This window comes from Cornus florida, unplaced genomic scaffold, assembly GCF_030987335.1.
Source record: "Cornus florida cultivar Cherokee Brave unplaced genomic scaffold, ASM3098733v1 CherokeeBrave_3.0.0_Hap2_Chr09, whole genome shotgun sequence".
NCBI lineage: Eukaryota > Viridiplantae > Streptophyta > Magnoliopsida > Cornales > Cornaceae > Cornus > Cornus florida.
The window spans coordinates 30159240-30231328 of NW_026775579.1; the positions used below are offsets into that span (position 1 = coordinate 30159240).

At 37.5% G+C, this 72089-nt stretch overlaps 1 pseudogene; it reads right to left on the minus strand.

Moving 5' to 3' along the window:
* Positions 1-15931: 15931 nt before the first annotated feature.
* Positions 15932-36643, minus strand: LOC132272451 (uncharacterized; annotated as a pseudogene).
* Positions 36644-72089: the final 35446 nt, after the last annotated feature.

Consider the following 72089-nt stretch of genomic DNA (forward strand, 5'->3'; position numbering starts at 1 on the left):
TAAACTCAAGAATCACTTGATTCAGAGTCCAGATGGAAGAGAAAAGTCAAAACAAAGTTTTGACGTCGCCGTTGCCGTGAATAGTGTTTTTTACAGCAATGAATAGTGTTTTGACAGTAGTAAATAGTAACCTAGATAAAATGCTGAAATTCACGTGCCGTTTTGAGGCACTAAACGATGTTTTCTGGAAAAACATGAAGAAGAAACCCCCCTTTGTGAATAAACCCCCCCTAAAATCACGTTTTCTATGTGACCATGTCAAAGCCATAATTTATTTTTCAAAAGAAATTCCTAAAATGCTCTAGATCAAATTAGGTCAAAAACGATAAATATATATATATATATATATATATATATATATATATATATATATATAACTTTGCACCAAGTGTTCATTTGACCTTAAATGGTGTTGTGTGCTAAAACGATCATGCATGGAAACGTATTTAGTGATTTTAAGCGCGCGGGAATGGTCTGTGGCTCCCAAAAATGCCCGATACAAAATACGACCTATCCGAACCTCAAAATGCAAAGAAAATGCCTTAAATGGAAAATTTGAAACCAATAAGCATCCATAAATGGGATATTTTTTGCAAGGTGAGCATTCACACAAACGTAATATACATATTTACACGTCTTCCAATGGCCTATGGCCTCAATGGTCGCTAAATATAAAATATCACATATTAAACCTCAAATTTTGTCAAAAATGTCTTTTAAAAGAGAAACTGGAAACTAAAATTATAAAATGGTTTCAAAAGACCGTTTGACCCTTGGCCACACTTTATAGATAAATGAAGAGACCCTATGGAAGTTGGTATGCCTCATCGCCTGTGTGTACCAAAGTTGCAATAAAAGTGTGGCCAAGTTTAAATTTATAAAGTGTCACTACTACCTCTAACTACTAATATAGCTAGGGTGAGTAGGGATCGTCCCAAGGGATTGGGTGCGTGCTTGAAATGGAAACAAGGTCGGATTAATAGGTCGAGTGATCAAAAGGTCTTTTAATTGGTTAATTAAACTATAATGTAAATAAATTCAATACAAAGCAATTAAAATAAATAAAGGGTAGAGAACAAGAGAGAGTTCTTGGGATCTAAAGGTCACCACTAAATATCACCATTCTACACACTCAATGTGTAATGAATGAGGGGAAATATGTGTTGCAATACAAAGAGGTGTGATTGATTGAATCAACAAGCATGGATTGACTAATTAAGTATACATTGTCTAGACAACTTAATGAATAGCACAATATATCAAACTATGCCATTATTCCTTCCTTTAAGCTCACAATCAATACACTAACAAGTTAGAGAATTATACTACTTGCATTCATAAGTATGGAACATCAAACAACGAGCATGGATTATCCTCACATCTAAGAAAGTAAATGAACTACACTACATCTAAGCTAAGGACATGAAAATTAAACTAATTAAACTAAGGTAGAGGCATAATCCATAAAGAAATGAGTATGAACCATCAAACAAATCATAATAGTATTCTATTTAAGCACTATGCCTTGACAATCTCTAGATTCATAGCATCAACGCACATAGACATGCATCAATATCATAAAACCAAGAGATAAACACATGAACATCTATTCTAGCATACATAGACATATGGATAGAATAAAATGATCAATTAGAAGTATTAAACAACATAAATCATTGTAAGAATAAGATTCATATATAAATCAAATGTCAAGAGAAGATTACACACAAATCCCCTCAAAATACAAAACATCAAGGTCTAGAAGGCATGCTTAGGGCTAACTCTAACCCCACGAAGATGTTTAGCCACTCATTGATGTAGTCATCTAACCCTCAAGGGCTATCTCCATGGTGGGAATGATCTTCTTCTTGATGAAAACCCTAGAAGAATGGAAGAACTCCTAAATAATGTATGTCTCTCTAATCTCTAGCCTCCTCTCCAAGATAGTATATGATGATATGATATGAGATATATTGAGATATAATGTAAAAATGGCTCAACATCCTTATATAGGTAGCTCAAGTGTCTCACCCAATGGTCAGGTCTCGTGCACTAGGGTCCTCTCAATTATTGCACCACGAGCCATTTTTTAATGAGCTGGACTCTATTTTATTTCGGACTTGAGGAGGTTCGATCGATCGAATTCAGATGAGATTGATTGAACCCTGGCCAGATCCATCGAAATAAGGCTAGATCAATTAATCATTGGCGGCGAATTTTTGGAATAAGACAAATCTGAGATATTTTTTGGGATATTTTAGGAAAAAGACAAAAGTGGTAGGTGGGGAAAAGATCAAGGAAGTTCGATCGATCTGGAGAAAGTTGGATTGATCAAAGATGGAAATTCTTGAGGATAAAGACAAGAGGTTTGATCCATCTTGGTAGGGCTAGATCGATCACTGTGAGGCCGATCGAAAATATGTATGATCGATCGAAGCTTGCTGTTTTCCACCACTTTGCTTCCACTTTGCTTCCACTTTGCTCCATTCTTCCATTTAGCTTGAGATTGCTTCTTTTATGCTCTAATTTGGCTGAATTAACTTATTTTGTGGATAAGCACCTGAGAAGGACAATAACATGAAATTAATCTAAAACGGGAAAATAAGATAGATAAAGGTCCTATGATACTCAAGCTTAAGAGGTTTAAATGCACACTTTTCAGCGCTCATCACACCCCCAAACTTAATTGTTGCTAGTCCCTAGCAATGAACTACAAATTCTCACAAAAGAGGCACCAATATTGCAAATAAGCATTGGGAGAAACTACCTCAAGTATGTAATTTTTCAACCATTTCCAAGCAATCTCCCAAAGTCTAAACATCAAGCAAACAAGTATGGTCCTCCACACATCAAGAAAATGATCATGCAAATCTAAACAACACTAGAATTCTTTTTGAGTGGACCGGCATCAAATATGTTGCTATCTAAGGCAACTAAAGAAATGATCACATCTTTACCCTCAAACTAGCACACAAATCTAGTACTGATCATCAAGACAAAGAGTGGACCTTTTATTAAAGCTTTATTGATCTAGGTGCGCTTATTCTTTTCACTCGATTTTTTATTTTCATTTATTATTGTTATCTATCCCTAAGGATCAAAGATGGAAGCATAATGCAATGTGTTGATCTATTAAGCTTTCTAACGATCCATGAGGTTGAACATTAGGTCAATGACTCCCAAACTAGACGGCTTTAGGGCATTAGGTGTTCAAACACCCCTAAGGACTTACAAGGTCAAATCAACTAGATTACAAATCAAAACAACCTCCATCTAATCATTTCCAACTTCTCACTTTTTGGAGAAGTCCTCATTTTTTTATTGCTTTTGCAACTTTTTTTTTTATTTAATTATTTATTTAATTATTATTTATTTATTTATTTATTTTTAACATTCAATTATTAACCTAGAGTTTGGGCCCTCCACCTTTCGGCGCGAGAAATTTAGTGCTTGATAAGGTTAAAATCCCAGCTACTTAGTGAAAAGGGTTTGTTATCCACCTTTATCAAGAATGAAAGCTTTCAATGCACTACTAGCCCAATTGGGATATAACCAATTCAATAATTAACAAAGCATGTACCCCACAAATGAATGCTAGTGTGCGCCTGTGCTAGTGTAGAATCGTAGAGTGAATCTCAAAACAATCACAAAATCAGGATGATGTGGACCATAAGTGTAAGCATGATATCAATCCTTCGAAAAATTTACTCCTAAATGGCATCCACAAGGCATACAAGGAGTATTGGACTCTCAAGTTAAGCAATTTTTAAATTTTAAGCAATATAGTCCTCAAAAAATCAAAATCATAGCTAGTCATAAGTCTCTAATCTCAATCATGCAATTAATTCTCAAACTTAAATAGAATGCAACAAAGTCACCTTACCCCCAAACTTAAACCGCACATTGTCCTCAATGTGTAATGAGAACAATGGAAAAGATGGAAAAAGTATACCGTGGTGGCGAAAGCATGAGCCCGACAATGATCCAATATGAAAAGGGTCTCCCCCAAACTTTGAATCAACAACCTATTTGAATAACCATACTAGCAAACTCACATCAAATAGCAAATGGGATTGGGATAAGAATAATCAAGTCATGTATTCTAAGGCAATATAACACAAGATGAAAGAGAGATATGAGATCAAGCCCTATAGAAAATAAGAAAGTAGCATGACTACACATAAGGGCACAATGGGAAAAGTTTTTTTATTTTTTATTTTTATTTATTTATTTATGAAAGTATGTACAATGAAACAAAATAGAAGAAAAATAAAGAAATAAAAATGAAAATGAACATGTATGATACAAGAGATAAAAGACATAATATGTCGTATGGGTGCTAAGTTTAATGTCTCTAGCAAGACGGAATGTTGCTTTGAAATATATATATATATATATATATATATATATATATATATATATTAAAAATTCTGATCGATCTGAGAAACTCTGAAATTCTGCAGACAGTTTCGAATGATACACAGAGAGAGAATATGTAGGCATCCAAAAAATTTCTATGTATAGAACTTCTATCGATCCAAGGGAAACTGGACGATCTAGGAATTTTCAGATTGATCGAGAATGAAGTTCGAGCGATACATAGAGAGCTGAAATATGCAGGAAATTTACGCACAATGGGACAAAGAGGTGATTGGATGCAGAGATGACTATTCAATCGATCGAACTTCTTTTGAGATCGATCGAACATGCAAGAATATGCAGGAAATTGGACATCTCTTGAGAACATTGAGTGTATCAGTATATCTCTTTATAGATTGGATTTACCAAAAGGGCAACTTCCATATATCTTTGAAAAATCTGTCCCTCAATGTAGGGTTTTAACCTTTGTCCATTCACCTTGAATGTGTTGCCATTCTTTAAACTTTGAATTTCAACCGTCCCATAAGGCGCAATAGAAATGATTTCATAAGGACCTTCCCATTTGGTTTGCAACTTTCCGGGGAAGTGTTTTAATCTAGAGTTGAAAAGCCAAGCTTTTTAACCAGGTTTAAAAGATTTCTTCACAATATGTTTGTCATGAAAAGCTTTAGTTCTTTCTTTGTAGAGTTTGGCATTATCATAGGCATTGTGTCTCAACTCTTCCAATTCACTCAATTGGAGTAATCTATTCTCTCCGGCTTTGTTAAGGTCAAGATTGAACTTTCTAATCACCCACATAGCTTTGTGTTCTAGCTCAATCGGAAGATGGCAAGGCTTTCTATAAACAAGTCTATAAGGAGACATGCCAATGGGAGTCTTATATACCGTTTGATAAACCCACAAAGCATCATTCAACTTACGTGACCAATCCTTCCGGGTTGTGTTAACCGTCTTCTCAAGAATATGTTTAATTTCTTGGTTTGAAACTTCTACTTGCCCACTTGTTTGAGGATGGTAAGGAGTGATGACTTTATGAGTAACGGAGTACTTAAGAAATAATTGCCTTAAGAATTGATTGCAAAAAATGCTTTCCTCCATCACTAATCATGGCTCTTGGCATACCAAAACGAATGAATATGTTGGATTTAATGAATTGAACAACCACGGAGTGGTCATTGGTTTTGGTAGCACAAGCTTCCACCCACTTAGAAACATAATCGATGGAAAGCAAAATGTATTGAAATCCATAAGACATAGGAAAAGGACCTATAAAATTAATGCCCCAAATATCAAAGATTTCAACAACAAGAATATTTGTCATGGGCATTATGTCTCTTCTCGACATTGAACCCATTTTTTGACATCTCTCACACTCTTTACAAAAATTGTAGGCATCTCTATGAATGGTGGGCCAAAATAGCCCACTTTGAAACACCTTCAAAGTGGTCTTCTTTGCACTAAAATGCCTACCGCATGCAAGGGTATGGCAAAACACAAGCACACTTGGAATTTCACTCTCCGGAATGCACCTTCTCACAATTTGATCTGGATAATATCGAAACAAGACAGGATCTTCCCAATAGTAATTCCCAATGTTAGCAAAGAAACGCTTCTTTGCTTGTTTTGACCAATTAGTCGGAAGCTTGCCAATTACAAGAAAATTCACGATGTCGGCAAACCAAGGCATTTGTCCATTAGAAACTTGGAAGAGTTGTTTATCCGGAAATGAATCATGAATTGGTGGGCTTGGGGAAGATTCTACTACTAACCTTGAAAGATGATCGACAACCATATTTTTGGTGCCTTTCTTATCTTTGATTTCAAAATCAAATTCTTGAAGAAGTAAAATCCATCTTATCAAACAAGGCTTTGTTTCCTTCTTAGTCAAAAGGTGCCTCAAAGTAGCATGATCAGAGTAGACAATGACTTTTGACCCTAAGAGATAAGATCAGAATTTATCAAGGGCATACACTACAGCAAGTAATTCCTTCTCGGTAGTGGAGTAATTCAATTGAGCTCCCGAGAGGGTCTTGCTTGCATAGTATATGGCGCATAGAAGTTTCCCTATCATTTGCACCAAAGCTGCTCCCATGGCATAATCTGAGGCATTACACATGATTTCAAATGGAAATGACCAATTGGGAGGTTACATAATAGGAGCAGATGACAATAAGTCACGCAGTTTATAACAAGCATCAAGGCATGCTTGATCAAAGACAAATGAAGTTTCCTTGGCAAGAAGATTGCACAAAGGTCTAGCAATTTTACTAAAGTCCTTGATGAAACGGAGATAGAAGCCAGCATGACCTAAAAAGAAGCGAACCTCTTGCACCGTAGAAGGTAGAAGCAATTCAGAAATGAGCTTAACTTTTGCTTTATCAACCTCAATTCCGCTTTTCGAGGTGACATGACCCAAAACAATACTTTCTTGAACTATAAAATGGCTCTTTTCCCAACTAAGAACAATGTTTGTTTCACGACATCTTTTAAGCACTAAATTTAAATTTTTAAGGCATGCATCAAATGAAGACTCAAAGACAGAAAAATCATCCATAAAGAACTCTAGATACTCTTCCACCATATCCAAAAAAACTGACATCATACACCGTTGGAATGTGGCAGGGGCATTGTACAAACCAAATGGCATCCATCTATAAGCAAATGTGCCAAAAGGACAAGTAAATGTGGTTTTCTCTTGCTCTAAAGGGTCTAGGGCTACTTGATTGTAACCCGAATAGCCATCAAGAAAGAAATAATATTATTACCCGGCCAATCTCTCTAGAATTTGATCAATAAATGGCAAAGGGAAGTGATCTTTTCTAGTGGTAGCATTTAATTTGCGGTAATCAATGCATACTCGCCATGAATTGGCGGTACGCTTAGAAATTACCTCACATTTTGAATTTTCAACCACCATAATCCCCGATTTCTTGGGAACTACTTGAGTTGGACTCACACATTTGCTATCAGAGATTGGATAAATCATACCGGCATCTAAGAGCTTAACAACTTCTTTCTTAACCACTTCTTTCATATTTGGATTTAATCTTATTTGGGCATCTCTAAAAGGTTTTGCATCCTCTTCTATAAGAATGCGATACATGTAAATGGAAGGGTCAATTCCCTTTAGATCCGCCACACTCCATCTAATAGCTTCCTTATTTTCTTTAAGCACATTCAAAAGAGTATTCTCTTAATCTTTTTCAAGAATTGAAGAGATGATGACCGGAAGAATCTCTTTCGGGCCTAGAAAGGCGTACTTAAGATCGAGAGGGAGAGTTTTAAGCTCAAGAGTGGGTGCAGAGACTAAAGATGGGACAGGTGGAGTGCTAGAGAGTGGAGGAAGGGGTTCTTTTGGAGCTTTCTGATCGGTTGATCAACTATACATCAACCTTCGCAATAGCACGAATCATTGTAAAATAGGGCTATTGGTCGGGTAAGTCGAACCACTGGGACTGCGCTAGTCTTACGGCAACCTTAGTGTCTAGAATCTTTCTAGAATGATGAAGGGGTGTTCATAGAGGGTTTGTTTTGTTTGTCACTAAACTACAAATTCAGAATGCATAAAACAATAAATTGAAGGAGATTAAAATAGAAGATTTAGAGAAGGAAGTCTAGAGAAGTGAGTCCACTCCAAACCTCTACACAAGCTAATTATATGATTAATTTGGGGAATTAATGTAGAAATGACCTTGATATATAATAATACATGACTACTATAATATCTTCAAGAAATTCAATTAATTAAAGAGTAAGAACAACCTATCAAAGCTTCACATGGTTGAGTTACCTAAACTAAGATGCAACCCTAGACATGCTCACTAAGCTAGAGATTGTCAAACAATTAATCAATTGGTGGAAGCACATGATATCAAGTCACAAGATTAACTCATCAAAAGAAATTCTTAAGCTATGGATTAACAAGCTACTCAAAACCATGCCATTAAAACCGTTCCATAATCTTAGTTCCATTGTCACTATGAAACTATAAGCCATACAACTATGAGATTAAATAATCTAAGACAAGAGTATGTAAATCAACATAGTCATTCAAACATTCAAAATCTTCATTACAATTTGTAACATGCTCTAGACCATGGAACTAGCCAAATATACATTTTATTCCCTAAAATAAATCAAAAACTAGACATGCTTACAAGGTAGAGCTTCATCACCTCCCTAGATGGAGGTTTAGTTACCCATTGATGCACTAGAGGAAGGAGGAATCAAAGCCTTGACCTCCATTTTCGCGCTCCCCTCTTCTAGCTCCAAGAACACACCTTTCTTGCTCTCTTCTCTCTCCTCTATCTTGCCAAAATTCAAGGATATAAAATGTGCGGCCTTTGGTTGCCTTTTTGTCCTCCAACAAAACCCTCTCTCTCCTACAAGGAACACCTCCAACCACTTCATAAAGAAGGAAGATGGCATTGAGGAAACCAACGTACAAGTGGCTGAAATTGAGCCATTTCCGAGTGCAATCTACCTGATTTTCGAGCACTCGAAGAGTGGTCTCGAGCACTCTAAATTAGTGCAATGTGCAACATGTTCTTCTTGCTCAGCACTGACCTACTTTGGTAAAACTGCTATAACTTTGTGCCCTGAACTCTGAATGATGATCTGTTTGAAGATTTAGAGAGCTGATTCAGTGCTTTAAAAAATTCATGTTTTGATGAAGACCCAATTCTCAAGTCTGGTTGGTCGAAAATGGGGAGAAAGGCAGTACTTTAGTGCTGCCAGGCAGTTCTGTGCACCTCTGTTAAGAAGATCATAACTCTCTGCTCCAAACTCCGAATGACGAATCATTTGAAGATTTGGAAAGTTAATTTAGATCTCTAAATCTTTCATGTTATGATGGAAGTCCAGTTCTTGAGTTTGCTAGGTCAAAAATGGCGACAAAAGTCAGGTTCTACTGCTGCCAGAAATTCAGAATTGGCACCCTTTTTGTTCAAAATTCCACAAGGCATTATTTTTGCTTCCTTTTTGCACTTTAACTTGAAAATGCACAAAAACATGCAAATGGAGTTAAACTACATAAAATAATCAATTAATGGACTTTGTTAATGTAATTTAGGGCGCTTGAATATACAGTATTCAGCGCTTATCACACCCCCAAACATACATTTTGCTAGTCCCTTAGCAAAACCAAAATGCATAGCTCAATGGAATGAAAACATGGGAATGCTATTACAAAAATATTCACCTTGGCAAAAATAAACATAAACATAGCTCAAATACAACTTGAAACAGATAAAGAGCTGGAGACGGGATCATTGGGAAGACTACCTTGCATATATGAAGCATTGATACAAAAATTGGAAAAACCATTTCAACATGCATGCATCAACATCATAGTCCATATAAATAATTCAATTGTCATCTCTTAAATGGAAATAACTCAAACTCCAGTGAAAGTGAATTGAATTCTCAACATGCGGCTTTTACTTTCTTTTCCAATTCCAAGGCACAAGTTTTCAAATCAATGAATTCCCCTTTACATGAAGTCCCTAAGGCATGATTTTATTTTCAAGGCAACTTTTGTTGCCTGTTGACAATTTATTGTAACTCATTAGCGAAACATAGAATGGTTGTGCAATGCTAAAGTCCCTTAAGCTTTCTATCCAACCCATATAGCAAGCGTTAGGCCAACAACTCCCAAACCAAATGGCTTTAGGGTGTTAAGTGTAGAGACACTCCAACGGGCTTAATAGCTCAAGTTAGAAAGGCTACGAACTCTAGCGAACCATGTTTATTACAATTTTTTTGAATGACCGTGCAATGTTTAAGTCCTTTAAGCTTTCTAACCAACCCTTGTAGCAAGCGTTAGGCCAACAACTCCCAAACCAGACGGCTTTAGGGTGCTAAGTGTAGAGACACTCCTAGGGCTTAAAAGCTCGAGTTGGAAAGGCTACGAACGTCAACTGGTCATTTTTTTCTTTCTTTCTCATTTTTTTTTTTTTTTTTTTTTTTTTTTTTTAAATCAACATAAATCATGCCAAAGATATTTATCTATCAGGTTCATCAAATCAGATTAACTAGGCCAAGGTCAAGGTTGATTAAGTTGCATGCCTCACAGTTAAGTTTCCAATGTGCGTCTGTGCATTGTGAAGCTTATAAGAGTGTAAATCCAGCAAGAATCTAATTGAGGCATTTATACAGACTACATTGTATTTGCATGATCACTTCAATTTTAAATTTCTTTATTTTCAAAAATTTTTCAATTGCTTCTATACACAAGGTATTAAACATATGCTTTGTCTCCGACAAGTTCCAAGTTACACTATCATTGCTTTTCAAAAATATGATACTAAAACTATGCCAAGAATGCTTTGATGCACCCCCAAACTTAAACTACACAGTGTCCTCAATGTGGGACATGGATGTAAGTTAGAGACAAAAAGGAACAAAAATGACAAAGAGTATAAAAAGGAACAAAAATACCCAGGGGGAGGAAACGACATGGGGATACAAAACCCCCAAACTTGAATTGGATTGCGCAACCTGGAGAGTATCACGAAGAACAAAAAGAAACAACCACAAAAAGCATTAATAGCACAAGCATAAATATAGAAAAATAATGTACATAAAGTGAACAGAAAAGAGAGAATTTGCATTGCAAAAGAGTTTTTACATGATTACAAAAGAGCTGCACATAGATCATGTCTACTATAGCAACCTATACAAAGCAAATTCCAGAAGTTCAAAAGGAAAACAAAAGATACAAGAGAAATATGTACATATGAAACAAAAAGAGAAGGTGCAACACTCGCAACAAGCTACGGTCCGGAGGGTAAACGGGCGAGGATGGAATGGAGGAGAGATTGAGTCTTATGCCGTTCGGCGGAAGCCAAACGACGTTCCTCAGCTGCGACATGGCGGTCTTCAGCAGCAAGACGACGATCTTCTTCAGCACGTGAAGAAGTCTCACACAGAGTCCGAGTGTACGCAGACAAAGAATTCTCAAAACGATCCAGCCGCTCATGAATACCGGCAATGCTAGCCCGGATGAAAGCCTGGTCCTGGTGAGAGCCGACCGGAGGCTCAACCCTTGCAGCGGCTACTGCGGTGGAAGCATCCTCAAAAGGAGGAGGAGGTGGAGCTTGGATGACAGGGGGGTAGCAGGCTGAGGGGTACTAGAATGGCTAAGAACATTGATCCACCGGCGCTTGGTAAAAATTTTAATCTTTTCGCCTTTTGGTTCATGGGGAGGAACAACGAAACCCTTGTGCTGAAGGAGCCGAGTGATGAAAAATGGCAAAGGCAATTTCTGATTTTCAACTCACGGAACCCGTGCATTATGAGCGTCATGCCAAAACTTCATAAATGTGGTCCAAATGAGCTCTGGGATGGAGAACCATTGGCCTTGGTCCATGGCATATAAGGCTTGCAAAAGGAGGCCCCTACGCTCGGTGCTATGCACCAAAGGGCAGACATTATGCTTGAAAATAGTGTCAATGAACTAGAGGCGTTCCGAAAGATTGGTTTTACGGATAAAAGACCGGGGCCTATTGGGATCGTCAACAGTGCAAATGGCAGCGGCAATCTGCTCCACAGTTAATGTATCCGGCTCCTCATATAAAGGGAGATTCTCACGATTGACAATGTCATCGGGCCACTCAATGGGGCAACCAGAAACCTGAATGATGTCAGTCATAGTGAAAGCATAGGTGGTGCCATCAATGGATGTAGTGAGAGAAATGGGTGGCTCTTCAGGGCATTGGAGATTCTGATAGAAGAGGCACACTACATGGGGGTAGGCAACCCTGGCAAGGGGCGCGCAAATGTGCTGCAGACGCCGGTTAGTCAATTCGGCTACAGCCCACGAAGTTGTGGGTAGAATATCAAAGGCATCGGTGAGCGGAAAAGAAAGCTCGTAGTTGAGTTGTTTGCGATCCCAAGGATCACGTGGTCGCTCACGATTGACAACACGGGCACCCGCAGAGGGTCTAGGAGGGCGAGAATAACCGGCACGAGACATTTAGAGAGGTGGACTTGGTTGAGGAATTTCGGCGAACACCTGGCGTGCACCACAAAAAGGAGAAGGTGAAAATGAGTGGGGTGGATGATGAAGCCCAAAAATTTTATGCACAAACAAGGCTCTAGCATAGAGCAACATCAACAACAAGCAACACAGAACCAAACTCCAACATTACAAGCCCATCCTCCTTGTAAAACACCATGAATGAACAAAAGAAAAGAAAAACAAATGACGAGGTCACAGACCTGAATTTTAGTGTATCCGAGAGCAAGAAGGAAGGCAGGAAGAGGTTGATGGCAGGCATGGGTGTGCATGGGTTTATGGGTTTATAGGTTGCTTCATGGTGCATGGTCTAGGGGTGGCATTGAGAGTGGGTTGATGGAGGGATGAAGAAGAGGAGGGAAGGGTGTGAGATGGGTGTGAGGGAGCCGAGAGGGTTGAGTGAGAGAGGCTTGGTTTTAAAAGAGAGAGGGAAGCTTGGTTCGAGCACTCGAAGGGTGTCTTCGAGTGCTCGAAATTGGGGGAGTGAGCTCGGCTGTGAGGATGGTGTATTGTGCTCCACCCTTCGAGCACTCGAAATGGGACTTCGAGTGCTCGAAGTCTTGGCAGTGAGTGAGGGAAAGGTTGGAGGGGTGTTGATGGGGGTTGAGTTGAGTGGTTGATGAGATTGTTTGAGGTTGCATGCATGCATGGAGGTTGTGGGTGGAAACCGAAAGGTGGTAGTGTTGCATGGTGTTGGATGGTGGGTTTGTCGAGGCATGCATGGGCATGCATGGTGGCTGAGAGTGGAGGTGGTGATTGGGGTTGAAAGAAGAAGAAGAAAGGTTGGTGGAGGGAAGTTGGTATGGTGTGAGGTTGTTTAGGAAGTTGGTGGTTTTGAGGTGAGAGGTGAGCTCGGCAAGGCTGCATGGTGTGTGGGTGGGTTTTGGGTACATGACGAGAGGTTCATGCATGGATTGCATGATGTGTGGGATGTGTGTGTGAGGTTTTTGGTTGGCCGAGGGTGATGGTTTGATGGAGAGAGAGGCTGGTTTGGGGTTTGATGCGGAAGTTGCATGCATAGGTGGGAATGGGTTGTGGGTTTTTGGTTGGCCGAGAGGTGGAGTTGGGTGGTGCCAAGAGGATATGAGTGAGTGAATGCAGGTCGTGGGAGGTGATTGGAGGGTGGAGTTTGTGAGGTTGAGGTTAGTTTATTTTGAAGGTGGCTGGTTGAGGGGCATGCATGCATGGGCTTGCATGCATGCATGCAGGGCATAGAGTTGGATGTTGGAGGTTGAGGTTGGTTGATGCTTGGTTCGTATGGTTGAGGGGGGTTTGGGTGGTGTGAGCATGCATGGGTAAGGAGGGGTTTGTGGTGGGTTTGTGGGTTTGGTTGGTTGATGTTGGGGTTGAGAGGAAGGATGGTGGAAGAGAGAGAAGTTGGTTTGCATGGTTGGCTGCGAGAGGTTGGTTTGTGGTTGATGGGGGTGGTGTGTGCATGGTGTTGAGGGGGTGGTTGTGCTGTGGAAAGAGAGAAATGAGATGAGGAAGGTTGGTTTGGTGTTTGATGCCGAGGGAGTGAAGGGAATGGAGAGAAGCTGAGAGGAAGGAGATGCATGAGGTTGGGAGGTTGGTTGCGAGGGCTCGGCGAGTGCTCGAACTGAGAGCAGTGAGTTGGGTGTTGGGTGTTAGCAATGTCGAGCACTCTAAATGGTATTTCGAGTGCTCGAATTGAGAGCAGTAGGTTCAGTGGTTTAATGCATAGACCGCGAGCACTCCAAATTGGAGCTTAGATTGCTCAAAATGAAGCCAGAGAGGTCGAGGAAAAATGCAAGGAAGCTCGAGCACTCCAAATTGGAGTTTGAGTGCTCGAAAGTGGGTCAGTAGGCTCAGAATGTTGTGGTTTAAAAGAGGTTGTGCTTGAGCTTGATCTTGAAACCATGGAACCATCGATGAGCTTGCAGGGATGGTAGATGAGTGCATGGATGAGCCTGCATGGATGGATGGTAAGTGCATGGATTGGCATGGCTGGTGCAATGCCTGTGAGTTGCAGCTAAATTGAATGCAAGGAGCTTGCATGAGGATTTAAGCAACATTGACACCTATGCATGCAATGCAGCAAGTTGTGAAGGCATGCACGGATGCTGATGGATTGTGCCACGGTTTCAAAATGTTTCTATGCATGCAAATGTAGTGCCAGACAATATTGAAGTTGGATCATGTGATGAAAGTTGAATACGTGAACTCATGAAAGAATGCATGAATCCAATACAGGCATGCATGCATGCAACATTGTAACCTATAGATTGATCATTCTTATGCATGCATGATAAAATAAATAAAAATAATAATAATAAATAAATAAATAAAATAAAATAAAATAAACATAAAAATAAAAATAATAACAAAATAAAGTAAAATGAAATAAAATAAAATTAAATACTTCAATGGATGAAATCCCCCACCCCCCCCCCCCCCCCCCTCTTTTTTTTAAAAAAAAAAAAACTTTGCAATTTGTTATGCATGGAAAAATTGCCAACTTTCAGAACATCACACAAAGCATGATTGAAATTTCCGGAGAAAATTTTAAACTTGCAAATTCATTCCATTCCAATGCATGGGAAATTTTGAAAGTTTTGTTTTGAAACCTTGCAATTTTTCAACTTTTTAATCATCTCAAATGCATGAAGAATTTTGAGAAAATTTTCAGACTTTTCATTAAAAATGATAAAAGATGCACATGAGTCGCATTTGAAAAATCTAATGAAATTGCTAGAAAGCGATGGAGACTTCCAGGAATGAAAATTAGAGTTGAGAAGGTCTAAGAAAAATCAAATTTTTGGCTTTTCTAAACCGTTTCCCAGAAAAATTTGCAAGGCACGAGCAATTTCAAAGAGAAGGAAGCTTGGAAATTGAAAGAATTGCTTCCCTTGCTTTGCTAAATTTTATGTCGATAGCTAGACAAAGCTGGAGCAGGCACTAATCCTCATAAATTGGATCCGTCAAGGGGACTTCCTCAACTCTTCGGGTTAGGATTGTGCCGTCTATGCAAGGCTTAAGCCGTTGGCCATTTACCTTGAAGAGTGATCCACTTGCAGGATCACGAAGTTCGATTGCTCCATGAGGAAAGACGGTAGTGACAATGTATGGACCATCCCATCTTGACCGGAGTTTACCGGGAAAGAGTTTCAAGTGGGAATTGAAAAGCCAAACCTTTTGTCCGGGGGCAAAAGACTTCTTGACGATGTGTTTGTCATGAAATGCTTTAGTCTTTGCCTTGTAGATTTTTGCGCTTTCATACGCGTCATTACGCAATTCCTCAAGTTCATTTAATTGCAACGCACGATTAGAGCCTGCTGGTTTAAGATCAAAATTGAACCTTTTTATGGCCCAATAAGCACGGTGCTCTAATTCTACCGGGAGATGACATGCTTTGCCAAAGACAAGTCGATATGGTGACATGCCAATGGGTGTCTTATAAGCTGTCCGGTAAGCCCAAAGAGCACCGTTTAGCCTTAATGACCAATCTTTGCGGTCTGGTCTAACCGTTTTTTCCAAAATGTGCTTAATCTCCCAGTTAGAAATCTCTACTTGACCACTCATTTGAGGGTGGTAAGGTGTAGCAACCTTATGAATGACGAAGTACTTGGTAAGGACGGATTTGAGATAACGATTTCGGAAATGAGATCCGCCATCACTAATGATTGCTCGGGGCGTACCAAAATGACTAAAGATATGGGACTGAATGAATTAGATCACGACTTTATGATCATCGGTTTTGGTAGCCTCGGCTTCAACCCATTTAGACACATAATCCACCGCTACAAGGATGTACTCATAGCCATAAGAAGATGGAAATGGTCCCATGAAGTCAATCCCCCATACATAAAAAATTTCAACAATAAAAATGTTAGTGAGGGGCATCATGTCTCTTCGGGACATGGATCCAAGTTTTTGACATCGTTCACACAATTTGCAAAAATTGTATGCATCCCGAAACAAGGTAGGCCAAAAGAATCCGCTTTGAAGAACTTTGTTAGCATTCTTTTTGGCACTGAAATGGCCTCCACAAGCGAGAGTATGGCAAAAATTTAGAATGCGTGTGGCCTCAGTTTCAGGAATGCATCGCCGGATGATTTGGTCCGGGCAATACTTAAATAGTTCTGGATCTTCCCAAAAGAAATGCTTGACTTGGGAGAAAAACCGGTCCCTCTCTTGTTTGGACCAATGAGCTGGAATTTTGCCAACCGCAAGATAATTGACAATATCCGCAAACCATGGAAGAGTAGAATGTGAAACTTGAAGAAGTTGCTCATCCAGAAAGGAATCACGGATGGCTGCGAATTCTGAAGATTTCTCAATAAGCAAACGAGAGAGATGATCGGCGACAACATTATCGGTCCCTTTTTTGTCCCGGATGTCAATGTCAAACTCTTGAAGTAAGAGGATCCATCGAATTAAACGGGGTTTTGTCTATTTTTTCGCTAACAAATACCTAAGAGCGGCATGATCTGAAAAGACGATGACCTTAGAGCCAAGAAGATAAGAGCGAAATTTATCCAAGGCGTACACCACAGCTAGTAATTCTTTTTCAGTGGTGGTGTAGTTCAATTGGGCATAGCAGAGAGTTTTGCTAGCATAATAAATGACATGCGGAAGTTTATCCACACGTTGGCCCAAAACCGCCCCTAATGCATAGTCGGATGCATCACACATGATCTCAAAGGGAAGAGACCAATTAGGGGGTTTTATGATTGGGGTGGATGAGAGGAGAGTGCGAAGTTTGATGAAAGCTTCCATGCAAGCGTCATCAAAATTGAACGGAACATCCTTGGCTAAGAGATTACACAAGGGCCGTGAGATTTTGCTAAAATCTTTGATGAAGCGACGATAGAATCCGACATGGCCAAGAAAAGAACGAATTTGACGGACTGAATTCGGAGGAGGAAGATTAGAGATTAACTCAACTTTTGCCTTGTCTACCTCGATTCCCCGCTTAGAAATGACATGTCCTAAAACAATGCCTTCTTGGACCATGAAGTGGCTTTTCTCCCAACTTAGAATGAGATTCGTCTCTTTGCATCTTTGGAGCACAAGAGATAAATTTTTGAGACACGAGTCAAAGGAGGAGCCAAATACGGAAAAATCGTCCATGAAAACTTCCAAGAACTGTTCAACCATAACGGAGAATATGGACTTCATGCACCTTTGGAACGTTGCCGGTGCATTGCATTGACCAAAAGGCATGCGTCGATAGGCAAAAGTACCAAAGGGACATGTGAATGTTGTTTTCTCTTGATCTTGGGGGGCAATTGCCACTTGGTTATAGCCAGAATAACCATCAAGAAAATAATAGAAGCTTTGGCCGGCTAACCTTTCTAGGATTTGATCAATAAATAGGAGTGGGAAATGATCCTTCCTAGTTGATGAATTGAGTTTCTGATAGTCAATGCACACACGCCTCCCGGTGGTGGTTCGTTGTGGCACAAGCTCACCCGCTGAATTTTCAACAACGGTGAGACCGGATTTCTTGGGGACAACTTGTGTGGGGCTCACCCACTTGCTATCAGAGATAGGGTAAATGATTCCCGCATCTAGCAATTTGATCACCTCTTTCATGACCACTTCCTTCATATTTGGATTTAACCGGCGCTGGACCTCTCTAGTAGGCTTTGCGTCATCCTCCATATAAATGCGGTGCATACAAATGGAGGGGTCAATTCCTTTCAAATCTGCCACTGTCCAACCAATAGCTTTTTTATGCTCTTGGAGCACCGCTAAAAGGTTGATCTCATGGTCTTTTTGAAGGTCCGAGGCCATAATGACTGGAAGGGTTTGCTTTGGACCAAGGAACACATACTTGAGAAGGGCCGGGAGCGGCTTAAGCTCAAGTTGTGGCGGAGATAACAATGATGGGACCGGAGGAGTAGTGGAAAGTTGGGGAAGTGGTTCTTTTGGAATTTTTCAAGGAGGTACATCCATGATAGCATTAATATCAAGCAAGGAATTGACTTCTTGAATGGCTTGATCAACATCAAAGTTTGAGAAGTCAAAATGGGACATGCAAGTTTCAAGAGGATCTTTGCTTAGAATGAAGGGGAGAGATTCTTCGACCACTTCATCAATGACATCCATAAGAAAACAATCATCCTCATTGGAGGGATGTTGAGTTGCATGAAAGATGTGGAGTTTGACTTGCATGTTTCCAAAAGCAATGTCCATCACCCCGGTTCAGCAATTAATTGATGCATTAGCCGTGGCTAAAAATGGCCTACCAAGGATCACGGGAATGTGCTTTTTTGGGTCATGGACCGGTTCCGTATCAAGAACCACAAAATGTACCGGGAAGTAGAATTTGTCCACTTTGATGATAACGTCCTCGAGAATACCTCGTGGATGCTTGACCGATCTATTGGCAAGTTGCAAAACCACGGAAGTCGGCTTAAGATCTCCCAAACCAAGTTGTAGGTAGACTGAATATGGAATTAAATTCACACTAGCTCCTAAGTCAAGGAGGGTCTTCTCGATTTTGCTGTCACCAATGACGCAAGAGATTGTGGGGGCACCCGGATCCTTATACTTCGGAGGAGTGCTGTGCTGAATGATAGCACTAACATTTTCAGTCAACCTCACTTTTTTTGGCAAATGATTTTTAGAAGTGCGCTTTTGAGTGCACAAATCTTTGAGAAATTTTGCATAGGGAGGGATTTGCTTGATAGCATCCAAGAGGGGCAAGTTAATCTTCACTTGCTTGAAAACTTCCCACATGTCTTGAATTTTACAATTCTTGTTCCCAAAATGTGTCGACTCTTGAAGACGTTGAGGAAACGGAGCTTTTGGCTCATAAGTAGTTTCCACATTTGGGGTGACATGTGTGGGATTTCCGTGAATGGTATTTGGACAAGAATTTGGATTAGAAGAGCTTGAATTTGGATTTGAAGAGCTTGGGTTTGGATTTTTCAAAGGAGCGTTTTTCTCACTTGTGTCTCCATCAACCTTGTTGTCAACCACTCTACCACTCCGAAGGGTGGTGATAGCTTGAACTTGTTCATGAGTCGGCCCACTCGGAGGAGGGGTTTCATCAATCACATGCATTCCTCTAGGATTTTCAAAAGGTTGAGAGGGAAGCTTGCCCTTGTCCTTTTGAAGCAATTGATTCATCGAGTTAGCTATTTGGCCCACTTGATTTTCGAGATTAGCTATGGATTGAGTATGAGAGTGAACCATTTGGAGAGTAGGCTGCAAGGATGTCAAGAGTTGCTTATTGGCATCCACTATTTGCTTATTTAATGATTCCATCATTTGCTTGTTTGCAGCTACTATCTCATCAGTTGGACACACAGGAGGTTGATTGGAGACATTTGGATTGTAAGGAGGACGGTAGCTTGAAGAGGCTTGGAATGGTCTACCTTGATATTGAGAAGAGGGCTGATTTTGCCGCCCTTGGTTTTGGAATTGGGAATTTTGTGGGGCTTGTTGCCGCCACGAGAAATTCGGATGATCTCGCCAACCCGGATTGTAGGTGTTGAAATATGGATTGTTCCCGGGCCGCGAGAACATGGCATTAGCTTGCTCTTGGTTGGGATTGGGAAATTGCTCCGGTGTGGGGCAATCTTCCGAGAGATGGAATGGACTAGTACATGAAGTACAAACTGAACTTGCCGAATTTTGAGACAATGAAGGAGGAAGATGTGGTGCCATCAATTGGTAGAATTTATGAGCGATGGCATCCACTTGAGATGATTCCTCCCTTATTGATTTTGGTGGATAAGGGTTGGTGTTGTTTGGAGTGGTTGAGGTCGGAGCCCTACGAGAATTGTGTTGAAGTGAATTTTCACTCAAATTCTCAAGTAAGGTCCAAGCCTCATCCGCATTGTTGGACATGAACATCCCACCACACGAAGAGTCAACCATGAATCTATGGGTGTCGGTCAAGCTGGCACAGAAAGCTTGCACTAATTGCCATTTTGGGATCAAATGATGAGGACATTTTCGAAGAAGATCTTGTAGCCTTTCCCAAGTCTCATGGAGTTGTTCTCCATCAACTTGAGAAAAACTTAGAATGGAACGCCTCATTTGGTTGGTTTTACTCACTGGATAATACTTCTTAAGGAATTCTTGTTGCAATTGAGCCCAAGAAGTAATGGAATTGGGAGCGAGGGAGTTCAACCAATATTTTGCCCTATCCTTTAGGGAGAATGGGAAAAGATGTAAGTGAAGTGCATTGTCCGGAAAACCTCTCAACCGGATGGTCGAACAGATTTCAAGGAACTCATCAAGATGCTTATATGGATCTTCATTATCAAAGCCATGAAATGATGGAAGCATTTGAATGGTACTAGACTTGATCTCATATTGAGCTGCATCGATGTTTGGCATCACTATACAAGAAGGAGAAGCATAGGTGGTAGGAATGAAATGATCTCTAAGAGTCATTGGTTCTACATTAGGAATTTCAGCCCTTTCATTCCCCGGATTTCCTACGTTATCCCCCATTGTATTGAATCCAGTTTCGAAATCCCTTGTAAGAGTGGGTTCCCTAAGGTTCCGTCTAAGAGTTCTTTCAAGTGAATTTATATCAATAGGCGAGTCAAGTGTGGGTAGAGAGAGTGACCTACGGCCAAATATCAACAATTCACAACAACATCATCACAACAAATCTTTATCATCAACTCCACATACGATGTTCCCTTTCTCCCCAATTATCAAGACAGAAAATAAATGGCCACGACAAGGACCGATGCTTGAACATGAAATTAAAACAAGATAATAGCCTCTACAAGGGTTTCACAACTAAATTAACTACTTCTAAAGTTAACACATGCACAATATCCACAATTCGAAACTAAAAGTCACGAGACTTACCTGGGGTCCTCTAGACTTACAATTTGCTAGCATTCCCACGGCGAGCTTCGAGTCCCTAGAATCTTACAACACTTAAAACATTGGGATGGTCAAAACACAAGAAATATTCACAAGACACAATATTCACAATCAAACTAAAATTAACCCTAGAACTTTGGTCGCTAAACCGTTTGCAATCCCCGGCAACGACGCCAAAAATTGATCGGTTGATCAACTATACATCAACCTTCGCAATAGCACGAATCATTGTAAAATAGGGCTATTGGTCGGGTAAGTCGAACCATTGGGACTGCGCTAGTCTTACGGCAACCTTAGTGTCTAGAATCTTTCTAGAATGATGAAGGGGTGTTCATAGAGGGTTTGTTTTGTTTGTCACTAAACTACAAATTCAGAATGCATAAAACAATAAATTGAAGGAGACTAAAAGAGAAGATTTAGAGAAGGAAGTCTAGGGAAGTGAGTCCACTCCAAACCTCTACACAAGCTAATTATATAATTAATTTGGGGAATTAATGTAGAAATGACCTTGATATATAATAATACATGACTACTATAATATCTTCAAGAAATTCAATTAATTAAAGAGTAAGAACAACCTATCAAAGCTTCACATGGTTGAGTTACCTAAACTAAGATGCAACCCTAGACATGCTCACTAAGCTAGAGATTGTCAAACAATTAATCAATTGGTGGAAGCACATGATATCAAGTCACAAGATTAACTCATCAAAAGAAATTCTTAAGCTATGGATTAACAAGCTACTCAAAACCATGCCATTAAAACCATTCCATAATCTTAGTTCCATTGTCACTATGAAACTATAAGCCATACAACTATGAGATTAAATAATCTAAGACAAGAGTATGTAAATCAACATAGTCATTCAAACATTCAAAATCTTCATTACAATTTGTAACATGCTCTAGACCATGGAACTAGCCAAATATACATTTCATTCCCCAAAATAAATCAAAAACTAGACATGCTTACAAGGTAGAGCTTCATCACCTCCCTAGATGGAGGTTTAGTTACCCATTGATGCACTAGAGGAAGGAGGAATCAAAGCCTTGACCTCCATTTTCGAGCTCCCCTCTTCTAGCTCCAAGAACACACCTTTCTTGCTCTCTTCTCTCTCCTCTATCTTGCCAAAATTCAAGGATATAAAATGTGTGGCCTTTGGTTGCCTTTTTGTCCTCCAACAAAACCCTCTCTCTCCTACAAGGAACACCTCCAACCACTTCATAAAGAAGGAAGATGGCATTGAGGAAACCAATGTGCAAGTGACTGAAATTGAGCCATTTCCGAGTGCAATCTGCCTGATTTTCGAGCACTCGAAGAGTGGTCTCCAGCACTCTAAATTAGTGCAATGTGCAACATGCTCTTCTTGCTCAGCACTGACCTACTTTGGTAAAACCGCTATAACTTTGTCCCCCGAACTCCGAATGAAGTTCTGTTTGAATATTTGGAGAGATGATTCAGTCTTTAAAAACTTCATGTTTTGATGAAGACCCAATTCTCAAGTCTGGTTGGTCAAAAATGGGGAGAAAGGCAGTACTTCAGTGCTGCCAGGCAGTTCTGCGCACCTCTGTTAAGAAGATCATAACTCTCTGCTCCGAACTCCAAATGATGAACCACTTGAAGATTTAGAAAGCTGATTCAGAGTTCTAAATCTTTTATGTTATGATGGAAGTCCAGTTCTTGAGTTTTCTAGGTCGAAAATTGCGACAAAAGTCAGGTTCTACTGCTGCCAGAAATTCAGAATTGGCACCCTTTTTGTTCAAAATTCCACAAGGCATCATTTTTGCTTCGTTTTTGCACTTTAACCTGAAAATGCACAAAAACATGCAAATGGAGTTAAACTATATAAAATAATCAATTAATGGACTTTGTTAATGTAATTTAGGGCGCTTGAATATACAGTATTCAGCGCTTATCACTTTCCAAGGTGGAAAATCCAAACTTACAACGGATTCCATTAAGTCATTAACCTTGCTCATTGATCCTTGATTATCAAACCCATAACTTTCATACATTTAAAGGAGACAAGATGCAAGAGGATCCTCAAATAGAAGAGATGAAAGATTGTCCTCGGTTGGTTTTTTTATAACTATGGAAGGAATGGACTCCTCCATAATCTCATCCAAGATATCTGTGAGACAACACTCGTCTTCATCTATGGGATGTCGACTTGCATTGAATACATTAAGTTTAACCATCATTTTACCAAAAGAAAGGTCCATAACCCTGGATCTACAATTGATAGTTGCATTTGCGGTGGCAACAAATGGCCTTCCCAAGATGATTAGGATATGATTGGTAGGATTAGCAACCGGTTCGGTATCAGGAACCACAAAATCAACCGGGAAATAGAACTTGTCAACCTTGATGAGAATGTCCTCAACCATGCCCCTAGGTGTTTTAATTGATCTATCGGCTAATTAAAGCACCACTGAGGTTGGCTTCAACTCATTCAAACCTAGTTGGACATACACGGAGTAAGGAATCAAATTAACACTCGCCCGTAAGTCAATAAGAGCTCTGCGAACTTCATGGTTTCCAATTACACATGAGATGGTTGGAGCACCGGGATCTTTGAACTTAGGTGGAGTGTTATGTTGAATGATGGAGCTCACTTGCTCCGTTAGGAACACTTTTTTAGGGCCTTGAACCTTGCTCTTCATCTTTTGCGTGCAAAGATCTTTAAATTTTTTTACATAAGGTGGAATTTGCCTAATTGCATCCAAGAGAGGGAGATTTATGTTTACTTGCTTAAAGACTTCCATCATGTCATGGATTTTTCCTTCTTACCTACTAAAAGGCCAAGTCTCTTTCAAAGCATAAGGAAATGGAGCTTTTGGCTCATAGGACCTTGCAACTTGAGGGGATGATGAAGAGGGTTGAGAATTCTTGCTGATAACACTTTCATCCAAGGAAGGAGGAGTAGGATTGGATATAGGACGGGTGTCAACTTTTGATTACACCAGTTCACTATCTTCAATTGGTTGTTCAACCCTATTGTCAACTTACCTACCACTTCTCAAAGTGGTAATTGCTTGCACTTACTCTTGGGAGGGGCACCCTGATGTAAAGTTTGCTTCCACAAGATATTGGGATTTTGGGTTCCTTTCGGGTTGGCTAGGCAATTTACCAATTTCTCTCACATTCAATGCATTAGCTATCATCCCGATTTGGGACTCAAGCTTTGATATCGATTAAGAATGCGAATGCAATAAATTGGTGTTCACCTCCAAACTACCCAAAGCCTCTAAGACCTTATCTTCAAATGTGGAGTTGCTAGAAAGTGCATGAGGATGATTAGAGCTACTTTGAGGATTATAAACTTGAGGATGAGAGAAATGATTCATTCTTTGATGATAAGACGATGATGAAACAAATCCTTTTGAACCTTTATTTCTCTACTGAGGAGGAATATATCAGTTTTGAAATTTTTTAGCTTGAAAAGGATTTGAATGTTCACTCCACACCGGAACATAAGCAATTGGAAGAGGGTGAGCAAATGTGGCATTGACTTGTTCATAGCGTTCATCAAGCACATATCCATGAAGACAATTGGAAGTAGTGTGTAATACACTTGAACAAGTCATGCATGGCTCACAAGAATGATGAAGATGATGATTAAGAAGAGGAGATAATTGAGTTACCGGTTTTTAACTCAATAAAATTTGATCAATTTTTTGAGTAAGAGTTTTGACCTCGGCAACAACCTTTATTGGACTCTCAATTTGACATACTTTCAAATTTCTCTTTTTGTTAATATGATCATGACTCAACCGAGAAGTGTGAGACTTATGCAATGAATTTTCACTCATTTTCTCAAAAAGGTGCCAAACATCATCCTCATATTTTCCGAAATATGAACCTCCACATGATATATCAACAATGTCCTTATGAGTATCAGATAGACTTTCATAGAAATATTGAACCACTTGCCATTTAGGAATGCCATGGTGTGGGCATTTCCTTAGCAAGTCATTCAATCTTTCCCAAGCCTCGTGTAAAAGTTCTGCTTCCCCTTGAGAAAATTCTCTAATGGTAGTTCTCATTGAATTAGTTAAAGTTACGAGGTAAAATTTTTTCAAAAATTCATTTCGCATTTGTATCCCAGAAGTTATTGAATTTGCCCCCAAATTGTTAAACCAATATTTTGCCTTATTTTTAAGAGTAAATGGGAATAGAAGTAACCTAAGAACTTCCTCCGGGACATTCATGCATTTCATGGTGGAACATATCTCAAGAAATTCATCAAGATGTTTGTAAGGTCCCTCATCATTTAAGCCATAGAAAAGTGGACACATTTGAATAATCTCGGGCTTAATTTCATAATGATTGGCCCCAAAATTAGGAAGCATGATGCAAGTTGGTGAATAATATTCATGAAGGTTGTAATGATCACGAAGGATCATTGGAGGAATTGGAGCTTGAACTCCGAGAGGAAATTAGTTAAAAGGCGGATGTTCCATAAAATTCGGGTCTAAATAACCAAGATGACCCTCTAGATTTTCCATTAGAATGATGAAGGGTTGATTAATACCACACAAAATTTAAGCAACACAACAATAAAATCAACAAAGCAAGCACTTCGCCCCCGCAACAAATCAATCAATAAATCTTCACATACGATGATCCCATACTCTCATGCTTTCAACAATATGCAAGAAAAATTAAATTGCCTCCATGTGGGCTCACGATCTATCTAAGAATTTAAGAACTTGCCACCACGCGGGCTGATGATTTAACTAGAGATTGAGTTAAGAAGATCTCACAAACGGTCCTTAAGCAACTTCAATTCATTTTTTCAATTTTTGCTTAGCTTGCAATTTTTAGATTTTAGCCCTTTTTATGCTTAGCTTAGCTCATTGCTTTTCAATTCTCCCTTGCTTAACTTCCTTTGCTCAATTCACCTAGTCAATCAAGAACAAACAGAATAAGTAACTAAAGTAAAATAAATTAAAAACATGATCAAAAGAGTACTAATTGCTAATTGTTTCCAAAACAGGGCGTTGCCAAATCAATCCCCAGCAACGGTGCCAAAACTTGGTATGCCTCATCGCGTGTGTGCACCAAAGTTACAATAAAAGTGTGGCGAAGTTTAAATTTATAAAGTGCCACTACTTCCTCTAACTACTAATATAGCTAAGGTGAGTAGGGATCGTCCCAAGGGATTGGGTGCGTGCTTGAAATGGAAACAAGGTCGGATTAGTAGGTCGAGTGATCAAAAGGTGTTTTAATTGGTTAATTAAACTACAATGTAAATAAATTCAATACAAAGCAATTAAAATAAATAAAAGGTAGAGAACAAGAGAGAGAGGTCGTGGGATCTAGAGGTCACCACTAAACATCACCATTCTAGACACTCAATGTGTAATGAATGAGGGAAAATATGTGTTACAATATAAAGAGGTGTAATTGATTGAATCAACAAGCATGGATTGATTAATTAAGTATACATTGTCCAGACAACCTAGTGAATAGCACAATATATCAAACTAAGCCATTATTTCTTCCTTTAAGCTCACAATCAACACACTAACAAGTTAGAAAATTATACTGCTTGCATTCATAAGTATGGAACATCAAACAACAAGCATGGATTGTCCTCACATCTAAGAAAGTAAAGGAACTACACTACATCTAAGCTAAGGACATGAAAATTAAACTAATTAAACTAAGGTTGAGGCATAATCCATCAAGAAATGAGTATGAACCATCAAACAAATCACAAGAGTATTCTATTTAAGCACTATGCCTTGACAATCTCTAGATTCATAACATCAATAGACATAGACATGCATCAACATCACAAAACCAAGAGATAAACACATGAACATCTATTCTAGCATACATAGACATATGGATAGAATGAAATGATCAATTGGAAGTATTAAATAACATAAATCATTGTAAGAACAAGATTCATATAATGACCCGGTTATTTTCCTTCCTTTCCTTTTCCTCAGATTTTCACGGATATTTTTTTTTCATTGTTCTTTTCCTTTCTGAGCTTAGTTTTTCGTCACTTAGTGTCATCTCGAGTGCTAGGAAATAGTTTCTAAGACTCTTTTCTTTGGATTGACAACTTTCTTTGAGGACCGTGTCATTTCCACATTTTCATTTTTCGGACATTATTCATTTTTGTCCATTTTCCTATTTCGTCTTTTCCCCGTTTGTCACTTTATTGGCATAACCACACTTCTTGTGTTCAGAGTTGGTTTTTGACTTCACGTATCTTCATTCTAAGTGGTTTTCATGAAATACGTATCTTTACTTTTATAGAAAAGTACTCTGGTTGCTCTCGGTGTCCGTAGGGGCACGGGTGCAAAGTTCTTTGAAAATTTATTCTTTTCTTGGGGTATTTTTCATAAATATCTTTTAAAGATATTTTATTTCAGGGGTTTCTAAGAAAATATTTTTTGAAAATATTTTAATTCTGGGCCAGTTGTGCAGTTTTCACTTTTTGGAGGGGCCATTGTGCAATTAATGAAAGTTATTGCTAAATGTCTCGTTTTGATCCTAGGTCCTCTTACGGGATTCATTTTCACTTTTTGTCAAGTTGCATACTCTTAGAATTTCCTTTTGGTTATTTTTCTCAAGTTTTAAGGTTTCTGGCCCCGGTTGTCGCCGAACTTGTTCTGGGCATATCTTTCTGCTCGGGACTCAGTTTTCGACGCCGTATCTTCCGTTGTTCATATTTTATCATTTTGATTCTCTGTTGTTAATGGAGTTTTGCCGTTTGAGCGTGTCTGCTCAAATTCCACTTTTCCAAACTTGGCAAGGCCCGTTCAGGTCACTTTTTGAGTTTTTCTATAAATAGGGGACCTTAGAAAGACAAATCAGATTTTTCTCTCTCTCTCCTCTCTCTTGGCCGGATCTCATGGCAGCCATGGCTGCCATTTTCTCTCTCCTCTTTTGAGCCTTTTCCCTTTAATGAAAAGTCATAGTGCCTTAATGTTTTATGTTCGTCTTGGTGAGGCCTTTGATTCCACTAATTGGAAACTCATTTTGGCCATTTCTTTAGTTCGGGTTTGAAGTCAAGTTGTGATTTTCATGAGGCTTTCTTGGGGTTCTTGTTCACTGTGTTGTCCCCGACAAAACCTATAAGTTTCATCAGATTCGGAGCCATTTCATTTCGGTGGGGATGTTCCATTTCATCTCAAATGGAGGTAGGGGATGTTTTAGGATTTTGTATGTGTTGTATTGGGTGTTTTCCATGATTATACAACTTGTTTGAATGTCTTGTATCAAATCTAGAAAATTAGGAATGTTTAATTCTTTGTATAAGATTTAATTTACAAGGATATAGATATAGTTTAAAATTGAAAAGTGGCATGATGATAAATTATGTTTTGATATGTGTGTTAACATATATTAAATTAGAATTATTTGAATAAGAATTACACTTTTTATTCAATAATTATCTTTTGTGAAAGTTTAATTCTCATATATGTACCTTGCATGAAATTAAGTTGTGATATGTTTTTAAATTAAGTCTTGGCATGTTCTTTAACATACTTTAATTTGAGAGCATTTGGATAAGTATGAAAATCTAGAGATTTTAATTAAAATGATTAATTAAAATCTATTTAATGATTCCAATGGCCTAATTAAGTTTTTCAATTGGTGTATACAATGATCATGCTATATTGTTTAACATGTGTTAATTAGAGATCATTTGATTTAGATTTGAAACTTAGAGAAATTAATTAGGTTATGTAATTAATTTTTGTTTCTATTGCATTAATGATTTAATCATTTGTTTGACATTGATTATATATCTAAAGCATGATTTTAAACTTGTAATGGATTTATGAGATTATGTTTCAATATTGAATTATATTGTTATAGCGTGTAACGAATCGCACACTGAAGATTCGACATGTGATGTTATTATAGCGTGTAACGAATCGCGCTCTGAAGATTCGACATTTGTCATCCTATAGTAGTTGTGAATTTAGAGCATGTATTGTGTGGTTTCAACCTACTTGTGTATGAAGGTAGTTTCGTGTACTATTTAATACGTATATAAGTTGTTAACTTATCTATTTTGGAGTCACTTAGGACATTGTTACAGAGAAATGGCTAAAGTTTGGCTCTAGTATGGGAGGTATGAGTTCTCCTTACAATATAGTGCGCACTAGGGTGGTCTTCCCAGCGGGTTAATGCCCAAAATAACCGTAGGTCTTGGCATTTATCCAAGGCATGATGTCTAAGTCTTCCACTATTTGATTTCGCACTTTTATATTTCAAGTTGATAACTTTGAGAATCTATGTCTTGATGTGTGGTATTAGAAATTCTAATTATACTAAATTGCAATATTTAGTTATTTTTGCACTTTTAGATTTCATGTTGATAACTGTGAGAATCTATGTCTTGATGCGATGTATTAGAAATTCTAATTATGCTAAATTGCTATATTTAGTTGATTTCGTATTTTAGATTTTAAGTTGATAACTTTGAGAATCTATATCTAGTTACTTTGTATAACATGTCTCTATGTTGGTTAAATTGCATAAATATTGTGATTTGCGTTTTGTTGTTCAAATGTAGCTTAGGAATGATCCTATAGATTTATTTAGAACATAGACGTTAGGTGGCATGACCCACTTTTGTCGTTTTCGTATTCTAGATTTCAAGTTGATGACTTTGAGAATTTATATCCTGTTGCTTTGGATAACATGCTTTTATGTGGTTTGAATTGCATGGATGATGTGATTTATGCTAGAAATGATCTAGGGTAGCTTAGGATGCTCCCTGAGTCTGACCCTTGACATAGACGTTAGGTGGCATGAGCCATTTGAGCATGTTTCACCTTAAGGTGATAAAATTGTAATATACTAGGTCGATGCATACTCATTTCCTATGACTAGCTTTATGTTGCTCACCCCAAAGTTACTTACTGGGGTATATTTCAGGTACAGGATTCAAGGTTAGAGGTTCTCATTATGCTTGGATGATTTGAGGACTTGAAGGGTTCAATTCTTGTGAAGGTTGGCCTGAAAAGTCATTTGTAACCTTATATGTCAAATGTGTATATTTAGTTCTAAACTTGTAATGTGTGCCTAAGCACACTTCTTGATTCTCATTTTATGTATATGACATAAGGCCAATGGCCAAACTTCTTTCGGAATTACATTTATGTCATGGATGTCAAATCTTGCCTTTAATGAGAATATATGAAAAATCATTAGTATGCTATTTTGTACCAGAGTATGCATTGTGTATGAAATTCATCTATTGGCATTTATTTATTATGTATGAAGTGTGGCCAATGGTCAAATGGCATTTCAAAACCATTTCATAATTTAAATCCCGAGTTTTTGTTCTAAGTTCCATTTTTGTCATGTTGGCCGTTGGGGGGTCGTATTTTGCATCGGCGATATTTTTAAGCCATGTACCAATGTAGCATATCCTATTAGGTAAGTTATGTTTGTGTGCATGATCGTTTTCAAGAAAAACTTCTTCCTTGGTGAAATGAGCTTCTTATGGACTCATTTCGCATCTTTATTGCAGAATCTATTCTAGGGGCATTTTGGGGTTTTTCTTTGGGAAATAAATTCTGGTCTTGATATGGTCACTTAGAAAATGTGATTTTAGGAGGGGTTTCTTTTTTGTATTTTTCCAGCAAATGTCGTCTTGGTGCCTGAAATCCATCGCAAAGTTCAGCTTTCAGTTTTGCATTTAGCAGCTTTTTGGACCCTTATGACCTGATTTCATGGAGGGGTATTTTGGGCATTTTATAGTGAGTTTTTTTTTTTTTTTTTTTTTTTTTTAATTTCTTTTGCATTTTCATGTAGAAAACTCGATTTTGATGGGGGTTTCTTCTTTGTCTTTTTCCAGAAAATGTCATCTAGGGCCTCAAAAACCCATTTTTTCCTTAAAAACCCCTGTTGCCAAGTTTTTGCTGAGCTGTAGTACAAGTGTACGAGTAGGAGGGATCTGCTAACCTGTTAGATGACTTGGGGCAGTGTTGTGGTCCTCTGTTTTGGCCTCCTAACCAATTAGAAAGGTCTCCTAACCGGGTAGATATTCTAGGGTTTGCTCCTTTTGACCTTTTTGCCCCTCTTTCTTCCGTTAGCCATATCTTCTTCATCCAGACTCCAAATCAAGTGGACTTTTTTTTTAACTTGATTAATTTTTCATTGTCTTTCCAATGGTGTGCTTGGTAGCACCCACTTTCATGTTGGAAATGACTGTTTTGCGCCTAGGTCCATTCTTTTTTGTTTTTAAAATGCCGCTTCCGCATTTGTTTTCCTTTGGGTTCCGTGACCTCATTGAGTATCATATTGGTGTCTTAGAGACACGTTGTATCTCTAGAGACTATTGTTTCACCTTTTGCTTTCGCATTTCAGATCCGTTAGCGGGTCATCTTTTGGTCATTACTGATGCACCAGGTTGAAAAATATGGGTCACTACAATTCTTACATAATCAAATGTCAAGACAAGATTACAACACAAATTCTCGCAAAATACAAAACATCAAGGTCGAGAAGGCATGCTTAGGGCTAACCCTAGCCCCAAGAAGATGTTTAGCCACTCATTGATGTAGTCATCCAACCCTTAAGGGCCATCTCCATGGTAGAAATGATCTTCTTCTTGATGGAAACCCTAGAAGAATGGAAGAACTTCCAAATAGTGTATGCCTCTCTAATCTCTAGCCTCTTCTCCAAGATAGTATATGATGATATGATACGAGATATATTGAGATATGATGTAAAAATGGCTCAAAATCCTTATATAGGTAGCTCAAATGTCACACCCAATGGTCAGGTCTCGTGCACTAGGGTTTTCTCAATGATTGCACCACGAGCCATCTTTTAATGAGCTGGACTCTGTTTTATTTCAGACTTGAGGAGGTTCGATCGTTCGAATTAAGATGAGATTGATCGAACCCTAGCCAGATCCATCAAAATAAGGCCAAATCGATCAATCCTTAGCGGCGCCTTTTTGGAATAAGACAAATCTGAGATATTTTTGGGAAATTTTGGGAAAAAGACAAAAGTGGTAGGTGGGGATAAGATCAAGGAAGTTTGATCAATCTGAAGAAAGCTGGATCAATCAAAGATGGAAATTTTTGAGGATAAGGGCAAGGGGTTTGATCCATCTTGGCAGGGCTGGATCGATCACTGTGAGATCGATCGAAAATATATGATCGATTGAAGCATGTTGTTTTCCACCACTTTGTTTTCAATTCGCTCCATTCTTCCATTTAGCTTGAGATTGTTTTTTTTATGCTCTAATTTGGCTGAATTGACTTATTTTGGGGATAAGCACCTGAGAGAGTAATAACATGAAATTAATCTAAAATGGGAAAATAAGATAGATAAAGGTCCTAGAATACTCAAGCTTAAGAGATTTAAATGCGCACTTTTCAGCCCTTATCAGAAGTGCTAAAGCCCACTTCCCACCACCTATGCTAATGTAGTGAAGTTAATACATGCCATTTTTCTATTTTTCAAAAAAATCACTTAGAAATAAAAGTACTTAGAATACAAAATGAAAGTTCTTGGCCCATGGCCTCATTACATACATGTCAAATACATCCCAAATGGCACACTTAAGTGCTCATTACATATTTAGACCCAAATATACAAGTTCTAACATTTAAAGCTACAAATAGAATTTTATGCTAACATTTGCATGAATCATGAACATCAAATCTACAAATCATCCAAAGCATAATGTGAATCTTGAATCTTGATTCCTGTACCTGAAAAATGTCCCCACTATGTGGGTGAGTAACATAAAGCCATTCGTAGGAGATGAGCATGCATAGACCTAGCGTTTTACAAACTTATTAAGTTGATATAAATCAATTCATACGGTCATGCCACTTAGCGTCTATGTCAAAGGTGAGATTCAAGGAGCATCCTAAGCTACCTTACAACATTTCTAACATAAACCACATCATTCATGCAATTTAACAACATAGGAGCATATAGTGTAACGCAACAAGACATAGGTATTCAAAGTTGTCAACTTGGAACCTAAAATGCGAAAACAACCGAAACGGTTCATGTCACCTAACGTCTATGTTCCAAATGAGTCTAAGGAATCATCCTAGGCTACATTAAACAATTAAAACATAAATTACAATTTCAATGCAATTTTAACTAACATTAAAACTTCTAATACAACGCATCAAAGCATAGATTATCAAAGTTAACAACCTGAAATCTAAAATACGGAAACAACAAGTTATGACAATTTAGTGCTATTAACTTGTATTGAAAAGCAAGGCATGCAAGTATACTAAGCACATGTATACTATATCTAATTGAAATGTCAAACATCACATTGCAAGCTATAAATAATCTATATTAAACAACTTGGAATTGAATGCGAAATCAAGTAGTGGCAGAAAGACAAGAACATACGGTCTAAATGACCAAGCAAGCTGATCTCGAGTTACTAGCCCGCAAGGTACTACCTATTGCGTACTAAACCCGAAATCAAAACATATATTGGTGTTTTAAGGTTACTAGCCCTCAGGGAACCACCCTGTGCGCATTATATGTTGTAGGGGGAGCTCTCATCCCTCGTACTAGTGTCATGCCCTAGCCGTAACATATTACAATGTCCTTATAAGCTTTCCTAAAATGATCAAGTTGTGCATCAAGGTATAATACATATACACAATATATTAGTCAACTACCATGCACAAACAAGTGAAGTAAAACACACGATATTCATACTATGTCTTCAAGCTACAATGGCATACGACATGTCAAATATATAATGTGTATATAAGCAAGTTAAACTATAACTTTTACTCATGGAATGCTATAATGTAATCATACAACAAGTTCCAAATTTATAAGTTAAGCATGAAAACAACTTCAATACCTAACTACTTCAATGGAAGCATATAATGAAATTTAATTAAATTAAATAACTAAATTCTCAAGATTACATAGTTGCTCCAAATATTCTAAAATTAATACAAGTCAAAGGTCATGGCTAGGCCTACTTTAATAACACTTTACAAGTTATTTCTACGTAACTCACAACTAGGTAAATTAAACTTCATACAGGAAAATAATTAAATAAGGTTTTCCACACTCATTCAAATATTCTCATTTTCGTATATGTTAATGAACATATTAAGACTTAATTTAATATCACATTGTAAGTTCATTCTAAGCTAGCTACAACTATGTGAATTAAATTCTATACAAAGAAAATAATTAAATAAAAGTCTCAAAACCTATTCAATTATTCTCAATTTAATGTATATGATAGAGCATGCCAAGCTCATCAACAATATTAGCTAAAAATCCAATTAAGTGGGTAGAGCACTTAAAATAAAATTGATTAGCGTAATTAATTAATTTTCTCTAGATTTTGAAACAACTCCGAATATTTTCAAATTCACATATGTTAAAGAACATACTAAGGCCTAATTTAATATCACATTGTAAGTTGATTCCATCCTAGCTACACCCATGTGAATTAAATTTTCAAACAAGTGAAAGATTAAATAAAAGTTGTAATACTTATTCAAATCCTCCCAAAAAAATATATGCTAATGAACATATCAAGACTTAATTTAATAGCATGCCACAATTTAATTCTAAGCTATATACAACCATGAGAATTAAATCTTATACAAAGAAAATAATTAAATTTAATTCTAGATTAATTACAAAGGCATGCATACATGTTGTATAAGCTTATAAAACAATCAATCTAACAATTATATAAATCTAAAACATCCCCTACCTTATTTTGAGATGAAATCTCAAATCCCCGCCAAAAGAAAACTGCTCTGAATCTGACGATACTTCTAGGTTATGTTGAGGACTACAAGGGAAGCAACTTTAACCCTTGAGGCACCATGAAAATCAAAACTCAAACTAAAATTTGGTTGGAATCGACTTCTAATAAGGGGGAAAGGAGTTCCTTGTCAAGGCCTACGATAAACACTAAGGTACTACGACATTTTACAAAGGAGAAGAAGGTTAATTTGAGAGAAGAAGGGTGGCAGCCCCCTTGGGCTGCCATGGCTGATCTATAGTAGTGTGAGAAGAAGTGGATTAAATGTTTTAATCTTCCAAACTCCCTATTTATAGTAAAACCTTAAAAGTGCCCCGAATGGGCCCCACCAAGTTCGGAAAAGTAAAATTTGCCCAGACATGCTCAAACGGTAAAACACCATGAATGAAAAAGAACTAAAATGAAAAAAAGTGAATAACAGAAGAAACGGCGTCAAAAATTGAGTCCCGTGCAAAAAGATATGCCCCGAACAAGTTCGGTGGTAACCGGAGCTGAAAACCATAAAATTGGGGAAAGCGACTTGAAGGAAATTCTAAAAGTATACGACTCGACGAAATTTGAAAATGAATCCTGTATGAGTATCCAGGCTCAACATGAGGCACTTTGCAATAACTTTCATTAATTGCACAATGGCCCCTCTAAGAAAGGATAAATGCGAAAACGACCAAGAATGAAAATATCTTCCAAAAGATATTTTCTTAAAAACCCCCAATCAAAATATCTCTAAAAGATATTTATGAAAAACACCCCAGGAAACATCAATGTTTCTGAAGAATCCTTTCATCCATGCCCCTACGGGAGAAAGAAACAGTTGGCGAGCTTTTCTCCAAAAGCAAAGCTACGCGTTTCAAGGAAATCAACTGGAATGAAAACTCGTGAAGTCAAAACTCAACTCCAAACATGAAAAGTGAGGTTGTGCCAACAAAGTGAAATGGGAAAAAGACGAAATGTGAATAGTGTCCAAAAAATGAAAATATGAAAATGAGTCGGTCCTTAAAAGAAGTTGGCAATTCAAGTGAAGAGTCTCGAAAACCATTTTCGAGCACTCGAGATGACACTAAGTGATGAGTAACCGAACTCAGAAAAGAAAATTTAATGGAAAAAATTTATCCGTAAAATTTGAGAAAAAGGAAAGGAAGGAAAATGACACGGTCATTACATCTTTCATGAACCTACTTATTGTTCCCACTACATATGCAATGTCCAGTCTTGTGCACACCATGGCATACATCAAACTTCCAAAGGCTGAGGCATATAGAATTTTAGCCATGAATTTTTTCCCATCTTCTATCTTCAGACACTGATCTTGAGATATTTGGAAATGATTAGCTAAGGGAGTTCTCACCGCCTTAGCATTATTCTTGTTGAACCTCTTCAAAACCTGCTTAACGTACTCAGCCTGAGACAACTACAAACTACCTTTCTTCTTATCTCTACTAATCCTCATCCCAAGAATTTGCTTTGCTGCATCAAGATCTTTCATCTCGAATACGCTAGACAACTGCTTCTTCAATTTGCTGATTTCTTCAAAATCAGGACCTGCCACTAACATGTTATCAACATAAAGTAGAAGGATAATGAAACTTGACTTGAACCTCTTGAAATAGTAGTAATGGTCAGCATTGCACTTGTTGTAGCCATGTCGCTTCATAAAATCATTAAACCTTTTGTAGCACTGTCTCGGGGCTTGCTCCAAACCATACAAGTTTTTCTTCAACTTACACACTAGTTTTTTTTCCCCTTTGACTAAGAAACCATCCGGTTGTTGCATGTAAATCTTCTCATCTAGGTCTCCATAGAGGAAAGCTATTTTGACATTTAACTACTCCTAGTGCAACCCCTCTGCTATAACTATGCTAAGAACTGAGCGAATAGTACTCAGTTTCACAACCGGGGAAAAAATGTTTGTGTAGTCAATGCCTTGTTTCTGCTAAAAGACTTTGACCACCAATCTTGCCTTATATCTCTTAGAACCATTGTGTTCTTGTTTTATCATGTACACCCATTTGTTGTGAAGAGCTTTCTTCCCATGGGCAACTTAGCTAGTTCCCATATTTTGTTGGAGATAAGGAACTTCATCTCATCTTCCATTGTAAACTCCCACTTGCTAGCATCTTCAACCTGACATACTTTATCATAGCATTCGGGCTCACCATCATTGGTGAGCAACATATAATCCAAATATTTTTGATTCGATACATGAGGTCCCGTAGACCTTTTGGGTGCAGGCTTAGGAGTTGGAATCCACGGTGAACTATGCTTTGTGAGTTCTAGCCAAGAACCCTCATTTGTCTACTTCGCATCAATGCTCTCTAGATTATCATCCAACTCAACAAACTCAGACTTACTCTGTACAGGACTAGTTGACTATTCTGCATCTCTATCCTTGTACATCACCTTCTCGTTGAAAATCACATTTCTACTTCTAAGGATTTCTTGTTTTGGTTATCCCAGAGTCGATAACCAAACTTATCTCTGTTATAGCCAATAAAGATGCATTTTAGTGACTTAGGGTCAAGCTTTCCCTTAGCGTGGTCACAAATATGCATATATGCAATACAACTAAAAACTTTTAACCATGAAAGATTTACCTCTTCTCCATTCCATAACAAGAATTTAAACCTAAAACATCCCCTACCTCAACTTGAGATGAAAATCCCAAAGGCCCACCAAAATAAAAGTGCTCCGAATTCGACGATACCGAGAGGTTTTGTCGGGGACAACACCATGAACATAACCCCCATCAAACCCCATGAAAATCATAACTTGACCTCAAAACCAAACTTAAGAAAAGGTTAAAACTGAATTCTAATAAGGGGGAAAGGTAGAGCACGGCGAGGGGAACAACAAACGTTAAGGCCGAAGACTTTCCATCACGGAAAAGTGAACCAAAAGAGGAGAGATAAGATGGAAGCACCCCTTGGGCTGCCATGGGAGCTCCAGGTCATGCATGAAGAGGGGAGAAGATGAAAAATGAAATATCTCACCCCCCTTTTATAGAAATCTCAAAAAGTGCCCCGAACGGGCCTCGCCAGGTCAGAAAAAGTAAAATTTGAGCAGATGCACTCAAATGGCAAAACTTTGTGAATGAAAAAGATTTAAAATGATAAAATATCAAAAATGGAAGAAACGGCGTCAAAAACTGAGTCCCGAACAGAAAGTTATGCCCAAAACAAGTTTAGCAAAAATTAGGGCCAAAAACCCTGAAACTGGAAAACATTGACCAGGAGGAAATTCCAAGAGTACATAACTCGACGAAATGTGAAAATGAATCACGTACGAGGATCCAGGCTCAAAGCAAGACATTTTGCAATAACTTTCATTAATTGCACAATGGCCCCTCTAAAAAGTGAAAACTGCACTTATGGCCTAGAATGAAAATATCTTCCAAAAATATTTTCTTAAAACCTCCTAAAATAAAATATCTTCAAAATATATTTACAAAAAATACCAGAAGAAAAGAAAATAATTTCAAAGAACTTTGCATCCATGCCCCTATGGACACCGGGAGCAACTAGAGTACTTTCTTGCAAAAGTAAAGATACGTATTTCGAGGAAACCACTCAAGAAGTAGGCACGTGAAGTCAAAAACCAACTCCGAGCATGAGAGGTGAGGTTGTGCCAACAATGTGACAAATGGGGTAAAGACAAAATAGGGAAAAAGACGAAACAGGGAAAAGGATGAAAGACGCATAGTGTCCGAAAAGTGAAAATGCAGAAATGAATCTGTCCTCAAAGGAAGTTGTCAATTCACATGAAAGAGTCTCAAAAACCAATTCTGAGCACTCGAGATGACACTAAGCGACACGAAACAGAGCTCAGAAAAGAAAATTAAACGAAAAAAATTCATTCGTAAAATTTCAAGAAAAAGGAAAGGGAGGCAAATGACCGGGTCGTTACATTATGTCAGGTTTTTACATTGTCTCTTAGGATCTGTTGTATCCCTTGGATGCGTTCTTGTTTCACGAGTTTCTTCCTTGGATATGAGAAATTCATTTTGTGAGGACCCATGTAGGGAACCTTCTTGTCTGTTCTGTTGGTTGATGCGAGTGAGGCGCATGTGAGCGTAGAGGACTGCGATTCGTTCCATTTCCTTGTCTGAAGGAGTGAGACATAGGCCAAGGAGGCACAGTTTTGTTTCCTTTTCCTTCATGCCCTTTAGATCTAAGGCCTTAAGCGTAATGGTGCCAATATTATTGCTGTCAGACTTTTGGGATTAACTACCCCAACTCTAGCAGATGCCTGGTTCTTGCAGTGCTTTTGGTAATGATCATTCTGACATTGATGTCATCTGTATCAAAAATTTTCTCAGAGTTGACCTAGTTTGGGGTATGTTATGGACTAGTGCCTTATACCGTCATGCTACCTTACTGACGAGTAAGTGTGGGCGGGTTCTGGTTATTGTTCGTACTGCCTTGTCACTCTCTCCTTTCATTGTGATTCAACGTTCCTTTGTCTTGGGATTCTCTCGGTGGCTGACGTTGAGTTAACGTGCCGGTTCGTATGAGGTGTTATCTCAGTTCATGGTTTCGCGTTCATTCAGTTGATCTTTATACTTCAGGATTTGTCCTTCAGTGCGTTGTGAGCTGTCCTTCGATTTGACCTATTGTTCGGCTATTATTCTGTTCTCTCTGGTATGTTCCTAATTTCGGGGACGAAATTCCTTTAAGAAGGGTAGGTTGTAACGATCCGGTCATTTGCCTTCCTTTCCTTTTTCTTGAAATTTTACGAATGAATTTTTTTTGTTTAATTTTCTTTTCTGAGCTCTGTTTCATGTCGCTTAGTGTCATCTCGAGTGCTCAGAATTGGTTTCTGAGACTCTTTCATGTGAATTAACAACTTCCTTTGAGGACCGAGTCATTTTCGCATTTTTCGTTTTTCGGACACTATACGTTATTTCGTCTTTTCCCTATTCTGTCATTTTCCCTATTTCGACTTATGTCTGTTTGTCAGTTTTTGGCACAACCTCACTTCTCATGCTCGGAGTTGGTTTTTGACTTCACGTGCCTTCATCTTGAGTGGTTTCCTCAAAATACTTATCTTCACTTTTGCAAGAAAATACTCTGGTTGCTCCCGGTGCCCGCAGGGATGCACAATTCTTTAGAATCTTTTTCATTTCTTGGGGCATTTTTCATAAATATCTTTTGAAGATATTTTAGTTAAGGGGCATCTAAGAAAATATCTTTTGGAATATATTTTCATTCTGGGGTAATTTCGTAGTTAACCCTTTTTGTAGGGGCCATTGTGCAATTAATGAAAGTTATTACAAAATGTCTTGTTTTGAGCCTGGATCCTCGTACAGGATTCATTTTCACATTTCGTCATGTTGTGTACTCTTGGAATTTCCTCCTGGTTAATATTTTCCAGTTTCAGGGTTTCTGGCCCTAGTTTGCGCCAAACTTGTTTTGGGCATAACTTTCTGCTCAGGACTTGGTTTTCAATGCCGTTTTTTCCGTTGTTCATATTTTATCATTTTGAATCTTTTTTTGTTCACAAAATTTTGCCATTTGAGCGCGTCTGCTCAAATTTTACTTTTTCGGACCCGACAGGGCCCGTTCGGGGTACTTTTTGAGATTTCTATAAAAGGCGGGTGAGATATTTCATTTTTCAACTTCTCCCCTCTTCATGCACGACCTGGAGCTCCCATGGCAGCCCAAGGGGTGCTGCCATCTTCTCTCTCCTTTTTTGGTTCACTTTTCCTTGATGGAAAGTATTCGGCCTTAACGTTTGTTGTTCCCCTTGCCCTGCTCTACCTTTTCCCCTTATTAGAATTCAGTTTTGACCATTTCTTGAGAATGGTTTTGAGGTCAACTTATGATTTTGATGGGGTTTTGATGGGGGTTATGTTCACGGCGTTGTCCCTGACAAAACCTAGTAGTTTCGTCGGATTCGGAGCCATTCCATTTTGATGGCTTTTGAGATTTTCATCTGAAATTGAGGTAAGGGATGTTCAAGGTTTAAATTCTTGTTATATAGCATGCTTGTGATGCTTATACAACTTGATTGCATGATTAAATATAAAATCTAGAGATTTTATTATTTATTTTTCTTGTATGGGATCTAATTTTCCCGGTTGCTTATGACTTGGTTTAAACATGTAGCATGATTTTATATTGCCCCTTGATATGCTCATTGTCGTGTATTAAAATTGGAACATTTGAATAAGTGTTAAAGATTTTATTTAATATTTATCTTAGGTGAAAGGTTAATTCGCAAGGCCTTAACTAGCTTGAAATTAATATGTGTTAGCATATTATATTAGGCCTTAGCATGCTCTTCAATATAGTTGAATTTGAAAGTAATTGGAGGTGTTTTGAAAATTAGTAATTATTAATTAATTTGATTAATTAATTTGCCCCAAGTGCAGTATTCACTCCATTTGAATTCCGACTTATATTCTTGATCTACATGCCATATAGCTCCACATATATTTGATTTAGAATATTCGGTGAGGTTTTGAAATCTTTCATTTAATTAATTTTCTTGTTTAAGATTTAATTCTCGTGGTAATATACAACTTGGAATTGTATTGTGGCATGCTAGAAAATTAAGTTTTGGTATGGTTGTTCACATGTTTTAAATTGGGATTAATTGCATGAGAATTTAACCTTTATTTTATATTTAACTTTTGTGAAAGTTTAATTTACATAGGTGTAACTTGCATGAAATAAGCTTGTAATGTGATATAACATTAGTCCTTGGCATGTTCTCTAAGATATGTTAAATTGAGAGCATTAGGTTAAGTTTGAAAATCTAGAGATTTTAATTAAAAGAATTAATTAAAATCTATTTTGTGGTCCCATTAACTTAATTAAGATTTTAACTTGATATTTGTATTGGCCATGACTTGTTTACTAGTATATATTAATTGTGGACCATTTGAAGTTACTTTAGAACCTTGGTAATTAAATTAGCATGACTTAATTAGAGTTCTACTTTGTTGTTCCAATAACCTACTTGAGTTTTAGAATGGATATAGTTGATGACCATGTCATGTTCTTTAATATGTATTAATTTGAGGTTATTTGGAATTGAATTAGAATCTAGGGAATTTAATTATTTTTATTTAATTAAATTCTATCAAATTGAGCCATAGATTTAATTGTGTTTGAAAGTCGTTTTCATATCAAAATCCCGGACTTGGACTTGTTGTATATTCATTTGGTTATGTTTTGAGCATTGGATAACATAGTTGCTATGTTTATACTCATGAGAATATGTTTTCCTTATTGAATATATTATTGCCTTGTGTAATGATTTGCACATTTCGTATTCAACATCATTCATGCATAGTGTGTAACGAATCGCACACTGAAGATTCGACATTCATCACATCATATTAGTTGTGGACTTAGAGCAGGTATTGTATAGGTTTCCAAATTTGGTTGTGCTTGGTAGATTGTTAATTATCTTACATATTCCTGTAGAAATATACGTTGTTGCACAACTTGTTGATGTGGAAACTTGGGGATGTCGTTATTTGGATATGGCTAAGACGTGGTTCTAGTACGGGGGATAATCCTTTTATATAGTCTAGTGGTCACATAGGGAGGTTACCCATGGGCTAATAACCCTAAAGTAACTATGTTGTCGGTCTGATCCTGCATGACGTCCGAGTATACACTTTATTTGACTTCGCATTTCATTTTCAAGTTGATAACTAGATGATGTTGTAACTTGTTGTTCCTTATTTTTCGTTCTATTTTAAGTTACATGATGTTAACTTTGCGAAATTGTGCTTTATGCGTTGTATTGGGAGTTCCAATGTTGATTAAATTGCATCGATATTGAAAAATTGTGTTTTGACGTTCTAACAAAGCTTAGGATTGATCCTATTGATTCATTTATAACTTCGACATTAGGTGGCATAAACCACCACTGTTATTTTGTGCTTTAAATTCTAAGTTGATGGCTTTGAGAACTTATACCTTGTTGCATTGTATAACATGCTCTTTTGTTGTTGAATTGCATGGAAAATGCGATTCCTGTTAACTTGTATTCAAATATGCTTTTGTTATGTTATATGGATTACTCTAGACCTAGTTCAATTGTATTGAAAATGCCATTCATGTTAGTCTATGCTCAAGCATTCTTCTTGTCGTGTTCTTTAGATTATCTCAACTAGGATTCGTTTCATACACGTATTTATATTATGATTCTTGTTACTTAGACTCTAAGGTAGCTTAGGATGCTCCCCAAGTCTCACTTGGACATAGACGTTAGGTGGCATCAACCCCTTTAACATGCATCACCTTAAGGTGAGAAATTTGTAAAATGCTAGGTCGATGCATGCTCATCTCCTACGAGTAGCTTTAAGTTACTCACCCCTACGATACTGGGGCATATTTCGGGTGCGAAAACTTGATTCATTATGCCTAGCATTCCTTGGATGTCGTGTAGCTTTCAAGTTTCCATTTCATGCAAATGTTAGCATGAAATGTCATTTTGTAGACTTATATGTCAAAATATGTATATTTGATTCCATGTATGTAATGTGTACTTAAGTACACTTCTTTCAATGTATTTGATATGTATGAGATGAGGCCAGAGGCCAATGACCATTATATTGTTTTCTATGTACTTTTTAACTTCATGAAATATTGTGAAAATCTTTAAAAATCGCAAGTCATTGCTTCACCATGGTTGCATCGGGTATGGGAATTCCATTTTTATTCTTTCATAGAGTCTTATTAATCTTGTATGAAGTGTTGCCAAGGGCCAAATGGTCATTTGACTCCATTTTACATTTTTGGATTCCATGTTTTCCATTCCAAGTCCATTTTTGCCTTTTTGCCCGTTAGGGGGTTGAATTTTGCATCGACTATATTTTTAAGTCGTGGACTATTGTAGCACGTCCAAATAGGTAAGTTACGTTTGTGTGCATGGTCGTTTCCGGGAAAAACCTTATTGTTTGTGTTTTGAGCTTCTTGTGAATTCATTTCGTATTTTTTTTGCATATTCTGATCTAGGGGCATTATAGACATTTCACGGTGGTTTTATTTTCTTCTTTCAACATGGTTGAATAGAAGACATGATTTTAAGGGGGGGGGGGGGGGGGTTTCTTTTCCCTTTTTTTCCAGAAAATGCCGTCTTGATATCGGAAATCGCTTACGAAGTTCAGTTCTCAGTTTTCAAAATAGCAGCTTTTTGGACCTCCATGACCAGATTTCATGGAGGGGCATTTCAGGTATTCGACATTGCGTTTTTTTTTTAATTCTCTCATGAGTCACGTAGAAAACTCAATTTTCGGGGGGTGGGTTTCTTCTTTGTGATTTTGCAAAAAAATTCGTCGAGGCCTCCAAATTCAGCCTCTATTCTGGACTTTTCTGAAAAATAACCCCACAGCAACTTTATGGGCTGCTACTGCCAGCCATGATGCACTCAGTGTGCGCATAGCGTGCATGGGGGCGCGCATGGGCGCGCGCGTGGGGCCGTTATGGCCCTCATCGGGCCGCCGCAACATCAATTCTTCTTTTGGGCTTTTCTCCTTTGTCCGGACTCCGATTCAAGTGAATTTTTTTTTGAACTTGACTAATTTTTTGCTGTCTTTCCAACAGTATACTCAGTTGCACCCTATTCTTCCTGGATAATTACCTATTTACCCTTTTTGCCTTAAGTGCTCGTTTTTCTTCGTCATGCCGTTTCTCCTTCGTCCGGACTCCGAATCATGCGATTCTTGAGTCCATCTTGATTAGTTTTTCATTGTCCTTCCAGCAGTGTGCTCGGTGGCACCCGAATCTACAATTTTTAGAAATGACTATTTCGCCCCTGGGGGCATATTTGTCATATTTTTGAAATTTTGCTTCCGCATCAGTTCTTGTTAAGTTCCACGAACTAATGGAAGGTCACTTTGACTTCTGAGAGTCTTGTTTTCTATTTTCACTTCCGTATTCGGATCCGTTATCGGATCATCCTTACGGTATATCACAGGACACGCTGGCCTAAAAACCAGGGTCATCACAGGTGGTATCAGAGCATCTGGGTTCGAATACCTTGGACGACGGGTTTTGGGTGCATATCATGCTCATGTTTGTTTTGCTTTGATTTGTCATTTGTATCTTTATAACATGTCTTGTATGATAACATGTTCACATGTTCAAGTGTTTTGAGACATTTATCATTGGTTGAGCATGCCTTTGTGTATATATGCTTCCTGATAACATGTTCTGTGTCACTATCATGTTCTGGTGTGATAACATGTCTGCGTGCTTCTTGATAACATGTTTGATTCGATAACATGCCTATTTGCTTATGTGGCAACTTGTTTACTACTTGTGTGAGTAGATAGTTGTGCTATGTTGCATGCTACTTGTTTACTTTATGTTAGGTTTTTACATTGTCTCTTAGGATTTGTCGTATCCCATGGATGCGTTCTTGTTTCATGAGTTTCTTCCTTGGATAGGAGAAATTCATTCTATGAGGACCCATGTAGGGAACCTTCTTGTCTGTTCTATTGGTTGATGCGAGTGAGGCTCATGTGAGCGTAGAGGATTGCGATTCATTCCATTTCCTTGTCTGTAGGAGTGAGACGTGGGCCAAGGAGGCACAGTTTCGTTTCCTTTTCCTTCATGCCTTCTAGATCTAAGGCCTTAAGCGTAATGGTGCCAGTATCATTGCTGTCAGAGTTTTGGGATTAGCTACCCCAACTCTCGCAGATGCCTGGTTCTTGCAATGCTTTTGGTAATGATCATTCTAACATTGATGTCTTCCGTAGCAAAAATTTTCTCAGAGTTGACCTGGTTTGGGGTATGTTACGGACTAGTGCCTTATACCATCATGCTACCTTACCGACGAGTAAGTGTGGGCAGGTTCTGGTTGCTGTTCATACTGCCTTGTCACTCTCTCCTTTCATTATGATTCAACGTTCCTTTATCTTGGGATTCTCTCGGTGGCTGACGTTGAGTTAACGTGCCAGTTCGTATGAGGTGTTGTCTCAGTTCATGGTTTCGCATTCCTTTAGTTGATCTTTATACTTCAGGATTTGTCCTTTAATGCGTTGTAAGCTATCCTTTGATTTGACCTGTTGTTCGGCTATTATTTTGTTCTCTCTGGTATGTTCCTAATTTCAGGGACGAAATTCCTTTAAGAAGGGTAGGTTGTAACGACTCGGTTAGTTGCCTTTCTTTCATTTTTCTTGAAATTTTACGAATGAGTTTTTTTCGTTTAATTTTCTTTTCTGAGCTCTGTTTCATGTCGGTTAGTGTCATCTCGAGTGCTCGGAATTGGTTTCTGATACTCTTTCATGTGAATTGACAACTTCCTTTGAGGACCGAGTCATTTTCGTATTTTTCGTTTTCCGGACACTATACGTTATTTCATCTTTTCCCTATTATGTCATTTTCCCTATTTCGTCTTATCTCCGTTTGTCAGTTTTTGGCATAACCTCACTTTTCATGTTCGGAGTTAGTTTTTGACTTCACGTGCCTTCATCTTGAGTGGTTTCCTCGAAATACGTATCTTTACTTTTGCAAGAAAGTACTCTGGTTGCTCCCGGTGCCCACAGGGATGCACAATTCTTTAGAATCTTTTTCATTTCTTGGGGCATTTTTCATAAATATATTTTGAAGATATTTTATTTAAGGGGCATCTAAGAAAATATCTTTTGGAAGATATTTTCATTCTGGGGTAATTTCGCAGTTAACCCTTTTTGTAGGGGCCATTATGCAATTAATGAAAGTTATTGCAAAATGTCTTATTTTGAGCCTAGATCCTTGTACATGATTCATTTTCACATTTCGTCAAGTTGTGTACTCTTGGAATTTCGTCCTGGTCGATGTTTTCCAGTTTCAGGATTTCTGGCCCCGGTGTGCGCCAAACTTGTTTTGGGTTTAACTTTTTGCTCGGGACTTGGTTTTCAACGTCGTTTTTTCCGTTGTTCCTAGTTTATCATTTTAAATCTTTTTTGTTCACAAAATTTTGACATTTGAGCCCGTCTGCTCAAATTTTACTTTTTCGGACCCGGCGGGGCCCGTTCGGGGCACTTTTTGAGATTTCTATAAAAGGCGGGTGAGATATTTCATTTTTCAACTTCTCCCCTCTTCATGCACGACCTGGAGCTCCCATGGCAGCCCAAGGGGTGTTGCCATCTTCTCTCTCCTTTTTTGGTTCACTTTTCCTTGATGGAAATTGTTCGGCCTTAGCGTTTGTTGTTCCCCTTGCCGTGCTCTACCTTTCCCCCTTATTAGAATTCAGTTTTGACCATTTCTTGAGTTTGGTTTTGAGGTCAAGTTATGATTTTGATGGGACTTTGATGGGGGTTATGTTCACGGCGTTGTCCCCGACAAAACCTAGTAGTTTCGTCGGATTCGGAGCCGTTCCATTTTGATGGCTTTTGAGATTTTCATCTGAAATTGAGGTAGGGGATGTTCAAGGTTTAAATTCTTGTTATATAGCATGCTTGTGATGCTTATACAACTTGATTGCATGATTAAATATAAAATCTAGAAATTTTATTATTTATTTTTCGTGTACGGGATCTAATTTTCCCGGTTGCTTATGACTTGGTTTAAACATGTAGCATGATTTTATATTGCCCCTTGATATGCTCATTGTCGTGTATTAAAATTGGAACATTTGAATAAGTGTTAAAGATTTTATTTAATATTTATCTTAGGTGAAAGGTTAATTCGCATGGCCTTAACTAGCTTGAAATTAATATGTGTTAGCATATTATATTAGGCCTTAGCATGCTCTTCAACATAGTTGAATTTGAAAATAATTGGAGGTGTTTTGAAAATTAGTAATTATTAATTAATTTGATTAATTAATTTGCCCTGAGTGCAGTATTCACTCCATTTGAATTCCGACTTGATATTCTTGATCTACATGCCATATAGCTCCACATATATTTAATTTAGAATATTCGGTGAGGTTTTGAAACCTTTTATTTAATTAATTTCCTTGTTTAAGATTTAATCCTCGTGGTGATATACAACTTGGAATTGTATTGTGGCATGCTAGAAAATTAAGTTTTGGTATGGTTGTTCACATGTATTAAATTAGGATTAATTGCATGAGAATTGCAACCCTTTTTTTATATTTAACTTTTGTGAAAGTTTAATTTACATAGGTGTAACTTGCATGAAATAAGCTTGTAATGTGATATTACATTAGTCCTTGGCATGTTCTCTAAGATATGTTAAATTAAGATTATTTGGTTAAGTTTGAAAATCTAGAGATTTTAATTAAAAGAATTAATTAAAATCTATTTTGTGGTCCTATTAGCTTAATTAAGATTTTAACTTGATATTTGTATTGGCCATGACTTTTTTACTAGTATATATTAATTGTGGACCATTTGAAGTTACTTTAGAACCTTGGTAATTAAATTAGCATGATTTAATTAGAGTTCTACTTTGTTGTTCCAATAACCTAATTGAGTTTTAGAATGGATATAGGTGATGACCATGTCATGTTCTTTAATATGTATTAATTTGAGGTTATTTGGAATTGAATTAGAATCTAAAGAATTTAATTATTTTTATTTAATTAAATTCTATCGAATTGAGCCATGGATTTAATTGTGTTTGAAAGTCGTTTCTATATAAAAATCCTGGACATGGACTTATTGTATATTCATTTGGTTATGTTTTGAGCATTTGATAACATAGTTGCTATGTTTATACTCATGAGAATATGTTTTCCTTATTGAATATATTGTTGCCTTGTGTAATGATTTGCACATTTCGTATTTAACATCATTCATGCATATCGTGTAACGAATCGCACACTGAAGATTCGACATTCATCACATCATATTAGTTATGGACTTAGAGCAAGTATTGTATAGGTTTCCAAATTTGGTTGTGCTTGGTAGATAGTTGATTATCTTGCATATTCCTGTAGATATATGCGTTGTTGCACAACTTGTTGATTTTGGAAACTTGGGGATGTCGTTGATTGACTATGGCTAGGACGTGGTTCTAGTACGGGGGATAGTCCCTCTATATAGTCTAGTGTGCACATAGGGAGGTTACCTATGGGCTAGTAACCCTAAAGTTACTATGTTGTCAGTCTGATCCGGCGTGACGTCCAAGTATCCACTTTGTTTGACTTTGCATTTCATTTTCAAGTTGATAACTAGATGATGTTATCACTTGTTGTTCCTTATTTTTCGTTCCATTTTAAGTTACATGATGTTAACTTTGCGAAATTATGCTTTATGCATTGTATTGGGAGTTCCAATGTTGGTTAAATTGCATCCATATTGAAAAATTGTGTTTTGACATTCTAACAAAGCTTAGGATTGATCCTATTGATTCATTTAGAACTGAGACGTTAGGTGGCATGAACCACCACTGTTATTTTGTGCTTTAGATTCTAAGTTGATGGCTTTGAGAACTTATACCTTGTTGCATTGTATAACATGCTCTTTTGTTATTGAATTGCATGGAAAATGCGATTCTTGTTAACTTGTATTCAAATATGCTTTTGTTATGTTATATGGATTACTCTAGACCCAGTTCAATTGTATTGAAAATGCAATTCATGTTAATCTATGCTCAAGCATTCTTCTTGTCGTGTTCTTTAGATTATCTCAACCATGATTCGTTTCATACACGTATGTATATCATGATTCTTGTTGCTTAGACTCTAGGGTAGCTTAGGATGCTCCCCGAGTCTCACTTGGACATAGACGTTAGGTGGCATGAACCCATTTAACATGTTTCACCTTAAGGTGATAAATTTGTAAAATGCTAGGTCGATGCATGCTCATCTCCTACGAGTACCTTTATGTTACTCACCCCTGCGATACTGGGGCATATTTCAGGTATGAAGACTTGGTTCGTGACGCCTAGCACTCCTTGGATGTCGTGTAACTTTCAAGTTTCCATTTCTTGCAAATGTTAGCATGAAATGTCATTTTGTAGACTTATATGTCAAAATATGTATATTTGATTCCATGTATGTAATGTGTACTTAAGTCCACTTCTTTCAATGTATTTGATATGTATGAGAAGAGGCCGGAGGCCAATGACCATTATATTGTATTCTATGTACTTTTTAACTTCATGAAATATTGTGAAAATGTTAAAAAATCGCAAGTCATTGTTTCACCATGGTTGCATCGGGTGTGGGAATTCCATTTTCATTCTTTCATAGGGTCTTATTAATCTTGTATGAAGTGTGGCCAAGGGCCAAGTGGTCATTTGACTCCATTTTACATTTTTGGATTCCATGTTTTCCATTCCAAATTCATTTTTGCCCTTTTGCCCATTGGGGGGTCGGATTTTGCATCGGCTATATTTTTAAGTCATGGACCATTGTAGCACGTCCAAATAGGTAAGTTACGTTTGCATGCATTGTCTTTTCCAGGCAAAACCTTATTGTTTGTGTTTTGAGCCTCTTGTGAATTCATTTCGCATTTTTTTTGCATATTCTGATCTAGGGGCATTATAGACCTTTCACGGTGGTTTTATTTTCTTCTTTCAACATGGTTGAATGGAAGACATGATTTTAGGGGGGTTTCTTTTCCGTGCTTTTCCAGAAAATGCCGTCTTGATATCGGTAATCGCTTACGAAGTTCAGTTCTCAGTTTTCAAAATAGCAACTTTTTGGACCTCCATGACCAGATTTCATGGAGGGGCCTTTCGGGTATTCTACATTGCGTTTTTTTTTGAATTCTCACACGAGTCACGTTGAAAACTCTATTTTGAGGGGGGTTTCCTCTTTGTGTTTTTGCAAAAAAAATTCATCTAGGCCTCCAAATTCAGCCTCTATTCTGGACTTTTCTGAAAAATAACCCCACAGCAGCTTTATGGGTTGCTGCTGCCAGCCATGGTGCACTCAGCGTGCGCACGGCGTGCATGGGCACGCGCATGGGCATGTGCGTGGGGCTGTCATGGCCCCTCGTCGGGCCGCCGCGACGTCAATTCTTCTTTTGAGCTTTTCTCTTTCGTCCGGACTCTGATTCAAGTGAATTTTTTTTTGAACTTGACTAATTTTTCGCTGTCTTTCCAACTGTATGCTCGGTTGCACCCGATTCTTCCTGGATAATTACCTGTTTACCCTTTTTTCCTTAAGTGCTCGTTTTTCTTTGTCATGCCATTTCTCCTTCGTCCGAACTCCGAATCATTCAATTCTTGAGTCCATCTTGATTAGTTTTTCATTGTCCTTCCAGCAGTGTGCTCGGTATCACCTGAATCTATAGTTTTTAGAAATGACTATTTCTCCCCTAGGGGCTTATTTGTCATATTTTCGATCTTTTGCTTCCGCATCAGTTCTTGTTAAGTTTCACGACCACATGGAAGGTCACTTTGACTTCTTAGAGTCTTATTTTCTGTTTTCGCTTCCGCATTCGGATTCGTTATCGGATCATCCTTACGGTTTATCACAGGACATGCTGACCTAAAAACCAGGGTCATCACAGTTCAAAACAAAACCAAATGAATATACAACAAGTCCATGTCCAGGATTTTGATATAGAAACGACTTCCAAACACAATTAAATCATTGGCTCAATTCGATAGAATTTAATTAAATAAAAATAATTAAATTCCCTAGATTCTAATTCAATTCCAAATAACCTCAAATTAATACATATTAAAGATTATGGCATGGTCATCACCTATATCCATTCTAAAACTCAATTAGGTTATTAGAACAACAAAGTAGAACTCTAATTAAATCATGCTAATTTAATTGCCAATGTTCTAAAGCAACTTCAAATGGCCCACAATTAATATATACTAGTAAGCAAGTCATGGCCAATACAAATATCAGGTTAAAATCTTAATTAAGTTAATGGGACCGTAAAATAAATTTTAATTAATTCTTTTAATTAAAATCTCTCGATTTTCAAACTTAACCAAATGCTCTCAATTTAACATATCTTAGAGAACATGCAAAGGACTAATGTAATATCACATTACAAGTTTATTTCATTCAATTTAAGACCATATGACTTAACCTTTCACTAAAGTTAAATATAAATTAAAAGTTACAATTCCCATGCAATTAATCCCAATTTAATATATGTGAATAACTATACCTAAGCTTAATTTTCTAGCATGCCACAATACAATTCCAAGTTGTACATCACCATGAGGATTAAATCTTAAATATGGAATTTAATTAAATAAAAGGTTTCAAAACCTAACCGAATATTCTAAATCAAATATGTGTGAAGCTATATGGCATGTAAATTAAGAATATCAAATCAGAATTTAAATAGAGTGAATAGTGCATTCGGGGCAAATTATTTAATCAAATTAATTAATAATTACTAATTTTCAAAACACCTCCAATTACTTTCAAATTCAACTATGTTGAAGAGCATGCTAAGGCCTAATTTAAAATGCTAACACATATTGATTTCAAGCTAGTTAAGGCCATGTGAATTAATCTTTCACCTGAGATAAATATTAAATAAAATCTTTAATAGTTATTCAAATGTTCCAATTTTAATACACGACAATGAGCATATCAAGGGGCAATATAAAATCATGCTACATGTTTAAACCAAGTCATAAGCAATCGGAAAAATTAGATCCCGTACAAGAAAAATAAATAATAAAATCTCTAGATTTTGTATTTAATCATGCAAACAAGTAGTATAAGCATCACAAGCATGCTATATAATAAGAATTTAAACCTAGAATATCCCCTACCTCAACTTGAGATGAAAATCCTAAAGGCCTACAAAAATAAAAATGCTCCGAATTCGACGATACCGAGAGGTTTTGTCGGAGACAACACCGTGAACAAGAATCCGCAAGAAGCCCCATGAAAATCATAACTTGACCACAAAACCAACTGAAGAAATGGTCAGAACTAAATTCTAATAAGGGGGAAAGGTAGAGCACGGCGAGGGGAACAACAAACGTTAAGGCCGAAGACTTTACATCAAGGAAAAATGAACCAAAAGCGGAGAGAGACGATGGCAGCACCCCTTGGGCTGCCATAGGAGCTCTAGGTCGTGCATGAAGAGGGAGAGAAGATGAAGAAATATCTCACCCTCCTTTTATAGAAATCTCAAAAAGTGCCCCGAACGGGCCCCGTCGGGTCCAAAAAAGTAAAATTTGAGCAGACGCACTCAAATGGCAAAACTTTGCGAATGAAAAAGATTCAAAATGATAAAATATGAACAATGGAAGAAACAGCGTAAAAAATTGAGTCCCGAGCAGAAAGTTATGCCCAAAACAAGTTTGGCGAAAACTGGGGCCCAAAACCCTGAAACTGGAAAACATTGACCAGGAGGAAATTCTAACAGTACACAACTCGACGAAATGTGAAAATGAATCCCGTACGAGGATCCAGGCTCAAAACAAGATATTTTGTAATAACTTTCATTAATTGCACAATGGCCCCTCCAAAAAGTGAAAACTGCACTTATGGCCCAAAATGAAAATATCTTCTAAAAATATTTTCTTAAAAACCCCTAAAATAAAAGATCTTCAAAAGATATTTACAAAAAACACCCCAAGAAAAGAAAATAATTTCAAAGAACTTTGCATCCATGTCCCTATGGACACCGGGAGTAACCAGAGTACTTTCTTGCAAAAGTAAAGATACGTATTTCATGGAAACCACTCAAGATGAAGGCACGTCAAGTCAAAAACCAACTCCAAGCATGAGAAGTGAGGTTGTGCCAAAAACTAACAAACGGAGATAAGACAGAATATGGAAAAAGACGAAATAACGCATAGCGTCGAAAAATGAAAAATGTGAAAATGACTCGGTCCTCAAAGGAAGTTGTCAATCCACGGAAAAGAGTATCAGGAACCAATTCCGAGCACTCGAGATGACACTAAGCGACATGAAACAAAGCTTAGAAAAGAAAATTAAACGAAAAATATTCATTCGTAAAATTTCAGGAAAAAGGAATGGAAGGCAAATGACCGGGTCGTTACAGTCATTCCTACATGTTTATATGCCTTGTTGTTTTATGCATGCCTTAGAAATATGTTAGGGGATGTGACTATTTTGTAGTTATGTGATGATATAAGTGATGTGTTTTCATTTACTGTATTTGCTTGTCATGCTAGCGTCATTAGTGATGTGTAGCGTGTCTTTGATGCTTAACCCCTGTGTGATAGGTAGCATATTTGATTGCCCTTGTACACTATGTGTTTAGTTGTATGGTGCGTGGACGTTTATTTACATTCAGTATACTTGTACCTAGTATGCTTGCATGTTGTTTATTTCATTTCATTTTGGTTTAGTATACTTGACCCCGTATACTTGTCTACCATGGATTTAGTACTGCTTAGTATACTTATGAGTGTATACTTGTACATATGCATATATTGCGTTTCCGTTTTGACATTTCTTAGTATACTTGTTAATGTATACTTGCATATGTATATATGTTTCATAACTAATTGCTTTATTAGTTCATTTCCTTTATCATTCCTGTACTGTGCTTGGGGTTGTATGACCTTAGTTGTCAGGATTGTGTGTGTGAGCTTGATTCGATGTCTGGATTCTTAGGTGTAGCCTTGTAGTAGGTCAGCTTTAGCATGACGTGGAGGATTTTGGGTGCGTTGTCTTGTTGGGAGTCATTGTAACTAAGGCGATGATGATGTTGTTTGATTTGTAAAGTCTGATCCATTGGCTTGAAGGCATAGACTTGTCAGGCTTTGGATTTGTGACTGGTGTGGTTGATAACAGTGTTTTGAGACTTGTGGTTGTCAGTTTTTCCAATATTGAGGATTTAAGGCCTTAAGCGTAGCGGTGCCTATGACATTGTTGTCAAAGTTTTGGATTGGCCAAAATGGTCCAGCCGGACATTTTGGACCATATCGCAACTCTCGCAAAATGCCTGGTTTTCGTGGTACTTTTGGTAATGATCATTTTGACATTAATGTCATTTGTATCGATAGGTTTCACGGGTAAGTTTGTTGGGGGCAGGTGATGAATTAGGGCTTTATACTGTCATGCTACCGTACATGTTGTGTGTGGGTGAGTGCTAGTTGTCGTCGATGGTACCTTGCATTACCTAGCTAGTAATGTGAGTGTGGGCGGGCACTTGACACTGTGGATGCTACCACACCTTGGGTACATTGTGGGCGAGTTCTAGTCAGTATTCGTGCTGCCATGTTGCTTCTGGTTGTGTTCCTTGTTTCGATGTGTAGTTGCCTTGATCTCCTTGGGGTGGTTGACATTGGGTTAGTATGTCAATTTGTTGGAGTGGTGTCTCACGGTTCGTGGTTTCGTGTCATTTCGTTGATCTTGAGACCTTAGGAGTTGTCCTTGGGTACTTTATGATCTATTCCTTGGTGTGACCTTGTGTACGGTCCTTCTTCGGTTCTTCCGGGAATGTTTCTGATTTCGGGGAAGAAATCTCTTTAAGGAGGGTAGGTTGTAATGACCCGATCATTTCATTCTTTTTCTTTTTCCTCAAAATTTAACGGATGAATTTTTTTCGTTGAAATTTCTTATCTGAGTTCAGTTTCTCGTCGCTTAGTATCGTCTCGAGTGCTCGAAAATGGTTTCTGAGACTCTTTCCTTTGGATTGACAACTTCCTTTAAGGACTGAGTCATTTCCACATTTTTCGTTTTTTGACACTATTCACTTTTCGTCCTTTTCCCTATTTTGTCCTCTTCCCTATTTTGTCTTTTCCCCATTTGTCACTTTGTTGGCATAACCTCAATCCTTGTGTTCGGAGTTGGTTTTTGACTTCACTTATCTTCATTCTAATTGGTTTCCACGAAATACGTATCTTTACTTTTGCAAGAAAGTACTCTTGTTGCTCCCGGTGTCCACAAGGGCATGGATGCAAAGTTCTTTGGAATTATTTTCTTTTCTTGGGGTGTTTTTCATAAATATCTTTTGAAGATATTTTATTTAAGGGGTTTTTAGGAAAATATTTTTGGAAGATATTTTTATTATGGGCCATTAGTGCAGTTTTCACTTTTTGGAGGGGCCATTTTGTAATTAATGAAAGTTATTGTAAAATACTTCATCTGGAGCCTCGATCCTCGTACGAGATTCATTTTCACTTTTCGTCGACTCGTAAATTATTGGAATTTCCTTCTGGTCATTTTTCTTTAGTTTTAAGGTTTCTGGCCCTAGTTGCCGCCGAACTCGTTCGGGGCATATCTCTCTGCTCGGAACTTAGTTTTTGATGTTGTTTCTTCTGTTGTTCATATTTTCTCATTTTGAATCTTTTTCATTCACGGAGTTTTGCCGTTTGAGTGCGTCTGCTCAAATTTTACTTTTTCGGACCCGGCGGGACCCGTTCGGGGCACTTTTTGAGATTTTCTATAAATAGGGGGACTTAAAATAAAAAAAGTCATCTTCTCCCCTCTCCATGCACGACCAGAACTTGCTATAGCAGCCTAAGGGGACTGCCACCCTTCTTCTTTCATTTGAGCCTTCTTCCCTTTGTTAAAAAGTCGAAGTGCCTTCGCATTTTGTGTTTGTCTTGACCACGCGCATCTTTCCCCCTTATTAGAACCCGTTTCTGACCATTTCTTGAGTTCAGGTTTGAAGTCAAGTTGGGATTTTGATGGGGCTTCTTGTGGGTTCATGTAGATCGTGTTGTCCCCGACAAAACCTAGGAGTTTCGTCGGATTCGAAACGGTTTTACTTCGATGGGCTTTTGAGATTTTCATCTCAAATTAAGGTTGAGGATGTCTTAGGTTTATATTATTGTTGTATTGATTGTTCTATAAGCATATACAACTTGTGAGCATGCCTTTTTCAAGTTTTTAGAATTTAATTTAATTATTTTTTTTGTTTAAGATTTAATTCTCATGATGCTAGGCAACTTAGAATTAAATTGTAGCATGCTAGAAATTTAGGCCTTGGTATGGTGGTTGATATATATTAAATTGGGGTTATTTGAATAAGAATTACAAATTTTATTTAATATTTATCTTTTGTGAAAGTTTAATTCACCTAGTTGTATCAAGCATGGAATCAACTTGTAATATGATATTAAAGTAGGCCTTGGTGAGTTCTTTAACATATATTAAATTGAGGACATTTGGATATGTTTGAAAATCTAGAGAAAAATTAATTAATGAGTTTAATTAATTTTATTTTAAGTGTGTTGGTCACTTAAATTGATATCGGAGGTAATAGGTTATTAATCCCTTGAAACGTAGTCCGTTTAATCACCTTGTGAGCATATTACAAATTTGATGTAGAATTAGTACTTGAGGCATCTTGAAATGGTAATTGGACTTAGCATGATGTAGAATATCATTGACTTGCATAGCTTGTTTAGATATATCTTGTGTAGGTGTATAGCTTGTTAGAATATTACAATTATTTACCTTGGAAGCTAGTTACTAAATTGGGACTTATTTAGTACTTGTGGCTTAGTGTGGTAATGTGGTTCAATTGTTGTAAAATATTCTTGTTTTGGTATATAAATTGCATATTGGAGGCTTGACATGTCATATGCTATCTAGACTTGAATTCTAGGACATGGTTTGCGTGGATTTAATCTTATTTGTGCATGAAAGATGTCTTTATGCATTAGTGGATTTGGTATAAGTTTGGTCTAACTTATTGATTTTTGTATAAGTTTTGGACTTATTGATTTTGGAAAGCTTGTAAGGACATATTTCATGTGATGGCTAGGGTTTGGCTCTAGTACGGAGATAAGAGTCTTCTGAGTCATAAGTGCTCACTAGGTAGTACCTTCTGGGTCGTAATTGCCCGGAATAACATATGCATGTGCGCACTAGGTAGTGCCTTGTGGGTCGTAATTACCCGGAAACACTTGCTTGGTCTAGTGACCACATGTCCTAGTCTTTCTACTTTGATTTCGCATTCAATTTCAAGTTGTTAATCATGGATTACTTGTAGCTTGAGAATTAATGCTTGCTTTGGATATTTGAATCTTACTTAGTATACTTGAAATTGTATACTTGTTTTATGCATTTAGATCTCATATAGTGTACTTGAACTTGTATGCTTACTCTGTGAGTTTAGATTTCATTTAGTATGCTTGTGCCGTGTATACTTGTTTTAGGCATATCTCTTTTAGCTTAGTATACTTGTGTTAATATACTTGATTTACGAAATTTTTATATAAAATGCGTACTTGTGTAAATATGCTTAGACATTGCATGACTTATCTTAATGTGGTTTAGTATACTTGGAAATGTATGCTTGTATGTTGTATAATGTGTTTAACATTGTTTAGTGTACTTGAGTATGTATACTTGTATGTCGTTGTTCACTTTAAATTGCATGAGTAGCTTAGAATGCTCCCTGAGTCTCATTTTGATATAGACGTTAGGTGGCATGAGCCCTTTTGACATGTTTCACCTTAAGGTGATATAATTGTAAAATGCTAGGTCGATGCATGCTCATCACCTACGAGTAGCTTTATGTTACTCACCCACGTAGTGGGGACATTTTTTAGGTACCGGGATCAAGATTTGGGATTCACATCATGCTTGGATGATTTGTAGACTTGAAGTTCTCATTCCATGTAAATGTTGGCTTGAAATGTCATTTATAGCTTTATATGTTAAAATGTGTAAATTTGATTCTATTTTTGTAATGTGTACATAAGTACACTCTTTAAAATGTATTTGACATGTATGAGATGAGACCAGAGGCCAATGACATGTATCTTGTATTCTATGCAACTTTAACTTCATGAAATATTATGAAAATATTGAAAAAAATGTTACGTCATTGCTTCATAACTTTTGCATCGGTTGTGGGAATTCCATTTTTATTCTTTCATAGGGTCTTATAAATCATGTTTGAAGTGTGGCCAAGGGCCAAACAGTAAATTGAAATTATTTGATAATTTTGGTTTTCCAATTTCCCTTTTCTTGTTCATTTTTGCGTTTTTGCCCGTTGGGAGATCGGATTTTGTAGCAGTGGTATTTTTAAGCCGTGGACCATTGTAGCGCGTCCAAATAGGTAAGTTACATTTGCGTGCATGGTCGTTTCCGGGCAAACCTTCTTATTTGGTGAAATGAGCCTCCTATGGACTCATTTTGAAATTTTGTTGCATAATCTGATCTAGGGGCATTCTAGACCTTTCACATTAGTTTTAATTTCTTCTTTTGACATGGTCAAATAGAAAATGTGATTTTAGGGGGAGGAATTTCTTCTTCGTGTTTTTCCAGAAAATGTCGTCTTGGTACCGTAAATCCCTCGTGTAGTTTCAGCTTCTAGTTTGCATTTTAGCAGCTTTTTGCCTCTCTTGACCAGTTCTGATCTAGGGGCATTTTAGGCATTCTACAGTGAGTTTTTTTTTTTTTAATTCTCTTGTGAGTCACTTAGAAAACTCGATTTTAGGTGTGGTTTCTTCTTTGTGTTTTTCTAGAAAAACTCGTCTTGACCTCCGTTTCAAGCCTCAGTTCTGGTAGCTTATTTTTATTCTCTTGCTGTCAGCATGTGCATGCCATCGGGCATCGGCATGGGCGCCGGTGGGCTTAGGTGCCGTGTGCGCCATGGCCTTTGTCGGGCCGCCGCGACATCTCAACTTCAAACCCTCGTTTCTCCCTCGTCCGGACTCCAAATCGAGTGAACTTTTTCTTGAACTTAACTAATTTTTCGTTGTCTTTCCAACGGTGTGCTCGATTGCACCTAAATCGTCTTGGATAATTACCAGTTTACACTTTTAGCCTTAAGTGCTTGTTTTTCTTCGTCAGGCCGTTTCTCCTTCGTCCGGACTCCGAATCATGCGATTCTTGAGTCCATCCTAATTATTTTTTTGTTGTCTTTCCAGCGGTGTGCTCGGTGGCACCCGAATACACATCTTTCAAAAATGACTATTTTCCCCTAGGGGCTTATTTGTCATATTTTTGATCTTTTGCTTCCGCATCAGTTCTTGTTGAGTTCCACGACCTCATGGAAGGTCACTTTGACTTCTTAAAGTCTTGTTTTCTGTTTTTGCTTCTGCATTTCGGATCCGTTATCGGATCATCCTTACGGTTCATCACAGGACACGCTGGCCTAAAAACCAGGGTCGTCACAGGCACCATATAATATATATATAAAGTCCGTACTCCTCCTAATACAAAATACCATCCATCTGTGTAGTGATCTGATATATGTATAACAAATCCATCATAAAACCATAGTAGGTTATTCAATTCACAATTGATATGACACGTGTAGGTGATGGACTTAACCTTTATGATTAATCCGTACCTTAATCTAAGTTAGGCAGAACTTAATGTTTGAACTAGTCCATACCTAGTATGTCACCGTCCTATACCGGTACATACAATCCTCCAGTGAACACAGTTGACAAAACAATATTAAATAGTCATCAACCACACTCCAGAATATGCATAAGATAAATTTAATGCATGTACATAAATATTAGGCATTCATTATGGAGCCCAAAGTCCAAATCCAATACTGTAAACTGTTACAACAAATTTAAGCGATCACATTCACCAACACAGTCCAGGAATTGATACCGTTAATAGGATTTTAAGTATCAGTTACATCCAAGCTAAGCATAGGAAATTTTAGTTAATTCCCTATACTTATAATACTATGGAAATATGATTTATATTTATAGTTAAACCATACATAACAATCTTGCTAAGCTTCAAAACATAAACCTAGCAGATCCTCCGACATTGTCCATGAATTGATAAAATTTCATAATAGTTTAAGTACCAATAAACATAATCTAAGTATAGTTGAGTTTAATTAAGTCTCCATACTTAGAACACTGTAAGAAAAATATATGATTATATATAATTAGATTATATAAAACTCTTACCAAATTCTAGTAAATAAAATTAACATAACAGTGAGCAAGTTACAAATTTCCTCTTGGGTTTTGCTTGCTCTATTCCTCAAACCAATTGTGAATTTATACTTTTCCATCACAATTTTAGCCTTATACAGTCCCACACATCATTTAAATAATTTAAATTAATTGCAAAAACCCAAAATCCCAAACAGTTAAAAAAAAAACACATTACAGTGCATTTCAAGAGAGAGCAGGCTCTTAAAATGGGGGCTTGCTCTATTTTTCAACCTAGAGCTGGCTCCATGACACCTAAAGCCGGCTCTCCCCTTTGGGAGCCGGCTTTAAGAGGTTTAGAGCCTTTTTTCCTTCCTCTTAACAGCCCTCGTCCGTTTTAGCTTCAACTGCTTCAGTTCCGGCAATTTACAGAACCCTCTATGATGCTTTTAATCCTTGTTCTAAGCTCCAACTCAGTCCTAGGTTCATCATAAATCTCTTAGTTCCAATCCCAATGTGACGACCCAAGTTTTTAGGCCAGCGTGTCCTCTGACGAACCGTAAGGATGATCGGATAACGGATCCGAATGCGGAAGCAAAAACAGAAAACAAGACTCTAAGAAGTCAAAGTGACCTTCCATGAGGTCGTGAAACTCAACAAGAACTGATGCGAAAGCAAAAGATTGAAAATATGGCAAATAAGCCCCCAGGGGCAATATAGTTATTTTTAAAAACTGTAGATTCGGGTGCCACCAAGCACACCGCTGGAAGGACAACAAAAAACTAATCAAGATGGACTCAAGAATGGCATGATTCGGAGTCCGGACGAAGGAGAAACAGCATGACGAAGAAAAACGAGCACTTAAAGCAAAAAGGGTAAACTGGTAATTATCCAGGAAGAATCGGGTGCAACCAATCACACCGTTGGAAAGACCGCGAAAAATTAGTCAAGTTCAAAAAAAAGTTCACTCGATTTGGAGTCTGGACGAGAAAGAAATGAGGGTTTGAAGTTGAGACGTCGCGGCGGCCCGACGAAGGCCATGGTGCACACGGCGCCCATGCGTGAGCCCACCGGTGCGCATGCCGGCGCCCAAAGACATGGCTGGTGGTAGCCCATGGCTGCTGCTACATTTTTTTTTTTTATCTGCCCAGAACTGAGGCTTGAAACGGAAGTCAACACGAGTTTTTCCGGAAAAACACGAAGACCCCCTTAAAATCGAGTTTTCTACCCGACCTCATGAACAGAATCGAAAAAAAACTCATTGTGAAATCCCCAAAATGCCCCTAGATCAGAACTGAACAAGAGGGTTAAAAGTTGCTATAGTGACTGTCTGCAACTGAGAGCAAAAACGGGATAGAAGATGAATTTTTCTGGAAAAACACAAAGAAGAAACCCCCTCAAATTTAATTTTCTACGTGACTCGTGGAAGAATTTAAAAAAAAATGCAATGTAGAATGACCGAAATGCCCCTCCATGAAATCTGGTCATGGAGGTCCAAAAAGCTGCTAAGTTGGAAAACTGAGAGCTGAACTTCGTAAGCGATTTTTGATATCAAGACGACATTTTTTGGAAAAACACAGAAAAGAAACCCCCCTTAAAATCATGTTTTCTATTCAACCATGTTGAAAGAAGAAAACAAAACTACCGTAAAAGGTCCATAATGCCCCTAGATCAGAATATGCAAAAAAAATGCGAAACGAATTCAGAAGAGGCTCAAAACACAAATGATAAGGTTTTGCCCAGAAACGACCATGCACACAAACGTAACTTACCTATTTGGACGTGCAACAATGGTCCATGACTGAAAAATACCACTGATACAAAATCCGACCCCCCAACGGGCAAAAAGGCAAAAATGGAACTTGGAATGAAAACTCGGAATCCAAAAATACAAAACGGGATCAAATGACCATTTGGTCCTTGGCCACACTTCAAACATGATTTATAAGACTCTAAGAAAGAATGAAAATGGAATTCCCACACCCGATGCAACCATGGTGAAGCAATGACTTACGATTTTTCAAGGTTTTTCATAATATTTCATGAACTTAAAAAGTTTGTATAGAATACAATACACATGTCATTGGCCTCCGGCCTCATCTCATACATGTCAAATACATTGAAAGGAGTGCACTTATGTACACATTACATACATGGAATTAAATATACATATTTTGACATGGAAGTCTACAAAATGACATTTCATGCTAACATTTGCATGAAATGGAAACTTGAAAGCTACACGACATCCAAGGAATGCTAGGCATCACGAACTAAGTCTTCGTACCTGAAATATGCCCCAGTATTGTAGGGGCGAGTAACATAAAGTTACTTGTAGGAGATGAGCATGCATCGACCTAGCATTTTACAAATTTATTACCTTAAGGTGAAACATGTTAAAGGGGTTCATGCCACCTAATGTCTATATCGAAATGAGACTCAGGGAGCATCCTAAGCTACCTTAGAGTGTTTCTAGCATAAGTCACATTATCTATGCCATTTAAATAATATGGAAGCACGTTATACAAAGCAACAAGATATAGGTTGTTAAAGGTATTAACTTGCAATTTCAAATATAGAAACAACTAAAGTGATCATGTCACCTAACGTCTATGTTCTAAATAAGTCTAAGGAATCATCCTAGGCCATGCTGAACAATCAAAGCGCAATTTACAACTTCAATGCAATCTAACCATATAAAAGCATATTATACAAGGCAACAAAATACAATTTCTTAAAGCTATCAGCTTGAAATCTAAAGCACGAAAACAGCAGAAGTAGGTCATGCCACCTAACGTCTAAGTCATAAATGAATCAATAGGATCAATCCTAAGCTTTGTTAGAACGTCAAAACATAATTTTCAATATCAATGCAATTTAACCAACATTAGAACTTCCTATACAACGCATAAAACACAATTTCGCAAAGTTAACATTATGTAACTTAAAATGGAACGACAAATAAGAAACAACAAGTTACAACATCATCTAGTTATCAACTTGAAAATGAAATGCGAAATCAAACAAAGTGGATACTCGGATGTCACGCCGGATCAGACCGACAACATAGTTATTTTAGGGTTACTAGCCCATAGGTAACCTCCCTATGTGCTCACTAGACTATATTTAGAGGGACTATCCCCCGTACTAGAACCACGTCCTAGCCATAGTCAAACAACGACATCCCCAACTTTCCAAAATCAACAAGTTGTGCAACAACGCATATATTAACAGGAATATGCAAGATAATCAACTATCTACCAAGCACAACCAAATTTGGAAACCTATACAATACATGCTCTAAGTCCACAACTAATATGATGTGATGAATGTCGAATCTTCAATGTGCGATTCGTTACACGCTATGTATGAATGATGTTAAATACAAAATGTGCAAATCATTACACAAGGCAACAATATATTCAATAAGGAAAACATATTCTCATGAGTATAAACGCAGCAACTATGTTATCCAATGCTCAAAACATAACCAAATGAATATACAACAGTCCATGTCCAGGATTTTGATATAGAAACGACTTTCAAACACAATTAAATCCATGGCTCAATTCGATAGAATTTAATTAAATAAAAATAATTAAATTCCCTAGATTCTAATTCAATTCCAAATAACCTTAAATTAATACATATTAAAGAACATGGCATGGTCCTCACCTATATCCATTCTAAAACTTAATTAGGTTATTGGAACAACAAAGTAGAACTCTAATTAAATCATGCTAATTTAATTACCAAGGTTCTAAAGCAACTTCAAATGGTCCACAATTAATATATACTAGTAAACAAGTCATGGCCAATACAAATATCAAGTTAAAATCTTAATTAAGTTAATGGGACCATAAAGTAGATTTCAATTAATTCTTTTAATTAAAATCTCTAGATTTTCAAACTTAACCAAATGCTCTCAATTTAACATATCTTAGAGAACATGCCAAGGACTAATGTAATATCACATTATAAGTTTATTTCATTCAATTTAAGACCATGTGAATTAAACTTTCACTAAAGTTAAATATAAAACAAAAGTTGCAATTCTCATGCAATAAATCCCAATTTAATACATATAAACAACCATACCAAAACTTAATTTTCTAGCATGCCACAATACAATTCCAAGTTGTATATCACCATGAGGATTAAATCTTAAACATGGAATTTAATTAAATAAAAGGTTTCAAAACCTAACCGAATATTCTAAATCAAATATATGTGAAGCTATATGGCATGGAAATCAAGAATATCGAGTCGGAATTTAAATAGAGTGAAAAGTGCACTCGGGGCAAATTAATTAATAATTACTAATTTTCAAAACACCTCCAATCAATTTGAAATGCAACTATGTTGGAGAGCATGCTAAGGCCTAATTTAATATGCTAACACATATTGATTTTAAGCTAGTTAAGGCCATGTGAATTAATCTTTCACCTAAGATAAATATTAAATAAAATCTTTAATACTTATTCAAATGTTCCAATTTTAATACACGATGAGCATATCAAGGGGCAATATAAAATCATGCTACATGTTTAAACCAAGTCATGAGTAACCGGGAAAATTAGATCCCGTACAAGAAAAATAAATAATAAAATCTCTAGATTTTATATTTAATTATGCAAATAAGTAGTATAAGCATCACAAGCATGTTATATAACTAGAATTTAAACCTAGAACATCTCCTACCTCAATTTGAGATGAAAACCCCAAAGGTCCACCAAAATGGAATGGCTCCGAATCCGACGAAACTACTAGGTTTTGTCGGGGACAACGTCGTGAACATAACCCCCATGAAAGCCCCATCAAAATCATAACTTGACCTCAAAACCAAACTCAAGAAATGGTCAAAACTGAATTCTAATAAGGGGGAAAGGTAGAGCATGGCGAGGGGAACAACAAACGTTAAGGCCGAAAACTTTACATCAAGGAAAAATGAACCAAAAGAGGAGAGAGACGATGGCAGCACCCCTTGGGCTGCCATAGGAGCTCTAGGTCGTGCATGAAGAGGGAGAGAAGATGAAGAAATATCTCACCCTCCTTTTATAGAAATCTCAAAAAGTGCCCCGAACGGGCCCCGTCGGGTCCGAAAAAGTAAAATTTTAGCAGACACACTTAAATGGCAAAACTTTGCGAATGAAAAAGATTAAAAATGATAAAATATGAACAACGGAAGAAACAGCGTAAAAAATTGAGTCCCGAGCAAAAAGTTATGCCCAAAACAAGTTTGGCGAAAACCGGGGCCAAAAACCCTGAAACTGGAAAACATCGACCAGGAGGAAATTCCAAGACTACACAACTCGACAAAATGTGAAAATGAATCTTGTACGAGGATCCAGGCTCAAAACAAATATTTTGCAATAACTTTCATTAATTGCACAATGGCCCCTCCAAAAAGTGAAAACTGCACTTATGGCCCAGAATGAAAATATCTTCCAAAAATATTTTCTTAAAAACCCCTAAAATAAAATATCTTCAAAAGATATTTACAAAAAACACCCCAAGAAAAGAAAATAATTTCAAAGAACTTTGCATCCATGCCCCTATGGACACCGGGAGCAACCAGAGTACTTTCTTGCAAAAGTAAAGATACGTATTTCATGGAAACCACTCAAGATGAAGGTACATCAAGTTAAAATCCAACTCTAAGCATGAGAAGTGAGGTTGTGCCAAAAACTAACAAACGGAGATAAGACAGAATAGGGAAAAAGACGAAATAACGCATAGCGTCGAAAAATGAAAAATGTGAAAATGACTCGGTCCTCAAAGGAAGTTGTCAATCCAAGGAAAAGAGTATCAGGAACCAATTCTGAGCACTAGAGATGACACTAAGCGACATGAAACAGAGCTTAGAAAAGAAAATTAAACGAAAAATATTCATTCGTAAAATTTCAGGAAAAAGGAATGGAAAGCAAATGACCGGGTCGTTACAGTCATTCCTACATGTTTATATGCCTTGTTGTTTTGTGCATGCCTTAGAAATATGTTAGGGGATGTGACTATTTTGTAGTTATGTGATGATATAAGTGATGTGTTTTCATTTACTGTATCTGCTTGTCATGCTAGCGTCATAATTGATGTGTAGCGTGTCTTTGATGCTTAATCCCTGTGTGATAGGTAGCATATTTGATTGCCCTAGTACACTATGTGTTTAGTTGTATGGTGCATGGACGTTTATTTACATTCAGTATACTTGTACCTAGTATGCTTGCATGTTGTTTATTTCATTTCATTTTGGTTTAGTATACTTGACCCCGTATACTTGTCTACCATGGATTTAGTACTGCTTAGTATACTTATGAGTGTATACTTGTACATATACATATATTGCGTTTCCGTTTTGACATTTCTTAGTATACTTGTGAATGTATACTTGCATATGTATATATGTTTCATAACTAATTGCTTTATTAGTTCATTTCCTTTATCATTCCTGTACTGTGCTTGGGGTTGTATGACCTTAGTTGTCGGGATTGTGTGTGTGAGCTTGATTCGATGTCTGGATTCTTAGGTGTAGCCTTGAAGTAGGTCAGCTTAAGCATGACATGGAGGATTTTGGGTGCGTTGTCTTGTTGGGAGTCATTGTAACTAAGGCGATGATGATGTTGTTTGATTTGTAAAGTCCGATCCATTGGCTTGAAGGCATAGACTTGTCAGGCTTTGGATTTGTGACTGGTGTGGTTGATAACAGTGTTTTGAGACTTGTGGTTGTCAGTTTTTCCAATATTGAGGATTTAAGGCCTTAAGCGTAGCGGTGCCTATGACATTGTTGTCAAAGTTTTGGATTGGCCAGAATGGTCCAGCCGGACATTTTGGACCGTATCGCAACTCTCGCAAAATGCCTGGTTTCTGTGGTACTTTTGGTAATGATCATTTTGACATTGATGTCATTTGTATCGATAGGTTTCACGGGTAAGTTTGTTGGGGGCAGGTGATGAATTAGGGCTTTATACTGTCATGCTACCATACAGGTTGTGTGTGGGTGAGCGCTAGTTGTCGTCGATGCTACTTTGCATTACCTAGCTAGTAATGTGAGTGTGGGCGGGCACTTGACACTGTGGATGCTACCACACCTTGGGTACATTGTGGGCGGGTTCTTGTCAGTATCCGTGCTGCCATGTTGCTTCTGGTTGTGTTCCTTATTTCGATGTGTAGTTGCCTTGATCTCCTTGGGGTGGTTGACATTGGGTTAGTATGTCAATTTGTTGGAGTGGTGTCTCACGGTTCGTGGTTTCGTGTCATTTCGTTGATCTTGAGACCTTAGGAGTTGTCCTTGGGTACTTTATGATCTATTCCTTGGTGTGACCTTGTGTACGGTCCTTCTTCGGTTCTTCCGGGAATGTTTCTGATTTCAGGGAAGAAATCTCTTTAAGGAGGGTAGGTTGTAATGACCCGATCATTTCATTCTTTTTCTTTTTCCTCAGAATTTAACAGATGAATTTTTTTCGTTGAAATTTCTTGTCTGAGTTCAGTTTCTCATCGCTTAGTATCGTCTCGAGTGCTTGAAAATGGTTTCAGAGACTCTTTCCTTTGGATTGACAACTTCCTTTAAGGACCGAGTCATTTTCACATTTTTCGTTTTTTGACACTATTCACTTTTCGTCCTTTTCCCTGTTTTGTCCTCTTCCCTATTTTGTCTGTTCCCCATTTGTCACTTTGTTGGCATAACCTCAATCCTTGTGTTCGGAGTTGGTTTTTGACTTCACTTATCTTCATTCTAAGTGGTTTCCACGAAATACGTATCTTTACTTTTGCAAGAAAGTACTCTTGTTGCTCCCGGTATCCATAAGGGCATGGATGCAAAGTTCTTTGGAATTATTTTCTTTTCTTGGGGTATTTTTCGTAAATATCTTTTGAAGATATTTTATTTCAGGGGTTTTTAAGAAAATATTTTTGGAAGATATTTTCATTATGGGCCATTAGTGCAGTTTTCACTTTTTGGAGGGGCCATTTTGTAATTAATGAAAGTTATTGTAAAATACTTCATCTAGAGCCTGGATCCTCGTACGGGATTCATTTTCACTTTTCGTCAACTCGTAAATTATTGGAATTTCCTTCTGGTCGTTTTTCTTCAGTTTTAAGGTTTCTGGCCCTAGTTGCCGCCGAACTCGTTCGGGGAATATCTCTCTACTCGGAACTCAGTTTTTGATGTTGTTTTTTCTGTTGTTCATATTTTCTCATTTTTAATCTTTTTCATTCACGGAGTTTTGCCGTTTGAGTGCGTCTGCTCAAATTTTACTTTTTCGGACCCGGCGGGACCCGTTCGGGGCACTTTTTGAGATTTTCTATAAATAGGGGGACTTAAAATAAAAAAAGTCATCTTCTCCCCTCTCCATGCACGACCAGAACCTGCTATAGCAGCCCAAGGTGGCTGCCACCCTTCTTCTTTCATTTGAGCCTTCTTCCCTTTGTTAAAAAGTCGAAGTGCCTTCGCGTTTTGTGTTTGTCTTGACCACGCGCATCTTTCCCCCTTATTAGAACCCGTTTCTGACCATTTCTTGAGTTCGGGTTTGAAGTCAAGTTGTGATTTTGATGGGGCTTCTTGTGGGTTCATGTAGATCGTGTTGTCCCTGACAAAACCTAGGAGTTTCGTCGGATTCGAAACGGTTTTATTTCGATGGGCTTTTGAGATTTTCATCTCAAATTAAGGTTGGGGATGTCTTAGGTTTATATTATTGTTGTATTGATTGTTCTATAAGCATATACAACTTGTGAGCATGCCTTTTTCAAGTTTTTAGAATTTAGTTTAATTATTTTTTTTGTTTAAGATTTAATTCTCATGATGCTAGGCAACTTAGAATTAAATTGTAGCATGCTAGAAATTTAGGCCTTGGTATGGTGGTTGATATATATTAAATTGGGGTTATTTGAATAAGAATTACAAATTTTATTTAATATTTATCTTTTGTGAAAGTTTAATTCACCTAGTTGTATCAAGCATGGAATCAACTTGTAATATGATATTAAAGTAGGCCTTGGTGAGTTCTTTAACATATATTAAATTGAGGACATTTGGATATGTTTGAAAATCTAGAGAAAAATTAATTAATGAGTTTAATTAATTTTATTTTAAGTGTGTTGGTCACTTAAATTGATATCGGAGGTAATAGGTTATTAATCCCTTGAAACGTAGTCCGTTTAATCACCTTGTGAGCATATTACAAATTTGATGTAGAATTAGTACTTGAGGCATCTTGAAATGGTAATTAGACTTAGCATGATGTAGAATATCATTAACTTGCATAGCTTGTTTAGATATATCTTGTGTAGGTGTATAGCTTGTTAGAATATTATAATTATTTATCTTGGAAGCTAGTTACTAAATTGGGACTTATTTAGTACTTGTGGCTTAGTGTGGTAATGTGGTTCAATTGTTGTAAAATATTCTTGTTTTGGTATATAAATTGCATATTGGAGGCTTGACATGTCATATGCTATCTAGACTTGAATTCTAGGACATGGTTTGCGTGGATTTAATCTTATTTGTGCATGAAAGATGGCTTTATGCATTAGTGGATTTGGTATAAGTTTGGTCTAACTTATTGATTTTTGTATAAGTTTTGGACTTATTGATTTTGGAAAGCTTGTAAGGACATATTTCATGTGATGGCTAGGGTTTGGCTCTAGTACAGAGATAAGAGTCTTCTGAGTCATAAGTGCTCACTAGGTAGTACCTTCTGGGTCGTAATTGCCCGGAATAACATATGCATGTGCGCACTAGGTAGTGCCTTGTGGGTCGTAATTACCCGGAAACACTTGCTTGGTCTAGTGACCACATGTCCTAGTCTTTCTACTTTGATTTCGCATTCAATTTCAAGTTGTTAATCATGGATTACTTGTAGCTTGAGAATTAATGCTTGCTTTGGATATTTGAATCTTACTTAGTATACTTGAAATTGTATACTTGTTTTATGCATTTAGATCTCATATAGTGTACTTGAACTTGTATGCTTACTCTGTGAGTTTAGATTTCATTTAGTATGCTTGTGCCGTGTATACTTGTTTTAGGCATATCTCTTTTAGCTTAGTATACTTGTGTTAATATACATGATTTACGAAATTTTTATATAAAATGCATACTTGTGTAAATATGCTAAGACATTGCATGACTTATCTTAATGTGGTTTAGTATACTTGGAAATGTATGCTTGTATGTTGTATCACGTGTTTAACATTGTTTAGTATACTTGAGTATGTATACTTGTATGCCGTTGTTCACTTTAAATTGCATGAGTAGCTTAGGATGCTCCCTGAGTCTCATTTTGATATAGACGTTAGGTGGCATGAGCCCTTTTGACATGTTTCACCTTAAGGTGATATAATTGTAAAATGCTAGGTCGATGCATGCTCATCACCTACGAGTAGCTTTATGTTACTCACCCACGTAGTGGGGACATTTTTGAGGTACCGGGATCAAGATTTGGGATTCACATCATGCTTGGATGATTTGTAGACTTGAAGTTCTCATTCCATGTAAATGTTGGCTTGAAATGTCATTTATAGCTTTTTATGTTAAAATGTGTAAATTTGATTCTATTTTTGTAATGTGTACATAAGTACACTCTTTAAAATGTATTTGACATGCATGAGATGAGCCCAGAGGCCAATGACATGTATCTTGTATTCTATGCAACTTTAACTTCATGAAATATTATGAAAATATTGAAAAAAATGTTACGTCATTGCTTCACAACTTTTGCATCGGTTGTGGGAATTCCATTTTTATTCTTTCACAGGGTCTTATAAATCATGTTTGAAGTGTGGCCAAGGGCCAAACAGTAAATTGAAATTATTTGATAATTTTGGTTTTCCAATTTCCCTTTTCTTGTTCATTTTTGCGTTTTTGCCTGTTGGGGGATCGGATTTTGTAGCAGTGGTATTTTTAAGCCATGGACCATTGTAGCGCGTCCGAATAGGTAAGTTACATTTGCGTGCATGGTCGTTTCCGGGCAAACCTTCTTATTTGGTGAAATGAGCCTCCTATGGACTCATTTTGAAATTTTATTGCATAATCTGATCTAGGGGCATTCTAGACCTTTCACATTAGTTTTAATTTCTTCTTTTGTCATGGTCAAATAGAAAATGTGATTTTAGGGGGGGGGGGGGGATTTCTTCTTCGTGTTTTTCTAGAAAATGTCGTCTTGGTACCGAAAATCCCTCGTGAAGTTTCAGCTTCCAGTTTGCATTTTAGCAGCTTTTTGCCTCTCTTGACCAGTTCTGATCTAGGGGCATTTTGGGCATTCTACAGTGAGTTTTTTTTTTTAATTCTCTTGTGAGTCACTTAGAAAACTCGATTTTAGGTGGGGTTTCTTCTTTGTGTTTTTCTAGAAAAACTCGTCTTGACCTCCGTTTCAAGCCTCAGTTCTGGTAGCTTATTTTTATTCTCTTGCTGTCAGCATGTGCATGCCATCGGGCGTCAGCATGGGCGCCGGTGGGCTTGGGTGCCGTGTGCGCCAT